The following is a 71,947-nucleotide window of genomic DNA, read 5'->3' as shown; positions in this document are numbered from 1 at the left end:
TCAGTGCTGCCAAGCTCAGTCATTCAGAAATAATTCTATCACAGCAACATAAGATACTTCTGAATATTAAGAGCCAAAGACATTATCAGAAGTGTAAATAAGGCATTTTCAAAGCGGGACTTTCCATCCTTTCAACTCCTTGTGGCTGATGTCTTCCACCAAAGAGGAAAAACAAAATCTATTAGCATATTTCCCTATTGGCCATTATCAGACATGCTGACCCTCTGTTCAGCACAGCTTTCCCTACTGCTGTCACTAGTACAAAGAGATTTGTATGAAATCATATATACTACTTTGCAGTGTAGATGAACCTTAATTACTTAAGTATTTTTAATTCTCATGAAAAAACCAGAAGAGAAGAGGAAGATGACTCCTTTATTCTCTCTCAGCCTTTTCAAGAAACTCATTCATTCACACATATACCCTTTTCCCCAAAGACACTTCTTAACAATCAGAGTGGTACAGACAACCACAAAAGGAATAGTAATAAGATTATAAAGAAACAGGAATGATGAATTCACTGAAAGTTTTCTTATTTATAAACAGACACAAAAATAAAGAAATTGTGAATTCACACACACTCACATATTGCTTCTGTTATCTTGGTTTTCCCTTCCGTTTGCTGTTCCCAGACTAACTGACTGGCTTAGTCTGTGAATTGATGTGAACTGGTAACAAGTAATCAAAAGGAACTAGTCTAAGAGCAGCAGTACGTATTCTGCACGTGTTGCCAGCCTGCACAGCAGGGCATGCCTATGCCCATATTAGATAGGAAATAAAAAGTAAAAACAAAAAAAAAATAAAGGAAGAAGTATCTTTTTTTCCTATGTCCCTATTAAAAATAGAACATCCTGTTCTCTATTATGTCCTCTTCTTCTCTGTCTGTCTGCTTAGTAAGAAACAACAAGTTCTAATCAAATCAAGCAACAGTTGATGTTGTCTCAGAAGCACATATTATATTATATTTTTGAAAGTATCCTATGGAATAAAAGTAGTAAAATAAGCAAATACAGAAAGGTAAAAAGGTGGCTCCATTCGACTTAGTACATGAAAGGTAAAACTCCCAGTGACTTCAGTGAGGCCAGGACTTCACACCTGGTATTAAGGAAATAATGTACAGAAACGGTTTGTGAAGGCAATCTATAATATAGACCTTTTTAAACCATAGGGTAGTTAGAATCATCTATTATTTTAAGTAACCAAGTATTGGGATTATGTTACCAAGCCATACTGGGAGGTCTTACAGCTGTCGGGGGGAGAAGGGGAAGAGAAAGAGTGAGAGAGGGAGAAAACAGTTCATTAAACTGTTCTTGGAGCAGAGATTGGACTCCTGATTCCCCACTTGTAGCTGAGAACCCTAACTGCTAGGCTACAGAACCAAGCTCTTATTTATACTGGCTTGGCCAATGACACTAATTTTTTTCTGTGAAATGGTCTTCTTCAATGCACATACTTTGGAACAAGGTCTAGCTTGGTGGTTAAGATGTTTGCCTGGGATGTGACCTATGTGGGGTTGAATCACCAGAGGTAGAGGAGGGTAGTAAACCTTTGAGCTCTATTTCAAAAGGAAGCAGCAGGTGCTTTTGGACACAGCTCAAGAGTGCTATGAGAATACTTAAGAAAAGGAGCTCCTTAGTGTAGATAGGCAGGGTAGTGCTTTGTTTATGGATCCTGCTGAGGCTTAGCTACAACCTATACCACAATGGCAGCATGTCCCAACCAGGATGGCTCCAACCATGCCCCAGACATAAGTTCCCCTTTACATGCACCAAACCTGGAAATACACAGTCAAGCTGGGACAGGGCCATCCCAATTGGCTGCTCTCAGGTCTGCAGGAGACATTTTCAGCAGTGTCTGCTTGGCTTGGAGTATGCAAGTGTGAATAGGTTGACGCAGTATGATTAAGCTTATTCCAAGTGGTACCTGCATTGCAAGATGATAGTGCTTCTGTACACATACCTTGTCTGTGTGTGTGTGTGTGTGTGTGTATATATATAAATATATATATATGAGAGAGAGAGAGCACCAATATATGTATCATCTCTCTTTCTTTCTCTCTATAAGCTATATACAGGTTTCCCGTGCTTTATGCAGGTTCTGTTTGTGTGAATTTGCTCTAATGCAATGACTGGTTTTATATCAAAAATTCATTATATGGGAGGTAAATTCACTCTTATGTAATCAGTGTAGTGGAAGCCTGCAGCCAGCTGCTTTGTATGGTGCATTGTAGGAGTGACACGCTAGTCTCCTGTATGGATCTTTGCTCTTCGCTCATTGTCTGAGACACATGTTTCTGTAGTTACCATCCCCATTATGAGAGTGCCCTGTGCTTTGTGTGTACAGTCTGCCGTTGGTGAGTACCAAAACTGACCTGTAAAAAAGTGGTAGAAATGGGTCTGGGGGTCAGTACAGGTGAGGTCTTGGAACACATCCCTATTTCTTACATTGTAAAGTGGGTTCCCTTTATGTGAATTCAAGTTATGTGCCTTTTCCAGGAATGCATGTACAACATAAAGCAAGGAAAACCTTTATAAGCTTTATATATATATATGCATATGTGTGTGTGTGTGCGCATGTGTGTGCATGCACACATGTATGTACAGAAGCTCTATCATCTTGCAGTGCAGGTACCACTTGGAAGAGGCTTAATCACACTGTGTTGTATTTGTTATGTTCAGGCAGAATTCTTCCCAGTTTTCTGATCTTTCTTCCTGCATTATAAAATGAGAATATCCAAAACCACACACTGTATTTCTTTTTTTACACATACTACCTTATTAATCAATTCTCTTTATACCAACTGAACTCAGCCCTTTTTTGTACTATTGGCTGTGATAGAGGCATAGCAGTCACAGCATCACATCTACTGTTTTTGGACCAGCAAGCTTGAGCAATGGCCCCTAGCCCCAACCCTGTCCCACTCCCTCCTTCCCTTACACTGGAGGCCTCAATATGCCCTCCCCCTACCCAATAGATTTATCTGAAGGGAGCTGCAGGAGTTGCAGGTACTGCTCTCCATACTGCCTGGTTACCACATGCATGTGCAAGTGCAGATGCACGTGGCACCCCCTGCCTAATTGCCCTCCTCCCACTCCCCCCAGCTCCAAGCAGGTCCTTGCAGCCTAAAAAGGGAACCTGCCGCCTACAAGGAAAACCCTTTTTTCCCTCCCTTTTTTTTCCTTTTTCTCCACATTTTCCCTCAGTGAACAGAAAATCTGGATCCCTGTATAATTGGGTGACACAGTTGAGTATCTTTATGACCCCATTTTTTATTGTTGCAACCTCAAGTTTGGGAACCATAGCCCTAGGAGTTTCTTTCTCTGTTTCCAGTAGGGTCCTGGACTTGACAGTAGTGAGCAAAGTGCACCAAGTGCCAGGGTCCCTATCAGGCTGCTGCCCCCGGATTGGAGGCTATTCCCAGCTAGCAATTCCCCCATGCGCCAACACAGGGGCATATCTAAAATTATGGGTTTTACACTTGCAGATACACACCTCAGGTCAGAGGAAGGCACCTGGGACCTTTTTCTCCTATGATTGGGGTGCTCAGGCCAGGAGAGTTTCTGCCTGGGACAGTGGGAGATTGCTGGTTTCCACGGGTAGCCCATCCTTTGCCACCATAAGTAAACAGACAACAGCCATAAAAAGGCAGCACAAATTGTTAGTATGTTTTTCAGAGCCACATAATTTAAGCACTTATAGGGCAACAAAGGGTTTTGACTTCCATTTACTCAGCTGTCATGTGAAAACAAGCAGCAGTAACACAATAGACAGAAGCTGCTGCCAGAGAGGCAATAGTAAGGACTACGATTTTAGAACTGAACTTCCTGTACAGACCAAGAAAAAAAGTATTGGTTTTCCGTACATTAATTAAAAACTCTTTGCACAAAAGAGTCTAGGAAGGCTGCTGTGAAGCTCTTGAATGCTGCTATGCCCAGCCAGAATATGAAAAGTAACAGGGTAGCTTGCCCGGGCATGGATGGTGCACAGTGTACTATGAGTTACATGGGTGGATAAAGGAGAGGGTTGAGGCTGTGCTGTGGATGCACTAAGAGCTCTCTGAACTCTTGGATGGTCTGCATGGTCTCCTGCTGGAGCTCCGCCAGGGAAGTCAGCTTCCTAGGCTCATCAGTTAGTTGGCTTGTATTCTTGCTTGAGTCACTGCTTTCCTACAGTTCTGAAGCCCCAGGCAGGTTGGGGGCAGCAGGCAGGGCATACTGCCACTATTCGTCCTCCTCCTTCCCCATGTCAAATTCAGGGGCAGGTGGAAAGGGGGAACGAACAGTGATGGCAGCTGCCTTTGGGCTCTGGAGCTGCACAAATGCAGTCGGTCCAGTAAGGGACCATGCCAACAGGCTGAAGAGCTCAGAGAGCTGCCTGCAGAGGTGGAGCTTGAGCTCAGAAACCTCACTGAGCATGTGCAGCACAGCAGAAGGTGGTATGACAGCACCTCCCCTGGATCAACCCTTGATAAGTTATGTTTCATTGGATAAGACCATTAATATCTGGTCAAGTATAAATCCCTGCCCTCATTTACCTCCTGGTTATACATTCATGTACCCGAGGCATTAAATACAGAAGGCTAATCCATAAAGTATTAACGCTGTATTGTGATCTTCCTTGCTTAAACAGCTTTTTTGCTAACTTAGTTATAATAGAAGACATAACGCAGAACAAAGCAATTATTCTAGCAGTTCTAGCAACAATCTAAGTACAAGGTTGGCTATAAATATTTGTGAAGGTGTATGTCAATGGTGTGTGAACTTTTTTAATGTTACTGTACTTTTGGGGTGTGTGTTTTTTCACTGTCATGATGCTGTATGAAGTTCCAGAGCATAATCGTGAAGTTCCAATACAAATACATGCACCAGAATACTCTGTCCAAAATAACATAATGTAAATAAAATGTGGGATAATTCATGTTTTTAATAATAGAATCACAGACAAGTAGAAGGGGACCTCCATAGATCATCTAGTCTAATCTCTTGCTTGGGACAGGATCATCTTTATCCAAGCCATCTGATACAAATCTATTGTCTGACTCTTAGAGAACAACAAAGTCAACCCTTACACAACACAAGATATACCCCAACCTACCACAGGTAAAGCAGGGGGACCACAGTGGCCAATGTCCACCTTCTGAAAATGTTGTTAATATATGCTCAAGAGATCCCAGGAACAGAGACACGGGTCTTTTCAGAGCAAGGTGAAAACCCCCAGAGTCCATAGCAACCTGACCATGGGGTAAAATTTCTTCCTGAACACAGGTGAGTTTAGACTAACCTGCGAAGATTGAGTCGATTCAGTCCGGCTTTTTGACTGTCTGTATTTACCCTTGGTAGCTAACTGGACTAAAGTAGGTGGTACTGCAGCTATGCATGTACACTGGTAAACTTGAAAGAGTTAATTTGAAATTACTTCAATATGGACACAGGCAATATAGGATCATGGCCTCATTTGGTATTGGTACTGTTAATTTCCTACTCCCACCCACCATGTGCAATATATTCTGACATTACATCATTTTTTATATTGCATCATGGTTTATGACTTAGAATCTTGTATTTGTAATTTCTCCCCTGTTCTCATTTCATTGTTAAAATGCATATTAAAATATACACAAGCTGAGCTCATTTTAACATTTCTTTCATCTTAGATTTATTGTATTGTACACTGTATCCTACAGCTCAGATGTTATATTATAAGGCCAACTTCAATAGGTATCTTGATTATTTAATTTGACATGCACTGTAATAAATTATCTAAATATATGCCTTGGTTATATGTTCACACCTTTCAAATGAAAGACTGGACAAAAGAAGATATTTATCTTAGGGAGAGAGAAGTACATTTTGAGGGTGCCTTTTGCTGACACTATTTAACAAGCTGGTAATTAAACTTGGAAATTTATGCAAGAGAATTTCTTAATGTCAGAGAGCCTGATTAAATCCCCTGTCATAACGCATCATGCTTTCATAACTTTGTGGGGTGGTTCAGCTTACCATACTTTGGTTCATTTTTTCATCCTTCTGCTGGCATTTCTTAATAGTGAAGTTAAGCCATAACTGTCTTTTCTAATGCCTCCTTCCCTACACCTCTGTTTTTTAGAGCTTTGACACACACACTCAAATAAGAATAGAATTATTTTTCCAACCAAAAGTTGCAATCACAGGCCTGCTGCCAAGTAAAGGTTCCAACAGTACTGACTTAAATCCTTAATACATCAACATTACTGTGCAGCTTGACAACTTTTTCCTCATCTGTTCGAGGCATAGTGAGATGCATAGACAGAGTGCATGTAGTCTCCATTCCTGGTACCAACCGAGAATCGCTCGTTACTAAATGTTATTACTGACCTGTTAAAATGGCAATTACATAACAATATTCTTTTGACTACCAATCCAGACACATAAAACAATCTAACTCACCAGGGACACTTTTGTGCCTATTTCTTTTTATACTGATGGAATGCTCTGCAAAAAGAACAAATGATTTACAAAGAAACCCATCAAAAAAGTAATCAAGAAATATGGCTTTATGATATTTACAGTTCATAAAATGAATGTCTTGTTTCATGAGTCATATTTGGAAGAACGACATGTTCCACACACATTAACTTATGTTTAGGAATAATCAAGTTTTAAACTTTTAAGCCATTATTTTTACAAGCAAGGTTTAAAATAATAATACCAATGCCAAAATACAACAAGTCTCAGGGATAAAAACCTTCCTAATTTTAAAGCAATAGGGCAATGGAGCCAGGTGCCTATGGAAGTTGTGGAATCTCCTTCACAGGTTTTTAATTAAAAGCTTGATAGATATTTGCCTTCATTAAGGAACAGTGATTAATGCAATGGGTGGGCCTAAATGACCTTGGAGGTCCATCCAATGCTATGAATCTATGCTTCACTTTTCTGGTTATTCTTTCATCTCTTTCACTCTATTCTGCCATTCTACTTAGATGACAATGCCCAGATCCATAAAGATGATCAAATGTATGACTTTTGATTAATTAATTTTCTTGGATCTGCGCCCAAATTCTTTGGACTGTAACTCTCTACTATCATGTATTTATACATTTTCTAGGCTAGTCCTCTGGGCTGGAACTTTCTACGATCATGTGTTTATACCATGTCTAGGCCAGTGATATTCCAGTAATGGCTGGGGCTGTTAGATATTAATTAATGCCCATAGGAAGAGTTGATGGTAATTGTAACAGGGACTCAGGCAGGAGCCCTGTTACTTGGGCAAAGTTGGGCAAGTTTGACGTGCGGATGAACCTTGCCACGTGAAGGAACTCACCCAACAGAGGATCGGGTGATTAGCCTGCCAAAAACCGGCATAAAAGATGGCAGCAGGGAGAAACTTTTTGCCTTTGGGCATGAGAGGACAACGAGGGGCAGCCAAAGCCCCAGACAGAGAGAGAAAAGGCAAAAGCCTTGCCTGATGACTGCAGAGGGACCCCAGGAACTCGGGATGCAAGTGTAAGAAACACCAGGCAAGCCTTGTACCTTATAACTCCAGTGGCTCTGGTGAGTGAAGGAAGAACTGGGGTTGGGTGGAGAAGCACGGTGGGGGAAACCCTGAGCAGTGATAGGAACCCCAAGACTTTGGGCTGGCAGGAGGAGCCCACACCAGACTTTGACCCCCAGAGTGGTTGTAGCACCAAAAGCAGCAGCGTAAGAAACCAGGGAACAGCCAAGACTGCTCCTGATAAGTGGCGGAGGCAAGAGATGTGGGGAACGTGCCTTGTTAATGAGACAATTGGCGGTTCGAACGCCCTGTGCTAGATTGTATCCGTAAAGTATTTGATGTCGAGTTACCTGTCCTGTAGCTCAGAAGTGCTTCACTAATGGAGTAATTAGTGAGGCTATTGTTCTGAAGCTACGTTATTTTTGGGAAATAAACTCACAGTGAGCAAGTTCGATCTGGGTGGCACTTATTGATCACTAGCCTTAAGAAAACCACTAATCTCCCTCATTTTCTTTCAATCTAAGTTGTGGCAGGCAAGTACAGAGGAGGGACGATGCTAAGATCACCCATCATGCTCACAGTAACCAATGAAAGTTAATGAAGAGGCAGGAATAAGAAGGGCACAGATTTCCTATGGCCTGACAAAATTGTCATGAACCATAAAAGATGGCAAGGTCTTCACTGGATAAGATCCTGATGCTGATTTCAAGGCACCAACAATTCACTGGTGAGTTTCCTGCTGCCAAAAATAAAATCCCAAAGGCAAGACTTAAGCACCAACTAAGCGAAGGGAAGATAGTTACTGGGGCAAGCACATTGTTGATCATGTTAGAATTATTTCTTACTAAAAAGAACTCCTGAAGTTTTCATAACTGTTACTATAGTGTTATGTACTGTGCTGTATGGTACAGTAATATTTGTATAACATTGCATTAGCACACAAATACATTAAATATGTTTCTAAACATTGATCTTGATATTGTGTTCAAAGTCAAGTGTAAATCAGATGCTCCTGATTTCAGAAAATCTGCCCAAATCCCCTGGATAATACTCCATCAAAAGGATCCAACTGGTGTGTGTATATATATATGGTCTATCCATTTAATTGACACTATCCCTGTTTTCTGTTGAAAGCAAACAACACCTCACAAAGAACAAATGAAGTTTTCCACATTACATTCTATACAACTCAATCCAGAAAAAAAATGACACTCACACTGTGTTATATATTTTAGGGGTGTGCAAAGCAGGTAGTATTTGATTCAGATTCAGCCCAATTCAGGGGACATTAGTTTAATTCACTGATTCAGATCACAGTCCCGATTTCGATTTGGCTGAATCTGAAGATTTTGATTCCAATTTGGAGAATCGGCAGTCCAGCCATAGATACAGCTTTGTTTTTTCTACATACCTCAAGGTACCAGGCATGGCTTATGAATGCCGAGATGGTGAGGCAGATGGAAAAGGGTTGGAAAAGACCTCAGGAAATCATCTAGTCCAACCCCCTGCTCAAAGCAGTACCACCCCCAACTACATCATCCCAATCCCCAACTATATTTTCCCAGTCCTCTCTATTTAGAGATGTCTGCTGATGTTATGATGAGCCAACAACAAGAGCAACACTTAAGCTGTAAATAGTTGTCAAGAATTACTATGAACAAATAAGAATTTAAGATTATTTTAAATTTAGAATCCTAGATCTTGTATCCAACTCTCTAATGCAGTACAGTTTAAAGTGTAAATAATAGGGGAAGGGAAGTACCTACGTTCATCTATTTAATTCTCAGTGAGATTAAGAACATATAATAGGTATCAGAATGAATAGTTCCTATCTCCAAATGGAACCAGAATCACAGGACTGCCACAAACTCCCATGATGGCAACATGAACTGAGCTTGTTTGTTTCGCACGGGGCTCTCCAACTTCTATAAGGAAACAGTAACTAGAAATAGTCTCCTTTGCTAAACAAAAAGCATATTCAAATAAAGGTAAACTAAGTTCTTAATCCCCAAATACTCTAGTGTAGTTTTATGGACACTTTCTCATTAGCTCAATGACTTTATTGTATATGTGCTTAGATTCCTCAAGAACCCAGAGGAAACCTCAGTGGTTCTAGTTACAAATCCAAGTGAGTAATGTGTCAATTCCCTGTTTGTCTGCAGACCAGTCTTCTCCACCAGACTATGCTGCAATTGGCACATCCATCTCTTCTATCATCTAAGTTAGGAATAGGCATTCAGAAAGCTTGATCCTGAATTGATTCAGTCATTGCAGGTTAGTCTAACCTGATTAGGCTAAATCAGTTTGTAACTGCACAGACATCCCAGAAATACAAGCACATATCTGCAGTGGCTCAGTCTAGAAGCCTTGGGGGGGAGTGCTAGAGAAGTCTTCCCTTCCCTTTCACAATGCTGAGCTGAGCAGGGCGGGCCCTGGCAGGACCCTCTGATTAGGGAGGGTTTCCCCCCTGCCCCCCAACCAGCCCAGCACAGAATTGATAACATGATCTTTATCACCCCTAATTCAGTGTTTATCACCCCATTAAGAAAACAACAGAGGGACATTACCAGTTACCTGTTGATTCTGCCTTTGTGCTGTCTGTCACAGCATGAACTGTAGCCAGCATGTGGTCTGCTAGATAATGCTGAGAGGTCTATGTAAGGGGATGCGCGGGCAAGGGGAAGCCAGGCAGATGCCTGCAGTCTCTACTGAAGTCCAGCCAGGGAGCAAAGGGCTGGGGCCAGCCATGCTATGGAGGAGAGAGCCCTGCCCAACCCAGAGAGCATGCTGGGATGCTGGGGGAGTCTGGTTTAAGTTAATCCAGCAAGGGGTCTGGGACAGACATTGCATAAATCAGTTTGAGCCAAATCAGTTAAGTGTGATACTACATTCAAACAGGTTTATCTTAAACTGGTTCGAGGACAGAGGCAGTAAGAGCAGTTTAGCATCTGCACCCAGGACTGAGCAGTCTTGTTTAGGATCCACTCTGCTCACCCCACATGGGAGGGGGATAGAAAAGGTGCCCCAAGCATAGTCTGTCTTGATCAGTTCCTGGCTGGATAACTGTATTCAGTGGAATCACCTTCATGAGGTCACAAAGAAACAAAAGTGATTTCTGGAACCTGGAATGCACTAACCTTAATGGACTACAGGCAGTCCTCAACTTACAATGTTTTGAGTTTCAACATTTTGCACTTACAACATTTATAAACTGACACCCTGTTTCAATGTTATGATGTCAGTTTCAACTTTACAATGCTTGATCTGATGCGACGCCACACCAGTAAACAAATTCGCTGCATTGCTCATCTCCCTGGAAAACATCTGTCCAAACTTCCTTGGACACTTTCTTTAAGAAAGCAGACAAGACTCCAGAAAAACCTGCAGCCAAGATTCCTGAGAAGACTCCAGCAAAAGCCCTTTAAAAAGTACAACCAAGAGCCTTTCAAAAAGTCCAGCAAAGTTGCCTCAAAGAAGTCCTTCCAAATCAATATGATTGCTATTTACAATATAAATACATTAATGTAGCTATATTACTCATCTGTAATTGATCAAGTACAAAATTCTGGGGCATTTTTGGTGAAAATAGGGTATCGGGCCTTGGTTCAGGCACCAATTCCCTACTTATAACATTGTTTCTTATGAGAAAATTGGTTCCGAGTTACTTTTCAACTTAAGACACGGTTTTCAGGAATCAATCCTGTCATAAATCTGAGGACTCCCTGTACACAAATAGTGATTGACCCAAGCAAAGGACAGCAATCATCTTCCGTAAACTGAGGAAGTTCAACATAGACATTGATGACCTATCTGAAACTCAACATGCTGGAAAAGGACATCAGAAAGAAGAAAGCGGAGGATACACCTTCTGGAGAGGGAGAGCAGAAGAAGAGCCAGAGACACATGGAGTTGGTTTTGCTATCAAAAACAAACTCGTGAACCCACTCTCAGAACTCGCAATTGGCATTAATGAACGTCTCATGACTCTTCATCTGAAACTTGCCAAAAACCAACAGGCGACAATTGCATATGCCCCGACTCCTGATGCCAATGAGAACATGAAGGAGAACTTCTACTCAGCTTGATACCATCCACTCAAATATTCCAAGGGAAGATAAGATCATCCTTCTTGGAGATTTTAATGCCAGAGTGGAAAGAGACTCAAACCTTTGGAATGGTATTATCAGAGAAGAAGGCACTGGAAATTCAAATACTAATGGGGTCCTTCTCCTGACAAAGTGCACAGAACACAGGCTTGTCCTCACAAATACCCTGTTCCATCAAAGGAACAAATTCAAGACATCAGGGCATTTGATCAACTATGTGATTGAACAACATATTGTAATGATAGAAGTCACTTCCTGGAGCTCAAGTTCAAATTTTGGACTGTTGGAAACTTTGGACTCAAAGTTGGACTGTCAGTGCAGAGGCAGAAAAGGATCTTGGAGTCATCAATGATGTCAAGATGAATATGGGCAGGCAGTGTGGGGATGCAGTCAGGAAGGCCAACCGCACCTTGTCATGCATCCATAGATGCATCTTAAGCGGGTCCAAGGAGGTGATCCTCCCCCTCTATGTGACACTGGTCAGGCCACAGCTGGAGTACTGCATCCAGTTCTGTGTGCTGCAGTTCAAGAGGGACGTGGACAACATGGAGAGGGTCCAGAGGAGGGCCACTCGCATGATCAGGGGCAGCAGGGCAGGCCCTATGAGGACATGCTACAGGACCTGAACCTGTTCAGCCCCCTTAAGAGAAGGCTGAGGGGGGATCTAGTGGCTTGTTACAAACTAGTCAGAGGGGACCAGCAGGCATTGGGGGAGTCCCTGTTCCCCTGAGCACTACCAGGAGTCACTAGAAATAACGGTCACAAGCTGGCAGAGGGTAAATTCAGATTAGACATCAGGAGGCGCTACTTTACTGTCAGGATGGCTAGAATCTGGAACTAACTTCCAAGAGAAGTGGTGCTGGCTCCTACCCTGGGGATCTTTAAAAAAAGGCTTGACAATTACCTTGCTGGGGTCGTTTGACTCCAGTACTCTTTCCTGCCATGGCAGGGGGGTCAGACTTGATGATCTGCTCAGGTCCCTTCCAACCCTACTAACTATGAAACTATGAACACATGGGATGCTGGATGTTTTTGGGGAGCTTGGGGTTTGGGGAGGGGGTTGGATTCTATATAGTTTTGTGCAGCAGCTGGTTGGGGAAAGTGGCGGGGGAGACATGTAAACAGTGAAGAGATCTTTCTCTTGAGATCTAGTTTTCAATCCATTCTGAAAGAAAATTGTTCTCATGGGCTAGGTACAGACATTCAAAAAGCCTGAGGCAGAATTGATCTAAGTTATGTGGTTTACAGAAAAGGCATAGATTAGATTGGAAGTGAATGGAAAACATATTTGCCCTTCAGAGCAGGGGGAGGGAGGGAAACCTTAGCCCAGGTTCCACCATTTTTTAAACCAGTCTGTGTGCACGAAACTTTTGTTCTGTTTTGAGTATATACCAGTTTCCAAACACTTCTACCTGTAAAATTGAAATGTCTGTACCTGGCCTTGAAGTATTGCTGGATGAGGTTCCTGGATGAAGGAATTACCATGCAAGCTGCATAATCATCTCATGACAGGACATTTATCCTTATTCCGAGTCACCAATTCCTCTACCAATAGGCCCAGAACTTCAACTACCACGGAGCAGAGGAACAATCCTGATGTCAGACTGGGTCACCAATATCAAAATTGGGCAGCAATTGGAAGAAAATGGGCAGCAACAGTATAGCCTTCCTATTCAGTACTGTAACCATTGAAACCAGAGGCATGTCTTGGTTTCATTAATAAGATAAAAACAGCCGATGTCTTGGATCGTTGAGGAGAAGGGCAGACTGTAGCATGACTGGGATGCCTTGGGTGATCTGTTTCCCTTGACATCCTGCCCCAACCTGGTTAGCTCTCTGACCACTCTCCCAGTTCATCTACCACAGCTTGACATTACAAATTATTAGGGCTGTGCAAAATGGCACTGTTCCATTCCGACTTCAGTTTTAAGGTCTGGATGGGACATTGTTTTGTATCAAATATAATTGAGTCAAAACAGTCTCACTGTTTTGTTTTGTTGAAACAGTGAGGCTGTTTTGACACTGTTTCAACTGTTTCACTGGACCATGGAGCTGGGGAAAGGAACTCAGCCCAGCCGGTCTGAGTTCCCAACCCCAGCTCGGGTAGGAAGTCAGCCAAGCTGGGCTGACTTCCCAGATCACGCTGGGGGCAAGGAGGCCACCCAGCTGGGCTGCCTTGCTATCCCCTGTGCTAGATCCCACCAGGCGTAGGGATTCAGCCCAGCTGGGCTTCCTCTTCATTCCACAGGCTAGATGGTGTGGTGGGTGGGAAAGTAGCCCAGCTGGGCTGCCTCTCCATCCTCCACAATAGATTGCCCCCTGCCAGATCTTGTGCCGGTGATGGGAAGTCAGCTCAGCTGGACAGATTTCCCATCCCCAGTGCTATGGTTGAAATGTTTTGATTCTTTAAACATTTTGACTAGCCTCATTTTGTTTTGAGGCTATTTCAACGGTCTTTGTTTTATTTTGATTTTGCTGTTTTGACCTCGAAATGAGTCAAAGCAGAGTGAAAATGAAACAAGCTTTGAAATTTTGCACAGCTTTACAAATTATAACTGCTGCAAACTGTCCTCAGTTAAGCAGGTCTAGATTTCTGTTGCTGCAGTGGTTTGTGTGTAGCTGTCTGATTTTCAGTCTGTTTGAATCTATGTTATGATAGAGTCCACGAGATCCAAAATGGATGTTTTCATAAGATCCAAGATGATCTGTGAATTTTATTATGCCCTCAGGTGTGCAAAAGCTTTGATTGAACAAGCAGATAAAGAACAATGTAACATTTTACAACTAATAAAAATGCAACATCAACTGCTCCAGAAAGCACAAGCAAGATGCAGTTATCATGCCTTTAAGCTTTTTATGAGATAAGCATTGAAGATGCTGCCTTAAAACTATTGCAAGAAACCTGCGAATTGAGGCAGCAAAGAGTTGATCATTTATGACAAATTATGTGGTCAAACATACCAAGTGAGCTCTTGGCCTAGATTCTATGCCATCTATTTGGCACGTATGGGAACTTAATCACCTAAGTGTGACTGTATTCTACCCTGCTGAAGTCCCTGAGAAACTGTTGATGCAAAAGGTGGGTGGGTCTTCCTCCTTCTCTTTCTTTTGCCTCCTTGTTCTTGGCTCATTTTTCAGGGTAGATGATGGTGTGTTAGAAAAGAACATTAGTGGATTCTCAGGTACTTGAGCAGGGTGGACTAGAAATTTTTCCCAACCACTGTGACGTGGCACACAAGTGTGCTGTCAGAAATAAATAGGTATGCCACAGAATTTGGCCATGGCAATAAGCTACAATAGGTATGAGGATGAGGAATGCCTTAACAAGTGTGCCACAGAAAATTTTTATTAATGTAAGTGTGCCTTGCACTGGAAAATTTTGGGAAACACAGAACTAGAATCATACTTAGATACTGAAGTCCACTTATGCATGGACTTACATGAGATTTAGGTTGCTGAGAGTGTCAGCTAACAGCAAACAGATGCTACAGAGATGGACAGCTTCCACTGAAGGGAGGCAGCACAATTAACCCTGTAGACTAAAATAATTGATTCTCTGCTTGGTATTACATTCTTGCAGCCTCATACAAAGCAGTGTTTAAATTGGAGCAGGGCGTAATTTCTTCTGCAGATGGCTTGAGACCTGTGACCCTGACTCCTGATGAGGTTGACAGGAGCTTGGAAGGGGTGGGCAGTGGTAGGAAGGGAGTTCCTGATAGGTTTGCTGATAGAGAGAATGGGAACCCAAGCAAATACCCCAGCACAGCAGGGAGGAAACTCAGGGAAAAACCATGAAATGCTGGTTCTAGTGACGAGCAGTGCTAAATGAGTGCAGTGAGAACAAGCTTGTCCCATTGCTGAACACTGGGAACCACACAGAGACTGAGATGAAACCAGTCACTGGATGTTTCCATGAGATCCAAGATGATTTGTGAGTTTATCATCACAGTCAGTCTGCTTGGTTAGGGGGTACCAGAAAACATCGTCTGGGTGAAGATGCCAAAAGTATGTTTGTTTTCAATATGGACTTGAGATTGTGCAAGTTCAAAGTGCTACTATTTGGATGTATGCTTTTCCTGAGACTTGGTGGTCACACCGTCATTGGACTATATAATTTTGCATGTAACAATGGGTGAATGAGTTGGCTTCTCTGGCACAGCTCCACTTGTTCTGAGGAGCAAAGCAACAGAGAGGTTTGGGGATGATGGACACCATATCCCTTCATTTATCACATCAAGTCTAATAATGTGGAACAATATCTGACCTTTGTCTTGAACTTGGAAGTAATTTGAGACCATGCAGAGAGCAGGGACATAGGTTCAGGTTGCTTTCTCATTCCTTTTTATAGAAATATATAAGAATATATAGTCTCCAGTTGGAAATGTCTTACCCTTCTGGCATGACTGTAATTTGTTCCCACATCAAATTCCTTTCCAATCCCAAATGGTAGGCCACATCAGAAAAAGCTAGCTCCCCCAGACTAGATCAACTGTACATGATAGTGACTGGCTGATTGTTATACCCACTATTTGCTCATGTCTTTTAAAGAGTGGAGCAGAGCTGATTAGAAACAGATTTATTGCAAGTGCATGTCTAAATGGTAGAATAAAATATGGCCCTTAATTAAACTAATCTGTTCAGAAACAGAATGAAAAATGTTAGACTGGGAAAATTTTTTAGCTATCTTCCCCAAACATGTTAATGGAAGGCATGATCAATAATATCAAACTATCAACCTTGCTGACCATTTTTAAAAAAGAAACAGAGAAAAGTACAATGTTTATGAAGCATTTAGGATTCACAGTTGTCTTTGTTAGTGTCTGTTCAAAATCCGTACTACCTGGTTGTTAACAGGAATGTGATGAATACATTATATAGTTCTTCTATCTCTCTTCCATCACTCTGTAGCAAGACAGGAATATAGGGCTGAAGACTCTGGGTCCAGCCACTTGTGTTTGCAAGCTAATGTTTACCAAAGAAATCTGCAAAAATCACCTCTTTACACAACTACAAAGCACAAAACCCGAAGGACAAAGAACACTCAGAAGGAAAAAATGAAGGAGATGGGGGCACTTCTAGTACCCTACCTTAGCAACAACAGAGAAATGTCCCTGTGCTCTGACAGTGTCAATAAAAAACAAATAAAGAGAAGATCTACATGGCAAACTGCTACCTCAAGCTCAGGGCACCATAAAAGTTGCAGAAAGTATTTTGGAAAGTGTCAGTAACTCTGCCTGTGCCCTCTATAGAGATGTACACTTAAGCTGACAGAGAAATGAGCAGTGGGACTCCTACTGAAATACTCCTAGAAACTCATGCAGGAAAAATGACCATGAACTTTCCTATTGCTACAAGGCAGTGCTCATTGCATTCACAGTAATCCATGCCACATAGAGCCTGGGCTATACAAATGTGCTTTTCCTAGGATTGACAGATTACTGACAAGTTTTCTTGTGTATGACATGAATGAAAGAGAACATATCATCAAGGACGAGATCCTATTCCATGCCAGCATCCAAGTTTTTTTGGGGTGCTTTGGTGTCTAAGTACAATTCTAGTGCCCCATGCCTGGGTTCCTGAAAAAAACCAACCCATTAAGGGGTTCATTACACATCACTCTTAGCATGCGTTAACTGCACTTGAAATGCTAAAGTCCAAGTGCTCAAGCAGGGTAACACATCCTAAACACCCCTGTAAGGTAGTAAAGTCATACTTTTTTGGGGGAGGAGTATCTTTTGATCATATTAAGTAACATGCATTACTATAACATGGGACCCACAGTCCACTGATTGTGGATCTCAGCCCCAGGTCCACATAGGAGCTTCCAGGTACCTTCAGTCAGTCCTCGGGCTGAGACTGAAAAGAATTAGCTGATTTTTGGTCTCAGCACTGGGATCTAATGGGAGCCAATTCAAGACTCTGGTACTATGATCTATATAATTAGATTATGGTAAGCATTAACATCCAACTGCTCAGAAAACATTCTAAGTCACATTAAAGCTTAATGGGTTTACCTACATAAGATGTTTACTGTGGAATTGCCCTATTAGCTCTGCAGTAAATGTCTCAGCATCTACACACACGCAGTGCTATTAGAATGGAGTAAAGTAATTAACTCTACCATAGGTTAGTACTTGTAAATATAGGTACTACCCTGTGGTAGAATTTTTTGTTCTTCAGCAACACACATGTAGATGCTGATGGGGCATGTTGAGCTGGGGCACGTTGAGATGGCTCAAAGTAGCCCCAGGCTGGCAGGCTGACTCCCAGGCCACCTGCAAGCCAGGGCTGCTCCAAGTTAGGTTAATGTGCTGTAATCCTGGGTGAACATGCCCTCCTTCTCCCCCGAACAATAAACTCCAGTGCAAATGGTGCCAGAGCTTATTGCTGCATATTAATAGCATGGATAGACATACCCACTATGATGTAAATATAAATGTGCAAAGTGTAATGTGTAACAAGGCCCTAAATACTAGGTGAATGCATTCTTCTCCTCCTTTCCATTTTTTTTAACCTTGTTTTAGGCCTGTGTAGTACAAGGCAAGGCTGTATCTCACTTGATGTTTGTTGGGTAGTGGAGAGTTTGCTTCTGATGTTGAGTTGGGGAAGGTTAGGGAGTTGTTTGAAAGGCAAAAGCTGATAGGGGCAGATTCTCCAGACATAGGTTCACTTGCTGTGGAGGACAAAGATGTATTTTCCCACTGCCCTCCCTAGAAGAGAACTGCATAAGCCCCAAATAAGGCACTGTTCTGCATGGACTTCTGATGGAACTCTTATTGTTGTCCTGTTGGTTCTTTTTTCAGCAGAGGAGCAAACCGACAAGCTAAAATCTAATCCTTCCAACCTAACTGGTAAAGTGGAATACCTTTCCTATGTTCTGCTTGGTACAGGAGAATAGGAGCCTCATGGGATAATGCTTGTTACAGCTACTTGGTTTTAGAACCAGATCCACACCAAGGATGCTTATAGCTACCTAAGGTCAGCTCCAAATTCCACTGTTGGCAAAGAGTCCACGATGGATCCTATACCAATGGAAGATGGTTGTGGCAGAGCAGAAGTCTTCCATATACCTTCCTCTCCTGATATACCCCATCTATCTATGGGGCAGGTATTGGAGATGGACAGATTGACTTCAATATAGATGAACTAAAATAAGACTTTCCATTTGAAGGAGGGATTTTGGATGCATTATAGTCCATTATAATGCCTAGAAGGTGAAACTACAAGCAAAACCTAAGTATTATCTGATCCCATTGAAGTCAAATGGCAAAACTCCCACTGCTTTGTTTGACTGAGATCAGACCAGAAACATCTCTACTATGACTTTGGTTTGTTCAACGTTTACTTCAGAGAAATTCTGGAAAATGAGGTAAGAGTGGAAAACATGAGTCAAAGCTGCTGTTCTTGGAGAGTGGAATGAAGGATGTGACAAGACCCAGACTAGGAAATATACAATAGAAAAATCTAGCCATCCTGATATTAGGCTACAGTAAATCCAAGACACCAACAGATCATTTTGTTATTATATATTTATTAGTCCTAAACTGCTCATTGTAATAAATTATTGGATTCATAAGCAAAGTATTATTGATAGTATACACCCAGAAAACACACATGAACCCCACATGATCTTAACCCTAAACATTTTTCAGGGAGAAGGCCTGTAGAGGACTAGGGATAGTTCTTTAGTGTTATAAACCCACTGAAAAAACTATCAAGGTTAAAAAAGAAAAAAGTAAAACCATTATAGGAAAGTTGGAGCCAAGTACTTCATTTGTGAGCACCAAGGACTGGAGCTTCCCTGTAACAGTGTTTTTGATTAGAGAAATACTCTTAGGGCTGGATTTGAGGCTTCAGTATTGAAGTAATGCTTACTTAGTGCCCCCTGCTGAGTATATTTTTATATTGCTGGGGCTTGTGAAAATGAGATATCTGATTGTTTAGTACAGGTCCTACAATAATGAAGACTGGTTGTGAAATATAATAAATGCATGGAAGCCCAAAACACTGTTTTTCAAGATGAATTAGGTTCACAAACATTAGCTATATTCCCATTATGTAGGTATTATATCAGTTTTGCAAATAGGAAATCTGAAGATGATAGGATGAGTAAGCTCCTTGAAGCCACAAGGGAGCCATTTTAAAGCACCAGCATTAATTACATAGCCTCTTTAACATGGCAGTCTCTAAAAGTTGGTTACAAAATCATGCTCTTAAGAAACAATGTAGTGAAAGTAATGACTGAGATAGAATGAGAGAAACACTATCCTGTAATTACTAGGACTGTGTGAAGCTTTGGTCCCCAATTTGATTCAGTGGAGATTCTTCCCATTTTGGTGGCCAAATCTCCAAATCTGAATTGAATCAGGAGACCCTTGAATGTCTCTGAATTGAATTGGAACTCTCCAAATTGATTTGGAGAGATTCGGAAAGGTTCAATGATTCGAACATAGACATAGCTATAAATGTTTTTTCTACGTATCTCAAGAACCAGGTGGCTCATGAATGCTGGGATGCTGGGGTGGAAGTAGCATCCCACAGGAGTGTGGGGGGGCTCCCCAGCACACTCAGCAGCAGGCCCAGAAATGGATTAGAAGCACTTCCAGTTCACTTCCAGGTCCACAGGGAAGCACGTGGGGTAGCGCCCCCATGCCACCGCAGCTCAGCGACCGGTGCCTTCTGGGTCTGGGGGGCATCCGGGAGTCAGACTATTGCCAAGCCGGGGAGGTGTATGTGGGGGGGACCCATGTGCTCCCCGGCAGATCCAGAAGTGGACAGGAAGTACTTCAGGTCCATTTCTGGGTTTGCTACTGAGCAAGGGGATGGAGTGTCCCCATGCTCCTATGGGACGCTCCATCCACCCCAGCATTGCAGCATTCATTGGCCACACCTGGTACCTTGAGGTAGGTAGAAAAAAAAAATTGAAGCTGTATCTATGGCCAAATCGCTGATTAGCTGACTCAGCATCAAATCTTTAGATTTGGATTCATAGTTTCATAGTTTGTAGGATCGGAAGGAACCTGAGCAGATCATCAAGTCCAACCCCCTGCCATGGCAGAAAGGAGTACTAGGGTCAAACGACCCCATCAAGGTGTTCATCTAGCTTCCTCTTAAAGACCCCCAGGGTAGGAGCTAGCACAACTTTGCTTGGAAGTTGGTTCCAGATCCTAGCCGCCCTGACCGTGAAGTAGTGCCTCCTGATATCTAGTCTGAATCTACCCTCTGTCAGCTTGTGACCGTTAGTCCTGATAGTGCTTGCAGGAACAGGGAGTCCCCCAATGCCTGAAGGCCCCCCTGACTAGTTTGTAACAAGCCACTAGATCCCCCCTCAGCCTTCTCTTGTGGAGGCTGAACAGATTCAGGTCCCGTAGCCTCTCGTAGTAGGGCCTGCCCCCTGATCACGCAAGTCGCCCTCCTCTGGACCCTCCCCACGTTGTCCACATCCCTCTTGAAGTGCGGCACCCAGAACTGGACGCAGTACTCCAGCTGTGGCCTGACCAGTGTCACATAGAGGGGGAGGATCACCTCCTTGGACCTGCTTGAGATGCATCTGTGGATGCATGACAAGGTGCAGTTGGCCTTCCTGACTGCATCCCCACACTGCCTGCCCATGTTCATCTTGACATCAATGATGACTCCAAGATCCTTTTCTGCCTCTGCACTGATGAGAAGGGAGTTCCCCAGCCTGTAGGTATGCCGCTGGTTCTTCCTCCCCAGGTGCATCGCCCTGCACTTGTCAGTGTTGAAACCCATCCTGTTCTCATCTGCCCACCCCTGTAACCCATCTAGATCCAATTGCAGCCTATTCCTCCCTTCTAGCGTGCCCACATCCTCCCACATCTTAGTGTCATAAGCAAATTTGAACAGGGTGCTTTTTACCCCCTCGTCCAAGTCACTGATGAAGATGTTGAACAACGCAGGCCCAAGGACCGAGCCCTGGGGAACCTCACTGCCCACATCCCTCGTGGTTGAAAATGACCCATCCACTCTCTGGGTGTGGCCCTCCTTTGATTCAATTGATTGAATCAAATTGGGGATAATGATCGAAATCAACTAATCGAATCGCTGTCCCTGATTCAGGCTGAATCCAAAGCTGAATCAAATACTGCCAGTTTTGCACACCCCTAATATACAGTATTAAGGTCCCAATACATTTCAGGACAACATTAATACCTGTTGCCAATGTAGAAAGTTTTGCAGAGATGTTCCAGCAGAGGAATGAGCTATATACAAGTCCATGTGACTAAAATGAAAACACTGATTATCATAAACACAGAACTCCATTTGACAGTACAGTAAGGTTAAAACAAAATATGAAGGATCTAGTTCTTCATTGAATTAAGATTAGGATGCAATATTCATAAAATAAAAATATATGAATCAGGAATCTATAAATATAGTAACAAAATAGTAAATAATTCTAAATGTTATGTGATAGCATCTTGGCCATTGGTGGGCATTCAGATAGAAAAGAGTTGCTACTTTTTAGACACACAGTTTCAGCAATTAAGATTTAAAATTAATAGAACAGCTAGTGTTTTCACACCAGCTGCATGCACTTTACCTTAAGTGATAATGCCATGTTCATTTTATCCAGTGTAGGTTTAATGTAATGAATAGAGCTGGAGCAAGGATGAAAACACTTTTTCAATGTTTGAATAAAAGCCTTACTCTTTTTTTTTTTTTAAGCCTGGCTGTTCTAATGTTTGGCTTGTAGCAAAGATGCTTGTATACAGCACATACTTTCCAATTTCCAACATGTTTCACTACTCCCATGACTGCTAACTCATAAAGTAAGGAGAGATTTTCTTTTTTCTCCCTTCTCCTTGGCTCTATGAATCTTTTAGTATTCCATGCAAACTGGAAGAGCTGTGACATGAAGGAGGAGTAATTATGCATAAGTGATTTCCAAAGCTTTATTTTCCATCAGAGTGTACTTTTTCTCTCCATAGTGGAAAGCATGCGTAACTCATATGTTATGGGTCTCACATTCCTGTAATTTTGTTTCTCACACAGGCTAGCTCCCAACTCATGTGTTAGCCAGAATGATGGTTGTCTTGCCCAGCTTAACGTGGTCAAAGCAGGTGTGAAGCAGAGGATTTTCTTAATTTCTAATTGAGTTGCTTCTGTGTAGGTCTCCATGAATGTCCTGTGTTGGAATATAATAAATGATACAAAGAGTGATAAACATCAGTCACTCTGACTACAGGTTGTCCAAGAGGTTGACCCTGTCCAGATGATAATTCAGTCTGATAAAATGATCAGGGTCAGCTTTTGTACAGATGGCTGCTCTTTTGCTCTCCTCAAGGTATATGCCAGCATTGGTGATTGTGGGCCTCAGGAAATTGGACCTTATCTTTCAAATTCACATTTGCTCAGGCTTAACGTCCATCCTCATATGATGTATTTAACTCATTGTGCATGATAGCTTTGGGGATCTTCTCATTGGGGTGTCAGTCAGATGGCAGACAGCTTCTTCCAAGTCCTCCAACAGCTGTTTTGGTCTCACATCTCAGGTACAAGCAATTTCCATATAGTAGGCATTTGAATCAGTATCTCACAAATGGAGTAATAAATGTAATGATTACTCCCAAGAGAAAGATATCTGACAAGAGCCTTGAGTTACCATTGAGTTGTTAGTTGAAGATTTTGACACTGGGTAGCAAACTGAGTGTGTGCCCAATTGCTGGCATGTTTTAATGTTAACATTCCACACTCTTGTTTTGTTCTGAGAAATCAATATACTCTTATAGAGTTTGGGAGGCCTGCTGTGGACTTGGGTGGATGGTTGTTGTATCTGTGATAGCTGGGGTTGGGTTAGCAGAATCTCACGTTTCTTATTCTTTCTCGATGCACTTGGCATTTTCCAGTAGCAAACCAGTGTTCATCTACAGCATACCTGGCACAAGGCCTCCTCATATACTGAAAACTATACAATCAAATATGTTTTCACCATGAAATATACTTGTGAGGTCAAAGTATTGTATATAGGGTCATGATGAAATTTTCATCATATTCCCCTTCTTTTTGAAGCCATGAAGTGGACTTGTATCATTATCATACATACAGTGTAGTTTTGGACGAGATAAAAATTTGCTAAACTTACTCACAAAGGTATTAGATAATTTTGCTTCTTTAGTTAGTAAAATAGAGGACGGCATGGTGTTTCCAGTCTGTGGATCCATTGGATACAGGAAATAATTGATGTCCTCCTCCCCTGGCTCATTTTCTAGGTTGGACAACAGTCATATCCTGTCTTCTGGTCATCATGAATCTTCAAATGAAGGATGGGACCTTGTAGATGGCAGCACCAGTCTGCATTCACATGGTTCCTTTTGTGAAATATGTAGAACTTGCACAAGATTTGTTTTCAGGGCTTCTGTTCAATTTCTGCCAAGTTGTACTCATTGTTCCAAAGGGAACAACCTTATTCCAAACCAAACAGCACAACAGCAACTACAAGCTGAGACAGAAAAAGGTAAGAGGTCCTTTTAGCTTGACTGCAGTTCAGCCTTCCCTACCTACCAGCCTAGGCTTTGATCAGTCCATCTCTGATGACTGCATGTTGATGCTACCTACAGGGCTAAGGCCCAAATATGTAAGTAACTACAGAGATAGTTCCTCCAGCCCTACTGCCCATAGCCTGGTAGCACAAGTAGTCTCCTAAGATGTTGGAGATTCACTGGAAACTTCTCGGACAGGGACATTTCTCTTTTATATTGTGGGCAAGAACTAGTCACTGCTCTGCTACGGAAACACAAGGAAGGGTGTGGTGGCAACAGCACCACTAGAAACTATTCTTTAAAAGACAGAAGTGACTTTCTTTTGTTTTGGAAGAATTAACTTAGGTGCTCACTTCTAACGGAGTACTCTAGGCTGTGTATACCAGGCATAAGAGGTGCTCAATTGTAGAAGAGCTGATTTAAGACCTGTCCTCATTGATTTTGTATTGCCTAACTTATTCCCCACTCAGTATTCCCCATGGGATCACTTACCAAATTTCCTACATGGTAAGAACATAAAGACAGAAGAAGTGTCATACCAAGTCAGGCCTCTATTCCATCTAAGCTGTCTTTGACAGTGACAAGTAGCAAAATGCTTTGGAAACGGAGTAAATGAACAGGGCACAGGTAGAAATCCATTCCTTATTATACCCTCTCTTGCATAAAGCACCATACTTTTATGGATGTAAGAGGATACATCTGAGATTGTTGTATTTAATAGCTCCCAAAATGAACTGCCTTTCCTGAATTTATCTAATGCAAGTGTGGGAAAAATGGCAGATCCAGCTGGTGGCTAAACTCCACTTTCCAGCAGCCCCTGCCTGCCCACTTCTGGCCAGTCTCCATGGAGACCTCAGGAGCACAGGGCCATGATAGCAGAGAGATGTGACCGCATGGGGCTGCAGAACCAGGGATCTTCCCTGGGCCAGCCCAGCTCAGTGCTGTCACAGAAAAGGCTGAAGTGCTCAATGCCAGTTACTTTATCTACACCTTTCTGATGTGCTGCTTTTTTCTGGATCTGATTTCAAAGGGCCCCTTTCTCCCCACATGGAACCTAGCTGGAGAGGCTGTGGATTCCTCTTTGGGGAGCAACCATCTAAATGTTAGGGTCTATGATGCTTTGTAGCATCCCATTCCCTTTAGAGACATGGTTATAAATGACCTACCCAAGATTCACAGGTAGCATACAGGAGAGATACAGGAGTGATATTTTCTTTTGAGCTCTTCCCAGCTCCTGAGGAGGAGCTGTGAGAAAACCAGTTACCTCATTTTAGGGGCTAGTATTGATACCTGTGAACAGTCCAAGCTAAGTAAGACACTGTTGCAAGGTCCTTAATACAAGGACAACTGAACTATTGGGTGGGTGGTCAGGCATCACTGGGTAGGGATTAGGTTTTGCTAAAATAGCTGTGTGTGTTTATGTGTATACATCAGAGATAGAGAGACAGAGAACTGGTGAAGCATGAAGGAACATCATTGGTGATGGTTTTCCCTTCTCCATCACTAGTGATAACACTTTTCCAGTAGTTAGGAAAGTTAATAGTAAGTCCCTTTGTCTCTCTCACCTATTTGCCTCTAAAACTTGCTCAAAATAGTTGATGCTTTGTTGTAGTTCACAGCACCAGCTTGTATCAAGTAGAGTGGCCAAGAGGTCGGTCCTGGGGCTGGTTTTGTTCAACACCTTCATCAACAATCTAGAAGATGGCATACAGTGCACCCTCAGCAAGTTTGCAAATGCCACCAAGCTTGGGAGAGTAGTAGATACACTGGAGGGTAGGATTAAGATTCAGAGTGACCTAGACAAATTGGAGGATTGGGTCAAAAGGAATTTCATGAGGTTCAACAAGGACAAGTACAAAGTTCTGCACTCAGAATGGAACAATCCTATGCATCAGTAAAGGCTGGGGGCTGACTGCTGGGCAGAAAATGACCTGGAGCTTACAGTGGACAATAAGCTTAGTATGAGACAACAGTGTGCACTTGTTGCAACGAAGGCTAACAGCACGCTGGGCTGCATTGGTAGAAGCATCACTAATAGGTCAAGGGAAGTGACTATTTCCCTCTATTCAGCACTGGTGAGGCCACATCTGGAGTACTGTGTTCAGTTTTGGGGCCCCCACTACAGAAAAGATGTGAACAAATTGCAGGGAGTCCAGTGGAGGGCGACAAAAATGGTGAGAGGGCTGGGGGACACGATTTATGAGGAAAGACTGAGAGGGACTTTATTTATTCTAAAGAAGAGGAGACTGAGGAGACTTAAGAGCAACTTTCAACTACCTGAACTGGGGTTCAAAAGAGGATAGAGCAGGACTGTTCTAAGTGGTGGCAGATGACAGAACAAGAAGCAACAGTCTCAAGTTGCAGCAAAGGAAGTTTAGGTTAGATATCAGAAAGAAGTTTCTCACTAGGAGGGTAATAAAGCACTGGAATAGGTTACCCAAACTGGTGGTGGTATCTCCATACTTGGAGGTTTTCAAAACCCAGCCAGGCAAAGCTTTGGCTGGGATGATCCAGTTGGGGCTGGTCCTGCTTTGAGAAGGGGGTTGGATTAGATGACCTCCTGAGGTCCCTTCCAACACAAATTTTCTATGACACTATGCTGCGAGATCCTGGGGGTCTCGCCAGTCTTGTCTGTCCATTTTGATCCTGGCCATGGCCCCATCCCAGCCATCTCTGCCTGCATGGGTCCTGCTCCTGGTGGTGGGTGCAGGGCAGATGGGCTGGGGTGCCTGGCCAGCAGGGCTGAGTTCAGCCACAGGACACAAAAGAAGTCACTGCTGCAGGGGTTGATGGGCAATGGAGTCTGCCATGGGCCAGACTTTGCCTACCCCTGATTTTTTTAAGCCAGTTATATAACCTGCCTTTCTAACTCCTATGTCAATAGGGTTTACACACCACAAGATAAGTGTATGGTGTTTAAAAAGAGCTTTTGTCCATTTTAATTCTGCTTCCTGATAATTCCAGTGAGTGCTGTCTAATTCTTGTATTCTGGGACTTGGTGAATAACATTGCTTCAGTGCTGGTGATGCTTGCTTCAGCCAGAATGCTCACACTCATTCTTCTGCCCTTCCAGTTGATATAGAGGTTTTCCAAAGATATCATTATGAGGCTTCCAGGTATCTCTGATATTTTGTCCAGATTTCATGCCTATACAAAAGGACAAGGATGACAAAACAGTGGTAGGCAAGAAGTTTGGTTTAGGCACTGATGTCATGATCAAAGACACAAATCTCAGAGTCATCCAGCACTAGCAGCTTTTATTTGGTTTTGTATATCACCATCTATGTTTACATTTTGAGAAAGGTAGGGAAAATCCTCCACGTTCTCCAAAAACTGCCCTCTAATTGTACTATGTGGAAGAGCAACTGGATGGTTTTGGTAAGCTGGTAAGTATCTTGATTTTTGTGAAGTTAAAAGCAAGTCCAAGCATTTCATGTTGTTTCACAGAAGCAGTTGAGAGCGACCTAGAACTCTTCATTCAGTGGGCACACACACCGCAGTTGTCAGCATACTGAAGATCAATAATGGAGGTGTTAACTCAGATTTGGAATGTAACCTGTTGATGTTAAAGAGATTCCCATCCATGCAATACTAGATTCATATTCCAGCTGGAAGTCTATCAACAATGAGATGCAAAATAGTTGCATTATAGATGGGAAAAAGTTGTTGCTGCAATCATGCATCCTTGACTCCAGTTCTGCAATCACGCATCATGCTCGACTCCAGTTCTAATGGTGAAGGGGAGCATTTCTGAGCCATTGCTTAAGACAACTGCTGTCAGATAATAATGAAAAAACCTGATGGTGCTAAAAATTTGATAGGCATCCAAATCCCCATCAAGATCTCCCATAAGTAGGGTGACTATATGTCCCAGATTGGCCAGAACACTCCTGGATTTCAGAGGCTGTCTCAGTGTCCCAGCCATTGAAGAAAATTGAAGAAGTAGTCCTGGATTCATTTAAACCCTTCTGCACATGCCTGGCTCCTGAGTCAGGAGATGGGCACACGTGGGTGGGTTCACACCCATCTAGGACTTTTGCTTCTATTTTTCTCCAGGGGGCCAAGCTAGTGGGATTCTCCTGGAATTGTATGCTTCTGTTTGATTCTTGGTGAGTGCATCTACATGAGACACTGAGTGCAGTAGACTACTTCTACTGCGCATTACCATAGCACAAAAAAAAAACAAAACATGTTAATGTGCTAATTCACAGTAGGATTAGTTTATTAGCATCACAAGAAGTGTACACCAGTTCTAATGTACATTAGCACCAATTACAGTGCATTAAGTTAGTACCAGGGGCCATTTGTACATGCCACAAAATTGATCTTTAAAGCAGCTTAATGCCTTTTTGCCTTGCTTTAATGGCACAGCTGTTCACATGTGTTGGCGGTGTAATGCACATTAAATAACTTTGGGGCATATTAAATGACTTTGGGATGCAGCAAAATAAAATATCTCCAAGGTGGCTTAGTTTGCCACGGAGGGAAGCACTGAGCCCCATTCAGCTCAGTCATTGTGCAGGCAGGCTCCACTGTAGAAGAAAAAAAAAAAGTACGCACCTGATTTTTTTTTCCATCCCCAGAGCCTGCCTGCCTGGTGCTTCCCTCCACAGCTGCGGTGACCTCTGGGACCACTTGGGCTGGGTGCTTGCAGGCAGGTGTTACTGCTGCCACAGAGGGAAGAACGAGCCCCCTTCCCCCTTTCCCTCCCCACAGCTCAGGGACCGCTTGGCCCACCAGCAGCTCACCCTCCTCTCCCCACTACCAGAGAGGCAGATAAGGTTTGGGACCAGTCCTTGTTTACATGTCATGGGGGTTTACTTCACCCTAAATTGAAGCATTGTTTTTAAAGACCCACCACTTCAATTTAGGGAGAATTAAAACTGAGTAAACCCCTGTGGTATGTACAAACACCCTGTGATTACAGGTACTAAACTGAATGTGTCATAATTATTGCACATTAATGAACATGTACTCATGCTCACTATGTTCAGGAAACTAGATTTCATACTCTATAAATAAGCAGAATTACATAAAAAACTATCTGATTCCAATAATCATTTTCCTTGTAATGGAGTTAACCCCATATAGGCCAATGGATTTGGCTAACTGTTCAGGTCAGAAGGGGACAATGCACAAGACATCTGTGGAATATGAATCCAGATTGACCAAAATTAGACCCAGAATTTTGGATGATCCTATTCTTAGTTAAAGTCTAATTTTATGTTGGTCAAAGCCAGCAGGATGCTCTCATTCCTTCAGAATAGTGCTGAACTGAACCAAGTCTTAGACATATTTCTACAGGTGAAACTAGCTATATATACACAAAGTCTAGACAGTATTTTAAAGCAGTAAAACTAATTTCTGAAATAAATAATATATTTCATAGTTACTATATTCAGATTTGGAATATTAGACCCAACCATGAAAGAGAGGACTGAGGCACAAAGCTTATTCAGGATTGTACATAATTTTGTAACAGGTTTCTTCAGAACTTCACATTGTTGAATGCTTCCTTGTTGTTACCAAATAACATCTGAAAAATAAACAACAACAAAAAACACCCTCTCTTTTTTTATTCCTGCAACAGTATATACACATTAAGCTTATTTTATATAAAAATGGGTTGTACTCATTACTATTGTGAAATAACCCCCCCCACAAAGGTTCATAGAACATTTTGCTATTTTTTAATCTGTTAGTCCTAATATTTCCACAAGATCAAAACCTGTTCTTCCTTTCTTATTTTACTGAGTAATAATCATGGGGGGTAGGATACATTTCCTAATATCCAACCTAAATTTTCCTTGCTCCAACTCGAGACCATTGCTCCTTGTTCTGTCATCTGCCACCACTGAGAACAGTCTAGCACCATCCTCTTTGGAACCCCCTTCACGTAGTTGAATCCCCCCGCTCAGTCTTCTCTTCAGACTAAATAAACCTAGTTCCCTCAGCCTCTCCTCCTAAGTCATGGCTCCCAGCCCCCTAACCATTTTTGTTGCCCCCTGCTGGACTTTTTCCAACTTGTCCACATCCTTTCTATAGTGGGGGACCCAAAGCTGGACAGTACTCCAGATGTGGCTGTTGCCTTGACACACAACAGATCAACACTTGGGATCTCAGTATCGCACTGTAAGGCAGGAGGACATGACAAAATTATACACACACAAGCTACACATATGACACTATGGGTCCACTTCAGTGGTGGCTGTGTGTTAACACTAGGGGGTACCTAGGATCACCTGGTGCCTAAGGTTACTTAGGGTCACTCAGTGCTGGAGTTACTTGGGGTCACTTAATGCCCTGGGATTATGGGGGTGAAAGAAAATCCAGGAGACAGAGGAGGTGAAGGAGTGGTGCCGGGGGATCAAGCCAGGGCAGCAAAGAGAGAGCCAAGCTGGTCAGAAAAGCTGGAAGGAGCAGCAGAGAGGCAAGGTGAGGGGTGGTGGAGGATAAAGCCAGGAGCTGGGAAGTAAGAGTTGAAGGAGGAGGAAGAAGCTGGGAGGTAAGGAGCTGGGAGATGGAGAAGCCGGAGGCTGCAGGGGGTAGAGAGAGAAGCCAGTCATCAAGCTGATGGTTTGGTCGTTCAGTAGGAGCTATTTTTAGATCCTGCTACCATTGTGTCTCAAGCACCCTCATTCATCCAGGAACCAGTTTACATAGGAGTCACAGTTGCAGCATAGTTACAACAGGGTATGCCTGGGCAGGGGACACACAATGGAGACTTGACATTACTTTGTATGATTTAGGCCTGTTCCTGTAAGTTAACCAATATCAATATAAAATAGTAAAAATCAATACAAACATAACAGAACACTATTTACAATATAAAGAGGGGCTTGTTACAATAATGGGCTATAAGAACTTAGCTTATCTATGACTACCTATAACTACTTATAAGGGGTAGAGGGGGCATAGAAAGAGTCAGAAGTGGTTGGGGAAGGGAATATATTTAAGTAAAAATAAAAGAAAGAAAAACCAGGGGGCTTTGCTACATGGCCTCACCAGTCTTCAATAAAAGGGGAATAATCGCTTCTCTCAATCTGCTGGAAACACTCCTAATGCAGCCCACTATACACAGTTATCTTTTTTCGCAACAAGGGCACACTGTTGGCTTCTAATTTTTTCTGACAGATCCTTCTCAACTTAAACCAGAACAGTAATAAAAACCAAAACGCTCTGTAATGGGACCCATGCCCCATTACTAAAGAGGAGAGAGAGCCGGGAAGCAGGCAGATGGCTCTACACCACTGGAGGGACTAGTGGACACAGAGTTCCCTTTAAGAAAAATGGCTGCTCATTCCCAAAGCAGAAAGCACAATAAAGGCAGTGATTGGCAGGCTTAGGGTGGAAGTGGTGGCTCAGATAAACCAGAGAGGGTGTCCAGGCTTCATAAGGGCCAGATGGGCCCTGACCTGGAAATGTTCAGTGTTGTTCCAGACTGTGGGAAGGAAGGCCCAGCTGTACCAAGCATGAAAGCCAAGTCATTTTGGTTACATATTTACTTGTTACCATGGTGGTCACAACTCCCAGGGCAGGGGAAAGGATTTTAGCTCAGCAGCAGTTTGGGCTGAGGCCTGTGAGCAGCTGTAAGGGGAGGCTTGAAGGCTGCAGGCAGCACTAGACAGGTGGCTACTGCTAGTGGAAGATGTAACAAAACAGACTGTGGGTGTAGGCCCAGATCTTGAGAAGAAGGAGGGCTATAAAGGGCCTGAAGCCCCAGAGATTGATGGTACGACCTCAGAGCTTGGGAAGGCAAGACCAGGACCAAGGGGCCCAGAGCCTGGGGGGTCAAGCCTGGAGCCAAGGATGCCGGAGCTCAGGGTCCAGGGCAGTGGATCTGGGCTGAGGGGCCCAGCTAGAGCAAGAGGACCAATGCCAGAAGTCCAAAGCCCATGCAGAAGTTTAAGGCCTGAAGCTCCCCCCAGAAGGCCACACCCTCAAGTCGGTGAAACAGTGCTGTGCAGCAGGGTCCTGAATTGAACAATCCCAATCACATCTGAAGAGAATTTGGGCAGAAAAGGTATCCCGATACCACTTCTCTTTCAGGGCTATTTAACTTTAACATCCAAATATGGTAGGCGAGACAGCAGGGTGGACCCCTGAGAGGTCAGAGTGGACGAGTTGGGGGAAAGGATCCAGGTGGCCACTGTGGGGTGGGTGACATGGCTACCCTTGGGACTTGTCAGGATACACACACTGATAGCCTGGCCTATGTACATCATTCAAATTATCACAGAAAGGCTCCAAACTGCAAAGAAGTATTTGAATAATCAAGTATCTGGGGGATAACTGAAACTGTCTCAGCTTCTGCCAGCTCCTGACAGTGTACTCTCCTGCCCCAACTGTCCCCAGACTAGGATGGATGAAGCGTTCATTAGCCTTGTACTGGTCAGAGACTCCCCTACATTAAAGAACTCCTTAGCTATCCATTTAGATAGAGTCAGATAAGATGCAGTCAGAACTAGGATGCAGTCTGGCTGTTTGGGCATAGGAATAACATACCTTGAGTAATGTTTCAGGAAGACTGAAAAGCTTTACCAAGGGGCCAGTCGCATAGGTAATTGTGGCTACTGGACACAATGCAAAAAAGACTTTGATTTTTTGAGCCAACTCTGGATCAGTTGAAAATGCTATAAAACCTATGATGACGCAAAAGACCTCTTAACATAGCAAAGCTTAAACTGAAATAGCCCTGGTTTGCTCAAATACTACATATATAAAAATAAAGTGCTCATTCTAAATCTCAATTCAGATTACACTTGGAAAAATTAAATTCCATGGATTTTGTTCAATTTGGTTGATGGAAAAAAGTAAGTCGTTCAATTCATATTCTCAAAACATTTTGTTGGAAAGATAATGTTGGAGTGATATTGCAGCTACAAAGTCCAAGAAATATTGGACTAGACATGAAAAAGATAGTCCTTGCCTCTTGTATTCATTGGAAGTTTCTTTTAAATCAGATTTTTGGTGCCTTCTGAATTTCTTCTTTAGAGATTCCCAAATTCCTGTGTATTTTATAGGTCTTATGCTGCTTAGTTTTCAAAGACCAATAAAACTTCACTGCCATTTAAAACAGTATTGCAGTATTTCGGAGAATTGGATTTAGGAACAGAATATCATGCAAATCTTGATTCTAAGTTGGGATCATAAAATACAACAAATTTCACGTACAAAAACTAATAAAGCACAAACAAACTCAAAAAGGCATACAAATGTCAAGAATAAAATGATTTGAGTCCCTTGTTGACTTGCTATATCGCCTCCTCCCAGGGTAATAAGTTTGTTTACATTTATTTTAGTGACTATCAATTTATTTTAAAGCAGCAGCATTTTCCCATACAAGCATCAAAAGTGTGTCCTTCAACTCCCACCCCCCCCCCATACAGGAAATTGACTTAAAACCATGAGTTGTTAAGAATAATAGCTACAGGCTTTCTTTGCTTGCTCTTCTTTCTAGCCTTTGAGTCTTCATATACTACATTTTTTACACCAAAGCCAAGAGAGGCAGAATCTTTTTATTATTTTTAAATGAAAGCAAGGATTCTCTCGGCAGCTGTGGTTTCCAGAAAAAACAAACATGCACCCAAAAAATCAGAGGCATCAGTGTCAGAACTAAAGACACTAGGCAAATTTCCCTGATCTACCCTAATGTTGAAAGTTTCAGTTCAGATAAGGGGTGGGCAATTATTTTTGCTGGAGGGCCTCCTAATGCATTTTGGTGAACTGTTGAGGGCCGCATGGGTAGCCCCCACCCTTGATAGTTGCCCCACCCCATCATTGCCATATTGGGACTGGAAGTCCTGCCCCCTAACCTTTGCCACTGGAAGTCCTTCCCCTTGCCCCAGAAGTTCTCTTTTTGGGAGGAAGGGGGCTACAGTCTTGGACCGAACCCCCCCCCACAAATCATATACAAAAATATAAAACGTACTATAAATTATTTAGATTTTATTTAAAAATATATTTGTACTGATTTATGTTTTTGGAAAATGTATCTGGAGGTGATTGCATAGTAGCTCCAAATACAGTCCTATTCCTGTATATTGTATGTGCACAGTAAGGCGGGGGGTGTATGGTGAGGTGTGGGGTGGGTATGGTGCGTGGGTGTGCAGAGGTGTGGAGTATGTGGTTGGGCTGGGGGCTGTGGGAGAGCATGGGGTGGGAAAGCCCCCTGTACTCCTGTTGCCACCACAGCTTCCTGCGGCCCCCTCTGCCACTCCCCATGCCCCCCACCACTTCCCCTGGGTCCCCCACCACTCCTACACCCACTGCCACTTTCTGCCACACCCCACCACTCCCTCTGTCATCACCACTGCTTCTTACAGTTCCCTCACCTACTGCTGCTTCCTGTTGCCTCCCCTGCTGCTCTGGCTCCAGCCTGCTCCAGCCAGCACCATGCAGGGCCTGCACATGTGCCGATCATAGTGGTTTCCTCTCCTCCTTCCACTCAATCTTATTTGACTTTCCACTCGGATGCAGGGAGGGCAGGGAACAGCCAAAGGGTTGCCAGGACCAAAGGTGCAGAAGTTTTTGACTGGGGGGAGAGCTGGGGGGGGTGGTAATGGGGTGCAGCCAGGCAGGCCTTACTGATCAGCCTCTGGGTCTTGCCGCCAGCTTTACCTACTGCCGCTGGTGCCTGTCATGTTTGACAGGCATGTGAAAATAATTAATTTTCTAAATTTTTAGCAACCTCACGGGGTAGATAGAATGACCTGGCAGGCTGGATCTGGTTTATGGGCTGTATTTTGCTGGCCCCGATTTAGAACATATTTTAACTTATACACCAGGGAGGAAGGAAGTTGCCAAGCAAAATTCATAGTCTTACATTACCCTTTAATTATGTAAATATTTCTACATATTGTTAGAGGATAATATGTTCACCAGCTTAACATCCTCCTTGGCATACCTATAGTAGTCCCTTCTGAATGGCTAACATTAATAGAACTGTTTCTGTCCAGTTTTTCCCAGGATAAAGTGTTCTGCTGCTGGAAGATCATATTTACCCATCTCAGTAAAAGTATAGGGAGAAAACACAAAAAGCTTAAACAAATGAATTCTAATACAGTTGGCCACGATAACACACAATCTTTAGTAAGTAAAACAGGGACTGGTCAGTCACTATGTCAACTCAGAGGTTCTTGGCCCTTGCTTGTTGTGTCAAAAGTGCAGCATTTGTATTTGCTGTATGTAGCAGTATTGCAAGACACAAGATTGCTTGATAGAGCTAAGCCATTAGCCTGGCAGCCTTATAAATAGGAGTCTTCTCTATACTATGGGATTAACAGTGCAACTGGTGTGGAACCAGCCTTCATCTGCAGTTCTGTCTCTGGGCCTATTCAGTTGACAGTGGCAGAACCTTCAGTTTCAGCACAGCATCCTTCACTTGCCCATGAGAAGCAAACTCTGGGGAGTTTTCTTCCTCACTTGCTGCACAGGCATGGATTGTCCATCTCACTTTACTCACCATCTCCAACTGCTCCAGCTCTTCAGCTGCTCAACCTCACCATCCCTGTCCATTGTGTTTTTCACCCCTGTTCTTACCATCAACACCTCACTTTGCTGTATCCCCTTCCATTTACCTACATCCCTCTTTTTCTTCCACAATACCTTCCCAAATTTCAGCCCCAGTGACTACCCTTTCCTCTGGGGTTTCATCACCCAATTGCTCTAGGGGATTCCCATCCTCCAGTCACTACCAGTCCGGGTAACAGTGAGCAAGGAATCTGAAGGTGAGAGACTCCCTGTAACAAGTCGCCCTCAGAGGCTCAGATTTTAACCTCCACCTTACCAGCACACAGTGCCCAGAAAGTTCTTGTCTTAAAGGGACTGATCTGTCTTCTGGTACCAGGGCTAGGGTTCCCTGTTATACTCCCCCTTCCATTATTGCTGTTGGTGTTAATCCTGAAAAAAAAAAAGTCATTTTCAAACTTTCATAGTCATTCAGTGTACCTGAACCTCCAGAACTCTTCCTGGCTGGGCTTAAGAGCCTTGCGCATTGAAGACCAGGTATTCCCTCTGCTGTTTCCTAACCAAACATCATAGCCAGCATCTTCTAGGATGAAGCTCAGGCTGTTATCAGACAAGGCAGAAATCCAATGGGTTGCATCTCCTAGGGCTCCATGCTGCAAAAACACGACAGGCCTTTTTCCTGGAAAGGAAGATAGTTTTATCATTTATTACCATGGGAGGAGGTGAATTTCTACAGTGTCGTAGTTAGGTTTGAGTTACAGTATGGAATGATGTAAAAACTGGACTTTTCACTGTGGTTTTATGAAAACTGAATTAAGATAGAAAGAGTTGTAAGATTTTACAATAGGGAAGAGGCTGGTAGTAGCATTTTACTGGATTCTTTCTGTCTTTGCACCCATGTATAACATATTTAAGCCACTCTAACATCTCTTCTGTTTCTGCATTATTTGCCCTCCCATACTGACTCCTCAAATATCAGATACAGATTGGTAGCATTTGGCTATAGATTATTTAAGAAATATTTAGTGACAAGATCAAATATGTTTTGATTCAGTATAAAAGCTTATGGCTATTTTTCAGGCTCTTTGTTATAATACAGATAGAGCAATTAAGAATTATTTCATTATTATATCAATTTTGTGCAGATTCTTTTTAAAGCAGTAATTCTCAACAGTGGGGTGCAGCATCCTGGGGTGTCATGAGACCCTGTGAAGGATGTGGCAATATAAGTGAGGTGTGAGGAGACAGGCCATGAGGAGAGAAGCATGGGATCAGACTCATCCCTTCCTGGTGTTTCCCATACTCCCAACTGTCCAAGCCCTCTGCAGTGTGCTAAGAGCATGCTCAACCCTGCTCAGCTGCTCCTTCCTTCAGCCCCATTGCCCAGCCTCCGTGCAAGGAGGGAAGCACATTAATAAAACAATCTATTTTTAAATGTGATGATGCTCAATTCACAAAAGTTACAGAAGAGTGCCTTGAGTAAAAATAGGTTGGCAACCACTTGTTTAAAAGTATATAACAGAGTACAAGCATGAATAAGGGGGGGGGGGTGTGGATATAGGGCATGGAAGGTGACTGTGAAAGAGTTTTTGGCTTGGGACAGATATTCAAAAAGCCTGAGCCTGAATTCATTCAAACCTTGCAGGTTAGTCTAACCTGGCTAGGCTGAATCAGTTTTGTTATCAGACAGACATCCCAGAAATGCAGGCACTTCCTTTGCACAGAGCTGAGCTGGGGGGTGTATGGCCATGCCCTTGCAGGACACTCTGATTACGAAGGGGTCCCCCCCACTCCTGAACATCCAGGCAGAGAATGTTTATCACCTCTAATTCAGTGTTTATCACCCCATTAAGAACAGAGGGACATTACCAGCTACCTGTTGATTTTGCCTTTGTCCTGTGTACCACAGCTCAGAGGCAGTCAGCATATGGTCTGCTAGCTAATGCTAAGAGGTATCTGTGAGGGACGGGGGAATGCCTGCTTAGCAGAGAGCAGTGTTAGGGAGCAGAAGCCAGGCAGATGCCTCCGGAGACTACCAAGCTGCAGTCAGGGAGCAGAGGGGAAGGGGGGCAGCCCTGCTGCAGAGCAGAAAACCCTGCCCAGCCCAGAGAGCATGCTGGGATGCTGGGGGAGTCTGATTTAATTTAAACCAGCAAGGGGTCTGAGACAGACATTGCATAACCTGGTTTGAGCCAAATCAGTTAAGTCTGATACTACATTCAACCACAGTGGCAATGCATAGGGGGGCCACGTGCCCCCCCCTTCCCTCCCAGGCAGTGAGATCAGTCATGGGGGGAGGGGTGTTACCTATTAGCTCCATGTTCTTGGGGAACCCTGACACAGGATGCAGACTGTCTGACTCACAAAGAATCCCACCCACCTCCTCTACCTAAACAGAAACGGATTAAGATGCAGTGAGAGACACACGTAAAACCCTCCAGATAAGGGTGACAAGAGTGAAACAAGTGTCCTAGGTCTCATTTGCATCTGAAATGGAACCAGATGACCATTCATTTTCATATACTTTTATAGTCAAACTGGTGGTAACTGGGTATATTTTTCCTTCTCTACTTCTCCTTCCCCACTTCCTCTGCAGTAACGCTTCTTTACCTAAGCTAAAGATCCCTGTGAAGCGTCAAAATACTGTGGGGTCTGCTCATCAAGAGACTAAAAGATTGGGACGTGCTGAGTTTGAAATACATAAAGGGATCAGCTTGTACAGGCTGATTGACCCAGTTTGGCTCAGTTGTGCCCTAATGAACTGAATGCTGGCCCATGAGGGTATCAGCTGGACACCCAGCCAGATTCAGAGGTATTCTGTTTAACTGTGTGGTTGTGTCTGACTGTGGTTATTGTTGCTCTGATTAACTGATTCTTGGCATATGAGGGTGTCAGCCTGTCTATGCTGATCAACTTGGCCAGGTCAGGTATGTCACGTTACTCTGTGTGTGTTTGTGTGTATGACTGATTTGGTGACTGGAGGAACCCAGCCCCACTGAAACTGAATCGTGCAAGATAGCTCCATTGGGGGTGAGGGCTTGCAGAAGGGAGATATACAGCTCTGTATAGAAACACAAGTAACACAAGCAGCACATTAATAGAATTACCAAGACCCTAGAAATGTATCCCTAATAAATGAGCACACCTCAAAGTAATGGGCAAATCTGGTAACAGGGCCCTCTGGTTGGCAGGACTGGTTATAGCAGGGGCATGTGCCCCTCCCCCTGACTAAGGTTGTACCAGTCACCCCTGTTCAACCAGGTATATCTCAAACCAGTTTTGGCCATTCTCAAACTGGTTTATGTGCACTGAACATCTGTTCTGTTACAGATTTAAACCAGTTTCTGATCACTTAAACTGGTTTATGTCTAACATCTGTCCCTAGCTTTGATGCACATTCCCAGTAGCAGCGTGGGTAATATGGATAAGGGAAGAATGCAAAAATATTTCCATCATTTCATACTTCAACGCTCTTAAGATTTTAAGAGAAAAGTGTGTGCACTTCTACAACCATAACTGAATGTGAAACTAAACCTCTTTGTTCACTCTTTTGATTAGAGATTGAATAACATACTGCCATGGTGCAAGTCAGTTACTGGTGCTCTTCTAGTAGTCTCCAAAGTTCTTTTTCTTATCACGCAAAAATATTGACTCCTGGGAGGACATGGGCTCCTGCTCTTTTTTAGAATGTACATGGTTTGAGCAGCAGCTGCCTTGGAGGAGAAGGAGCCATGAAAACAATCTCTGCTCTGAAATCTGATTTACAGTTCCTTCCAGAAGAAGAATTGCTTCCTTGAAGTGTTATTGTAGGTTGAAATTCCCAGAAGAAGGAATTACTATGCAAGTGGAATAATTACCTAATTTCAGGACTAATGTAAAAAGGTAAATAAAGGAAGTTACACCTAGAATGTATAGAATCAGAGAAGGATATAAAAGTAGACCTGCAAGGGACCTCCAGAAGTCATCTGGTCCAGCTCCAGAACTTCCACTCCACACAACAAAGGGGCAGTGATGATTTCATACTATAGGAAGTAGAGGCAATGGGATGATCTTCCTTTCCAGTACATGTGCCCTTGAGTACAGGTGCACATATTTTATAAAACTAAAAACCAGCCCAGACTTGCATCTTTGGATAGAATGGCAGACAATCTAGTTCTTCACCCACCACCCACTCACCTATTTAAAATGCCCTTTCTACCCATTCTGTCAGGATATAAATGTTGTAATGCCACAACTTTGAGAGCTTTTTACTTACAGGTTTCATATGCATGATGAGACAGAAGAGTAAAAGTGTCAAGGGACATATAAATGTAGTAGAAGTGTAAGAGGGACATTGTAGCCATGATGGTCCAGAACTTGTGCAAGTAGCAAGGATTTCTTAGGGTGATATATTTACTGGACCAAGTGTGGAGATGGAATAAGAATTAGACAACCTTTCAAACTCAAGATATTCTTTGTCAGGCCAGGTCAGGTCAGGTAAGCTACAAACTGGGTCCAATAAAAGATATTACCCTAAGAAATCCTAGGCTCTTGCATGTAAATTAAAAGTAATTCATATTATACAGCATTTTTAAGAAGACAGTACTTCAAACTATAGCAAGTCATGTAGCTTACATTAAAGCAAGGGTTAGAAATACAAAAAAAAAAAAAAAATGGTTCCAAGGAAGTATATAACCAAGCCAATCCTTACTTGTCTTTAGGATTTGATATCGAACCAAAATTGAGACATGAATGGAAATATGTGATATATGCAGCTATGTAAGCCCCGAAGTAAGCCCCTGTCAAAGCTTTCCTCCCTCAGATAAAAAAACCTACCACCGCTCCAGGATACCACCAGGAATCCTGTTAATACCAAGAATATAGCCATTTTCAGTCACAACTTCATGCTCCCCACCAGGGTATCTATGATATCTGATAATTTCAGTCTGAAGGAAGCCAAATGAAGGCATGGTTTAGATAAATCAATTTTTCACATAGTCTGGGTTGTTAGGCAAGGATCCCTGTGGAGAGAATGCTATCCCAGTCCCAGATTTTGTGGTTTTGTGTTACTTGACTGGCACTAAAATAGTATTTTTTCACTGTGTATTTTATACAAGGCATAACTACTAGCTGCACAACTGTAGTTGGTATTTGTGAGCTAAACTCTAGTGAAGTTAGTTTGGAGGGTCTGTTTAGAAACACAGAGTGAAAACGCTGCACGAAGGACATTTTTTTAAAGATATCTTCCTTAAGCCATCCAGTGCTGGTCACTCTAAAAAAATATAGAACTATTAATAATTGGAACATCCTTTAAAAAATAGAAGGATAAAATTACACCACTTACAACATTCATAAAACATTCTGGATCCACCCTGTTCCTTCTTAAGATTTCTTCTGAATTCATAGGAGTTGATTTTCAAAATTCTTCAGAAAATGAAATTCCTTGGAGCCAAACCAATGTTATTGATATCCACATCCTGGGCCTGTGTGAAGCAAGAAATCTCTCTGTAATTATGAACACTGTGAACATCTTGTGTAAGCCTGCTTTATTCAAATGCTGTTACTTCATTTTATAGCAAGAACAGGATCCAGATCTCTTTCTGCTTCCTTGGAATCAGACAGAAATGAGCAACCACGTGAGGAACAGCTAACTCGAGCTGAGGCCTGGTGAGAGGGATATGAAGTACAGCATGCACTTCAGGAAAGTTATACCTATGTTTGTACATTTTGTCTATAGCACGTGGCCTCAGATTGTCAGGGTGAAGAGCAGCATGACTGCTACTCAAACACTTCTAGATACCAAAGTAGTAAAAATGACTGCAACACATTCTTTCACTTTTCTTTCATTCTAAGGCATGAACAGTGCATGCCCCCAGAGGCAGGGGGAGTATGGCTGCGCCGGTGGGAGCCTGGTGGCAGGGAGCAAGGAGCTCCCACAGACAATGCCAGTAGTGTCGGCAGCAGGGGTGGAGGGGGGGGAGTGCTGACCACAGATCGGCGACCACCCTCAGGCACCACCAGCAGCATCAGGGCAGCCAGGGGTGATCAGGGACCACCAACAGACAGTGTCAGTAGTGCATTTTTACAGGGGGTGCACCGCCACACGTTGGGGGTGCACATGCACCCACGTGTACCCCTTACGCATTGCCCCTGCTTTAAGGCAGTGCCCCTTTTTTTTAGAATGGGCTCATCCTATTCACAGGAATCCATGCTTTTGTCGACTAAGGCTACACTATACAATGTGTTTTCTCTTGGGTTAACAGATGGCAGAGAAGCTTCTTTGAGTGTAAATGATACACTCAGAAAAGAAGGTACATAAACAGCAAGACTCAAAAAAAAGAGACTGACTTAGAAATTTAAGTGTTCCTCTTCAAAAAACCCACTGAACCAGAATGGCTGTATTATCGAGAACAACATCCTTTGCTGAACTCCAAGAATGCTGGGATCATTATAGGTACTTTGAATGAAAAACCCATACAGGCACTGGGGGAAGGTAATCTTGGAAACGGGCCTCTTGTGTGGCTAACCTTAAAAGTAAAATTCTGGGTGACAAAGTATTGCATTAGTCAGTATGCAATGCAATACTTCATCCTTTACCTAGAATTTTCCATACTGAAATGAAACTCCCAAATGGACTGCTCACATTTTTCTTTCCCTTAAATAGAATCTCAGAAATGAGCTTTCACAATAAGGTTAAGGCCTGGCTATAAATGAGAAGTATTTTTTGTTTTTATTCTTTTTTACAGCTAGCAGATTGGCAGATTGGACTGGTGGAGAACACTACAGTAATGAAAAAAATAGCAGCATTTGTTGCCTGAATACAGAGCGTCAAGCTCAGACAAGGCGTGTAGTCATACACCACAGTATTTGGTATACTGTTGCAACTCAGGGCTCATTACTTGTTATTAATTTTCAATGTTGCATCAGGGCTCATTATGTCTTCACATTTAGGTCACTTCAGTCTTTCCTAGAACACTCCTAAAGGATTTACTTGTGACATTTTACTATTCTTTTCATAGTGGTTTGAAATTCATTGTCAAAGTTTAAAATGTTATTCAACACAACTTTTTGTAGAAGATTTTCATATTGGGCAAAAGGGCATTTTCCACTGATAAAAGAGTAGAAGGGAAATATTTGACCTGCTCCCACATACAAGTTTTTAGTGCTGCCAACCTCAATCATTTAAAAATAATTCCATTACAGCTACATAGATGCTTCTGAATAATAAGAGCCATGGACATTATAAGAAGCCTGAAGAAGCTGTCTTCAAAAGGCTACCACCCATCCTCTAACCTCCTCTTGGCTGATATCTTCCACCAGAGAGGAAGAACATAAAATACATTAGCATATTTCCCTAGTAGTTAATATCAGACATGCTGACCCTCTGCTCAGAACAGTTTTCCCTTTTCTTGTCAGCAGTACAAGTGTATATCCAATTTTGCAGTGTAGATAAAGGTTAACTACTTAATAATTTTTAAACCTCAGGTAAAAAAAAGAAGAGGAGAAGTGAGAGATGCAGCTCTTCAGAGTCTCTCTCTCCCTTTTCAAGCAGGTCACACACATTCACACACACACAGAACCATTTTAACAATTAAAAAGATACAGAGCTGGAACCTCAACGTCAACCTAATACAAGGAATGGGAACCTTGCATTCTCTGCTCTGAAGGTTTTCTGTCTGCAAATAGACACCAAAAGAAAATTATTAAGTCACATATGCTCACACATCACTTCAGCTGTTTTGGCATTCCCGTCTGTTTGTTGTTCTCAAGCTGAGTCCACCAGTTGTCTGACTCATTGTGTGAATCGACGTAAGCTGGTAAAAACCAATCAAAAGGAACCAATTACTTAAGAGAGGCAGTACACATTATCATGTATGGCCCACATAAACAGCAGGGCATGCCTCTGCCCATTTTAGATAGTAAATTAAAAATGAAAACTAAAAGAAAAGGAAAAGTATCTTTCTTTCCCGTGCCCCTATTAAAAATAAAACAATGCGCTCTCTTTTATCTTTGCTTATCTGGCTGTCTGCTTTAAATTGACTGGGGTTCTATGGAGTGCTTTTAATAATTTTATTTAGTTTTATTATATCGTCATCTAAATAATCCTACAGATTTTTACAAATGTTTAGTAAATAGTGATAGGATCTAATCAAATCAAGCAACAGCTAATGTCTCAAAAACACACATGAAATTATAATTGTGAAAGTATCCTACGGAGACAAGTACTAAAATAAGCAAATCAAGAAAGGAACAAAAATTGCCCCATTTGAGTAAGAAAGTGAAAGGTAAATCTCCTAGCAACTTAAACGGGGTCAGGATTATGTATGGTATCAAGCACATAATGTACAAAAACAGTTTCTGAAGGGACTGTGGAAGTCTATAATTTAGAACTTTTAAAACTATAGGATAATAAGAATCATCCATGCAGTCATATAGGGGTGCCTGGGGACATTTTCCACTTAGATAATCCCAGGCAGTCTTTCAAGTTTTTGAAATCATTCTCAAACCAGATAATCCCAGGCAATCTTTCAAGGTTTTGAAATCGTTTTCAAACCAAATAATCCCAGGCAATCTTTCAAGTTTTTTTCCTGCCCTGCTTCCCTCCATGGCTGTGTGCATGTGGTGGTGGGGCAGCAGTTCTCTCCATGGCTGCGGTGAACCCCAGGACCACCTGGGCTGGGTGCCTGTGGGTGGGTGCCGCCTGGTGGGGCACCACCACCACTGTGGAGGGAAAGCACTGTCCGTCCCCGTCCCCCCATGCGGCTCTTGGACCACTTGGCTTGCCAGCAGCTTGCCCTCTCCCCACCCCCCTGCTGCCAGAGAGAGAGGTAAGGATGAGGCCTGACCCTTCTGTACACACCACAGGGGTTTACTTTGCTGTAAACTGAAAACCCACCACTTCAATTTAGGGAGAACTAAACTGAAGTAAACCCCCGTGGTTTATACAAGCAGCTTTATAGACTAAAATACACAAACACACACATCTATCCATACACACATACACACACACACACACACACACACACCATAATATTACATTATATATCCTATTATACATACACACACACACTTGCAAGTTTTTGTGAGCAGGAGCTCATTTTATCAGTAGCTATGAAAAGAGGTGTACAGATCAGTGTATAACATGGAGATAGTGATTTGAATATAAAGGTAGAAAGGAAGGGGGAAAGGAAAGAAAGCAGAAAGGAAGGGGGACAGGAGAGTGGGACAGTCCTGGGAGAGGTAGTAGTATTGGTAGTAGCAGTAGTAGTAGTAACAGTAGCCATCTGTCTTCCTTGTGAGATAATAGAGTTGTGCTGAGTGAGGCATCATCTCACTGAATATCTGCTAGAGTCCAATTGTGGAGTGAAAGTCCCTTTTGCACTTATCATGTGAAGTTGTGTCAAACAATCCTGAACCTAGTGCAGGGTTCTTCCCAAAGCTTCTTCTTTCCTCTTCATGTTGGGCTCTTCTTTCCTCAAAAGCCTTAATGCCATGCTTATTACAGTAGACTACTAGAGAACTCCCCGGTCAAGAATGACAGGAGATGGGTGGGAGGGGATGGAGTGTCACCACCCACCACCCTGTGCCACCACCACCTCCCAGGAGCTTTTTGGGGGGGAGGCGGGAAGCTTGCCCCACTGTCCCCCTCCACCAGCACTCTATGCCACCACTGCCTCCAGCACCATTGGCCTCACCCCCCACTGGCCCTGCTCCTCAGAGATGTGAGAGCACCACTATAATGGTGGGGACAGAGTGTGCCAGCTTCACTCCCCACACCTCCCACTCCATCCCCTCCATCCCTGCCATCATGGCAGCACTCTGTACTCTGATTTGTTGTTTCACTAACCAATCAGAGTGCTCCAAGAGCATTACAGACTGACAGACAAATTAAGCCCTTTATTACATAAGAATTGACATGCAATTTGATCCTCAGCAATCTTCTCCCAGTTACTGGCTGTATGTTCATTGCCTTCATATCTCTCCTGCAAGTATCCTTGAAATGGAGATAAGGATGCCCATGTGATCTTGTTCCTCTAAGGAGTTCTCCACACAAGAGATCTTTGGGTATGCAGCCAAATCATCCATTATCTGCATAGGACCGAGGCATCAAAGTCCACAATGATTAGGAAGAGAATGGGTTCATTCCAAGCCCTTGGCATAGACATCTTTGTCCCACCAGGAAATTCATAGAATGTGGCTGAGGCAGTGTCAGTAGAAGCTGCTGAGGCACCTTTCTTGAGTAGAATATGTGGTGCAGGAGTCACTCCCATACAATAGGGTATTGATGACACAAGCATGATGATGCTTTGCCAGTACAGGTATTTGAATATTTGGAGACAGTCCTCGGAAAGGTAAATGAGTAAAGAAACATTAGGAACAATCAGGTTATAAAAGCTAATCAAGACAAGAGGGTAAAAATTGATTGCCCTGTTTCAACCAAGCTTAACACAATCCAATCTGTGGATGATTTCTCATTCTGCAGTTGCCCATTCAAATGAATTTTAAGGGTTTGCTGCCTAAGAATAGTTACCCAGAGGTTAGTGATGGAGTGTCTAGGCATGTCTGTGTTCAGCCACAGATCTCCACGCCTTCTGGAGCTGATGTTAGAACAGTGTTTTTACATTTTTTCACGTAGGGATTGCCCTGTCTATCCAATGTAGACAGCAGAAGGGCACCTTAAGCATCAGATGGTGTATACAATGTTGGTAGAGATGAGATAAATGAACCTCAGGTGTTATAATCCATGTAATTCAGTCCATAAATGTTTTGTATTGATTTGGGGAACATCAAGGATATGGGTTTGTTGCAAGGTCTGGCACCTTACAGAGAATGGGAGTTAGGTAGCTTGCTGCCTGAGGGATGTTGGTTGAGGCTGGGAGGCTGCCTGAAAGAACAAACAGATTCATCTTGCCCATGCAATATCTTGAGATGGTCTTCCTTTTCCAGGAGGGATTAGACCATTATTAATTAGTGCTGTGCGAAGCTTTGGGTGCTGATTCAATTCAGAGGAGATTCAGCCTGATTTGGCAGCTGAAGCTCTGAATTTGAATTGAATTGGGACACCAATAAAAAGGTCCAAATCAATTCAAAGCTCTCCAAATCGATTTGGAAAAGATGTGGAGAGCTTCAGAGGGATTAAGAGATTTGGGCAGTCCCCACTCACTGCCACAGGGAGCTGGACCCAGACTTCATGCTGGTAAGTAGGGGACAGGGTGGGGCTAAAGGAGGGAGAAGGAGACCATGGGGGGACCCCTGCCAGGCCTCATTCCCTGCCTGCTCCCCCAGCTCCCCGAGCACCCCCTGACTCCCGCCTGCTCTCCCAGCCCTGTCAATGGCTGCCCTGCCCAGCCCCAGTGTCCTGGCTCTTTTTTAAAAAAAAAGAAAGCCCCACACTCACTGGCTCCTGCCAGGTGGCGGGGGCAGTCAATACCCGCTGCATCTCACTGCCCCGAACTGTTTCAGGGGGCTCTGCCAGTGACTGCAGGGCATTTTTTATTTCTTTTTTCTTTTTTAAAGCCAGGACACTGGGGCCAGGTGGGGCAGCCATTGACAGGGCCATATATCAGGACAGTGATTCAAATTGCCAAATTGAATCATTGTCCCCAAACTGAAGCAAATACTAGCCACTTCACACAGGCCTATTATTAATTATTCATATAAGTTGTTCAAACAGGCAGCTGTAGGTCATAAGCAGGGGGACACTCTGGTCCTTTCCTTGGGAATTATATTGTAGAAGGTTGGAGTGAGGTCCGAGCCTGGCTTTGTAGATTTGATAGACTACAGTTTTTGAGTTGTATTGTAATAGTAGGAACCCCTGTTCCAGAACCTTAAGGTGTGCATCCTGGTCAGTAGCCTCAGCAGATACTGTCACAACGTAGAGCTTGGCCATAGACAATGGAGTTAGTTGTGTGCTTAGGATGAAAGCTGGTGGCTTGAAGGTAGCTGCTAGGGCTGTGCGAAATTTAACCAGGTGTTTCTTTTCAACACTGTTTTCACCCTTTTTGAGCTCAAAACAGTGAAAGCAAAATGAAATGAAAGGCTTTGAAACAGTCTCAGAACAAAATGAGGCAGTTGAAACATTTCAAAAGTTTCAGAATGTTTCAAGTTTCAAAGCTGGGCTTGCTTGCAGGGAAACAGAAACTAAGGAGTGGGAGGGGGAAGAGTGGGGAAGGACTGCTCTGATATTGGCATGTGTAGCTGGCCAGTGACTGTGATCCTTCCCTGAGGTCCCTTCCAATCCCAGTGCTCTGGGGAATAAGCTTCATAGAGGGGTAGAATTTATTAAAGTCCTGATGAAATTTCTCTAGAGATTCCTTTCCATACATCCTTACAATGAAATATTATCAATGTACCTTAAATATAGTAGGTGGATGGGAAGACAGCTGCAGAAGAAATGGTCTTCTAGGTCTGTCATAAACATACATTCATAGATTCATACATGTAGGGTCAGAAGGGACCTTGTAGATCTTCTCTTCCGACCCCCTGCCCTGGGCAAGAGAGAAAACTGGGCTCAAATGACGCCAGCCAGATAAACGTTGAGCCTTTTCTTAAAGACCCCCAGGGTAGAAGCCATCACCACTTCCCTTGGAAGTTGGTTCCAGATCCTAGCCACCCTGACTGTGAAGTAGCGCCTTCTAATGTCTAGTCTAAACCTACTTTCTAGCAACTTACAGCCATTATTCCTTGTTACTCCAGGAGGTGCATGGGGGAACAAGGTTTCTCCCAAACCCCGCTGGTCTTCCCTAGTAAGTTTATAGATGACCACCAGGTCCCCTCTCAGCCTTCTCTTGTGAAGGTTGAACAGGTTAAGGTCCCATAGCCTCTCCTCACAAGGTGTGCCCTGTTGTCCCCGGATCATACGAGTGGCCCTCCTTTGGACCCTCTCAATGCTGTCCACATCCCTCCTGAAGTGCAGCACCCAGAACTGGATGCAGTACTCCAGCTGCAGCCTGACCAGTGTTGCACAGAGGGGGAGGATCACCTCCTTGGACCTGCTTGAGATGCATCTGTGGATGCATGACAAGGTATGGTTAGCCCTACTGACTGTGACCTCGCATTGTCATCCCATGTTCATCTTGGAGTCAGTAATGACTCCAAGATCGTTTTCTGCCACCATGCTTTCAAGAAGGGAGTTCCCCAGCCTATAGGTATACTGCTGGTTCCTACTTCCCAAGTGCAGCACCCTGCACTTGTCAGTATTGAACCCCATCCTATTTTCATTTGCCCACCCCTGTAACCTGTCCAGGTCCTGCTGTAAACTATCCTTCCCTTCTAGTGGGCCCACCTCACCCCAAATCTTGGTGTTGTCTGCAAATTTAAACAGGCTGCTCTTCACCCTGTCATCCAAGTCACTAATAAAGAAATTGAACAGTGCGGGCCCAAGGACCAAGCCCTGGGGGACTCCACTGTCCACTCTCTCCAGGTCAAAAATAATTCATCCACCAACACTCTCTGAGTACAACCCCTCAGCCAATTTGCAATCCACCTGACTGTGTAGGCATCAATACCACAGTCACCTAGCTTTAATGAGAATGGGGTGGGAGACGGTGTCAAAGGCTTTCTTGAAGTCCAGAAAGACTACTTTCACCGCAACACCTGCATCTAATGATTTTGTGACCTGATTGTAGAAGGCAATCAGGTTGGTCTGACAGAACCTGCCCCTAATGAAACCATGCTGGTTGCCTGCTGCTGGCCCATCACAGATGTGCTCCTTGATAATCTTCTCAAAGAGCTTCCCCAGGACTTAAGTAAGACTAAGGGGCCTATAGTCATCTGGGTCTTCCTTCTTCCCTTTTTTAAAGATGGGGACCACATTGGCCCTCTTCCAGTCATCCGGCACCTGGCCAGTGCTTGTAAAGCCGTGCCAGGGGCCCCACGATAACCCCTGTCAAGTCCATCAACACCCTGGGGTGGAGAGCATCTGGACCTGCTGATTTGAAGATGTCCAGCCCCTCCAGAAGTTCTCTAACCTGGTCCTCCCTGACCCTAGGCTTGGCAGAGTTTCTCCTGAGTCCATCCTGAATCTTGGTAGGGGAGTCCCGGTCCCTGCACAAGAAAATAGAGGTGAAGAAATTGTTAAAGAGGTCTGCTTTCTCCTCTGGTGCAACCACCAGATTGCCAAGCATATCCTGCAGGAACCCCACTTTACCCAGGACCTTATTCATTCTCCCTATGTATTTAAAAAAGGTCTTTTTGTTATCATTGATCCTTGATGCTAGCCCTAGTTCCGTATCTGCCTTAGCTTTCCTAACAGCCCCCCTACAAACCTGAGTGGTGGAGGTATACTCCTCTTTGGTAATAGCCCCTCCCTTCCATTGGGTATACACCTCGTTTTTGGAAATCAGACATTCATGAATGCCCTTGATGAGCCAGGGGGGCTTTTGGGCACTTTTGCTCACTTTGCTTCTTGTTGGGATAGTCACCCCTTGGGCTCTGAGTATCTTCTTAAGGAACAACCACTCATATTGGGCAGCCAGTTCCTCTGCTCTCCAGGACCCTAGTGCCTCTCCCACTAATCTTCTCAGCTCAGTGAAGTTGGCCCTCTTAAAGTCTAAGGCTACTGCCTTGCTGCAGGCCCTTGACACCCTGTGATGGATGGTGAATTCCAGCAAGTGATGTTCACTATCACCCAGGTGGTCGAGGACCTGGAGTCCATCTTGAATATGTTGGCTTATTGTGGGGACACATAGGCCTATTTTCTCTACCTACATCCTTACATGTTTTCAGCTTTACATATCCAGATCACATCTTATCAGCACAACATCATGTGCAAACAAGCAGCACTAACACAAGAAATGCAAGCTACCAGAGAGTCAGTATTAAGGACTACACATTTTAGGACTGAACTTCCTATACAGACCTAACAAAAAGCTTGGGTTTACCATGCAATAATTAAAGATTCATTTGCACAAAAGAGTGTAGGAAGGCTTCTGTGAAGCTCTTGAATGCTGCTATGCCCAGCCAGAATATGAAAAGTAACAGGGTAGCTTGCCCAGGCGTGGATGGTCCACAACATACTATGAGTTACATGGGTGGATGCAGGAGAGGGTTGAGGCTGTGTTGTGGATGCACTAAGAGCTCTCTGAACTCTTGGATGGTCAGCATGGCCTCCTGCTGGAGCTAAACCAAGGAAGGCAGCTCCCTAGGCTCATCAAGTAGTTGGCTTGTGTTCTTCCCTGAGTCACTACTTTCCTGTACACTACTGCCACTATTTGTCCTCCCCCTTCCCCATATCAAAGTCAAGGGCAAGGGGAAAGGGGGAAAGTACAGTGATGGCACTTGCCCCAGGCTCTGGAGCTGCACTAATAGAGTAGCTCCAGCAACAGCCCATGCCAATAGGCTGAAGAGCTCAGAGAGCTGCCTGCAGAAGTGAAGATTGATCTCAGAGACCTCACTGAGCATGTTTCAGCACAGCAAAAGGTGGCATGCTAGCACCTCCCCTGGATCAGCCATTGATGAGTTACATTTCATTGGATAAGACCATTAATACCTGGTCAACTATAAATCCCCACCGTCATTTACTTCTTGGTTACTTATTCATATGCCCAAGGCATTAAACACTGAGGGTTAATCCATAAAGTATAAATGTTGCATAGCAATCTTCCTTGTTTACACAGCTTTTTGCTAACTTAGTTATAATAGAACACAGAACACAGAACAAAGCAATCATTCTAGCAGTTCTAGTAACAATGTAGTTATTAGGTTGGCTATAAATATTTGTTAATGTGTAGGTCAATGGTGTGTGAATTTTTTAAATATTATTGTAGTGTTGTGGGGTGGTTTCTTACTGTCAGGAAATGCTATATGAAGTACAAAAGCACAACCATGAAGTTCAGATACAAATACATGCACAGGAATGCTCTGTCCAAAATAACACGTAACCCTCCTGCCAGGTACCAGTTGGCAGCAAAAAGGGCCAGGTTCACATTTAGGTGTACTCCATTAATTATACCAATGGCTCAATCCCCCTCCCTGAAATCGGGGAACACTAAATTTCTGGGAAAACTAAATAAAATCTGGGAACTCTAATATCCTTCATAAACAAAACCCCCTCCTTTGCTAGCAGTATAAACACAAAAACCCAAATTTATTGCAGAAAATAAAAACAACACCCCCCCCCCGAAAGCACTGAATATAATTTAAAAACACTATTTACTACAAAACAAAATCTATAGGTAGCACCTTCTTGGGGAGGCTTCATCCTGGCCCAGGCAGTCTGGGACTTGGGGATCCCAAAAGGGTAGTTCTGGGGGCCTGCACCTCTATACCTGCCCTTCAACAATAGGTGGGAGAGGGGAACCTACACCAGAGAGTCCTATGAGCTGCTCCTTGGGTTCACTGCACTGCAGGAAGCTTCTTGAGAGCATGGGTCCTTCTGTGTTGCAAGAGGCTCTTGCTCCTGGAGAAGAAGAGCGCCAACCTCCACTTCCACATGGTGGCTTTGAGGAGTTAACTGTGGCTTTCATCAGCATACCACATCTAAAATTTTCTAGTCCCAATCCCAGCCAGTTTTGCTGGGCTGAAAACTGCAAAGGAGTTCGGAGGAAAGGTAGTTTGGGCCTGAACTGGGCAGCAAAAGCTGGCTAGGCTTATACTGCCCCAAGGCCTGGATCAACAATAAATGCCAGGTTGCACCCTGGCCCAAATCTGCCAGCCAAAAAAATAGCTGGGGTTCAGCCATACAGCTAGGGTGAAACACAATAGTTGTGAAACTGCAAAAAAAAAAAAAAAAAAAAAAGGCCAAGGTCTATGGCTACAGCCTGGACATCCAGCCTCAGCTATACCACCATAGTATTAGCCTACTCAAGACTTGTTTGACCAAAACTGCTAGAAAAACAGTCAGGACTCCATTCCTGATCAGTCTGCTCCAGGGATTAATACCCCCATGGTCTTATCCCACTCAAAAAAAAGGTGGGGGAAAGGAAATAGGGGTCTTGTCAGACTTTCTCTGCCTATACCTGAGGCTTTCCCTTCACATAGCTTTGCTTGCCTCTCCTGTGATGAGAAGGTGGGGGGAGACCCCACCCCCTCCATGGGGAGCAGTTTTTCTGGCTCTCAATTCAGCTGTGCAGCTCTTAGCAGCCCCAGAAGAAAGAAAGAAGAACCTTAGTTGAGTTGTTCTTGTATACCTGGTGTGACATCATCCACACTTTGTGCAGTTAGGGAGTGCCATGATCCAGACTCTCTCTTACTCAATCTGCATGGAGAATCTGCTGCTATCTCTGGTCAGTTAGGCCAGAGGATTTTACATATTTTGCCCAGACACAACCCCTTGCTTTCCATGTGCAGCGCACATGGCCAAAACAACAGGGGCCATCTTGCCCACATAAACACACACACACACACACACACACACAGAGTACACAAGAGCCAAAAGTACACTTTACCATACACAGTCTAAGTATGAGTGGGTATTACAAACATAATATAAATAAAACCTGAGATAATTCATGTTTTCAATAATAGAATCATAGAGAATTAGAGCTGGAAGGGACCTCCATAGATTTTCTAATCTTATCTCTTTATTGGGACAGAATCATCCTTATCCAAACCATCTGATACAAATCTGTTGTTTAACTCTTAAAGAACAACACAGTCAGCCCTTACACAACACAAAATATAACATCCTAACCTGCCACAGCTAAAGCAGGAGAACCACCGTGGCCAATGTCCACCTTCTGAAAATGTTGTTAATATATACTCAAGAGAACCCAGGAAGAGGAACACAGCTGCTGCTAGAGGAAGGTAGCCCATACCAATCTGACCATGGGGTAAAATTCCTTCCTGACTGCAAATACGGTGATCTCTCTGACCCTGAGCCAAGAACCTTCAGCTTTAAGGCACAGCAAGAGCATTGGCAGTTAGGGCCCTTTTCTTCCATGACTGGGCACCTCAGGCCAGGGGAGTTTCTGCCTGGGGGCAGCAGGAGAGTGCAGGTTACCACCATTGCAGACATCAGCTGCAAAAACACAACACAAATTTTACTTTTGGGGTGCCACAAAATTTAAGCACTTGTGATACAACAAGGAGCTATGACTTGCATTCACTTCGTTCTTGTGCCATCATAAAAATGGCATCTTGTGCCATCAACATCTGCTTGCAGACCTACAGTGTGGAAACCTAGAGAACACTGCCTGCTTAAATAACTCAGAATTTCTTGTTCAGAAGAGTCTGAGTGCCCTGAGATTCACTGTGGATCTAGTAGAAGCTCTAGGGCTTAGCCTGAGTCCATATTACACTGGGCAATGTGGTATAATTTTAAGATAATGTGTGCTGCCAATTGCATTCCAATTTAAATTTATGACGATACCTGAAAAATTACAAAAGCTCATTGTCATATACTGTCAAGACAGAAAAAGGGAACGGTCATAAAATACATCCATGCTAGTTTTAACCTTAGGGAAGAATGGAAATGAAAATGCCATGGGGGTTCAGCATGGGGTAGAAGAGCTACTTCACAAAGAAACTCATTAGAAAAGCAATCAAGAAATATGACTTAAATATATTTAATATATTTACAGTTCATAAAAGAAATGTTGTGTTTAATGAGTCTGATCTGGAAGGAACACATATTCCACACATTCCACTTCTTATTTTTAGGAATAATAAGTATTAGACTCTTAAAGTGATTATTCTTACAAGAAAGATTTAAAATAAGGTTTCAGTACCGTAACAGTAATGCCAGAATAGATCTAATCTCAGGAAAACCCTTCCTAATTATAAGAATAGTAGGGCAATGGAGTAAGGTGCTTATGGAACTCATGGAATCTCCTTCCCAGGTTTTCAGTTAGAAGCTTTATAGGTTTTTAGAAATAGTGAGCCCTGTATTAGTGCAATGGGTTGGCCTAGATAACCTTTGAGGTCCCTCCTACCCTAAGAGTCTATGTTTCCCTTCTTCTGGTTACTCTTTTCTCCTTCATTCTATTCTGCCATTTCTACTTTGACCACAATGCCCAGGTGGGCGTCTATAAAGGTGATCGCATGTATAACTTCCAATGAATTATTTTGCTTTAATCTGGGCCCAGGTTCCATGGGCTGGTACTCTCTACTACACTCTACATGTTTTTATACAGTTTCTAGGACAGTGATTTTCCAGTAATAATTGGGGCTGTTAGATATTGCTCCAATGCACATATCAGAAGCTTGATGAAAGTTAATGGATTAATTAAAGTTAATTAAAGTTAATGAAGAAGCAGGACTAAAAAAAAAAAAGGGGGCTTAGATATCCTACGGGCTGCCAAATTTGCTTGTCATGAACCACAGAAGATACCATATTCTTTGCTGGATAAGATCCTAACATTAATTTCCAGGCACCACCAATTTGCTGGTGAGTTTCTTACCTGAAAAAAATCCTCAAACAAATGCAAGGTTAACGTGCAACTTAGGTGAAGGGAAGATAGAGTCACTGGGGCAGGAGCTGATAAAGCAATCATTGGAGAATTCTCATTTAGACAGCTGGAGTTAAACTTGTTTACCTCTAATTAAGTTCTATGCTTATATAAATAAAAAGCCCAGAACAGGGCAAGTCTTTGGCTACCCTCCACATCTGTCTTCCACAGCTGCTTGAGAAAGGCTTCCACTTACAATGTGCTCAGTTTCAATTTTCATCCCAAATCAGACAAAACTTGGTAACCTGTTTGAAACATGAAAATCGTGCAACAGCTGCTAATCTTCGGAATGTTGTGATGTTCTGAAGTTAGTACGGGTTGGGGTGGTATTTGCTTGAACAATTTAATCCTTGCCTGAAAAGGAAGCAATCTTCAAGGCCAAGAGAGCACTCTACATGTGCTAAATTGCTTGAGCATGTTGCTGTGTCAGTTTAAAATGCACTTAATCAGGGTGCTTTTACAGATTGTCTTTAAACCTTTCTAAATCTGTGGAATGAATCATAGATTCAGTCAATTAGGGCAAGAAGGGACCTTGGGAGGTCATCTAATCCAACTCCCTGCTCAAAGTAGGACCATCCCCAGCTAGATTATCCCAGACAAGGCTTTGTCTACCCAGGTCTTAAAATCCTCTAGTGAGAGTTTTTTCTAATATCTAACCTAAACTTCTTTTGCTGCAACTTAAAACCATTGCTTCTTGGTCTGTCATCTGTCACCACTGAGAACAGTCCAGCTCCATCCTCTTCAGACTCACGCTTCAGGTAGCTGAAGGCTGCTATTAAATCCCACCTCAGTCTTCTCTTCTCTAGACTAAATAACCCAGTCCCCATCGGTAAAGACCCTCATAAGTCATGTGCCCCAGCACCCTATCCATTTCTGTTCCCCTCCTCTAGACTTTCTCCAATCTGTCCACATCCTTCCTGTAGTGGGGGACCCAAAACTAGATGCAGTAATCCTGATGTGGCCTCACCAGTGCTGAATATATGGGAATAATCACTTCCCTCAATCTCCTGCCAGAGCTCCTACTAATGCAATCCAGTATGTTGTAGCCTTTTTTTGCAACAAGGTAATGGTGCATGGAATTGTACCATCTTAAGTACAGGACTTGGCACTTGCTTTTATTGAACTTCATGAGATTTGGGCCAATCCTCCAATTTGTCTACATGTTTCTGAACCCTCTAGCATATCTACTGCTCCCCTCAGTTTGGTGTCAACTGCCAACTTGCTGAGGGTGCTTTCCACTCCATCTCCCAGATTGTTGATGAAGATATTGAAAAAACTGACCCCAGGACCAACCCCTGGGGCACTCCACTTGATACTGGCTGCCAACTAGACATTGAACCATTGATTACTACACTTTGAGTCCAATGATCCAGCCAGTTTTCTATCTGCCTTACAGTCCATTCATCCAACCAAGCCATACTTTCTTAGCTTACTAGCAAAAATGCTGTGGGACTGTAATAGGTCTCCCTCCCCAGCACCATCTTCCTGGTCATCCACGCCTTAGGTGGGGTGCCCTTGAAATTCTTCTGTCCTGCCCTAATCTCACCTGTCATGTCTTGATGGAAACTATTATGGGAGTGGGAGATTGTGTATCCTACTGGGTATGTTGGGGTCTCTCCTAGGATGACCTGACCCCTTTTTTTCTCTAGCGAGGCCTCTCCGTCCAAACCCACCAAACAGGGTTGGAATCCAAGGCTTTAGCTTTTCCTTCTAGTGCCTGGAGGCTTGTGATCCTTTTTCTGCTCCCTTCTACAGCATGGCACTCTGGCTCACAGGCGCTGGCCCCCCACCAAGGGGGGTCGCAAGTTCAAAACCCAGGTGCACCCCTGCCAGTCCAAGCAAAAAAAGAACCAAAAAAGAAGTATATATACTTGCACCCCTGGGTGCACCAGGCCTCCCTGGCCTTTTTAATATTGTCCCAAACTTCCTTCTTACTGGCACTTAGGCTCTCTGCAGCCCTGTTTCACTCTGTGCCTCCCTGGCACCGGGGTCTATGCCCCAAAAGCTGCACCCTCACTGGTGCCAGGGTCTGTGCCCCAAAAGCTGCACCTTCACTGGCGCTGGGGTCCCTACTCCAGAGTGGGACCCCAAAAATGAGGCCTTCTCCATCCCCTAATAGCCTCACCCAAACCTCTGGTTAAACAGCAAACAAAACAAGCCCCTGGGGTATAACATATATTCACGCCGCTTGGCTAAAACATCATGCAAGCCACCCCAAGGGTGCTCCATCTCTCACCAGTATCAGGAGCTGCCCGTGCAGTCAGGCCTCTCCCCTTTGCTCTCGCAGGCAGAGCTCCTTCCCCATTGGCTGCCAGCAGGGAACTGCCTGCCTGGCCTCAGCCCTGGGGTTTAAATGCGAGCCAGACCCTGCCCTTTCTGGTCAGCTGACCACTGGCAGGTGTGGGTCACTAGCTCCCTCTGGTTGCCCTAGCAACTTGCACCTGGGTTATCCCTGCTCTACAAGTATCAGGTGCCTTAGTGCCCTGCTACAGAGACACTGCATCAAAAGGTTTGCTAAGGCAAGGTATATCACATCCACGGTATGCTCCAAGGTATCCAAGGTATGCTCTCCCCACATGCAGAGCCAATCATTTTATCGTAGAAGTCCATCAAGTCGGTCAGGCATGGCGTGCCCTCAGTGAATACATGCTGAGTCTTCCTACTCACCAACTTCTCCTCCAAGTGCTTAGAAATGGCTTCCATGAGGACCTGCTCCATGATTTTTCCAGGGATTGAGGTGAGGCCGATTGGTCTGTAGTTCCCTGCATCCTCCTTATTCATTTTCTTAAAGATGGACACTAGCTTTGCCCTTTTCCAATTGTCCAAGACCTCTCCTGATTGCCATGAGTTTTCAAAGATGGAGTCAATGGCTCTGGAATCACATCAGCCAACTCCCTAAGTACCCTTGGGATGCATCACATCCAGCCCTATGAACTTGTACACATCCAGCTTTTCTACATAATCTCTAACTTGTTCTTTCACTGCTGCTGGCTGCTCACCTCCTCCCCAAACTATGCTGCCCCCTGCAGCAGTCAGGGAGCTGACCTTGCCTGTGAAGACTGAGGTGAAAAAGGCATCGAGTATTTCAACCTTTTCCACATCATCTGTCACTAGGTTGCTTCCCCCATTCAGTAAGGGACCCATATTTTCCCTGATCTGTTTCTTCTTGCTGACATACTTGTAGAAACCCTTCTTGTTATGGTTGATGTCCACTTCTAGCTGGAACTCCACTTGCCCTCTGGCTTTCCTGATTTCATCTCTGCATGCCCAAGCAATATTCTTATACTCTTCATTTTTTCAAGTTTCCACTTCCTGTAAGCTTTATTTTGTGTTTTAGCTCATTGAGGCTGTGTGTAAGTGTGCAGGGCTAGGGTTGAGTGGTGATGTACCACCCTCTTGTGGCTGAATGACTCCTGCTTCCTCCCAGCCCTTGGGACCTTTGCTTTTACTTTCCTGCCATGCCTTGATGTTGTTTGGAAAGAAAAGGTTTGGAGGCTGCCAAAGGCCCAAAGGGAATCCAGTCCCCTGCCAAGTCATTCTCTATGGGTCATGTTACACCAGGTGTATTTATGGCCTCTGACCTCCCTTATAGCCACACCTGTACCTTGCAGATGTTACTAGTTATCGTCTCAATGGAGCAATTTGCCCCAACTCAAGGTTTCACCCTTCTGGACTCAAAGCCTTTGTGGGAGTTTCAACCATTCTTGCTTTGGCTCTTTCTATCTAGCTGGGCCTGCTTGCACAAGGCCCATTGTGTAAGGACCTTGGCTTCTGGTCCCAGTCTGGGTCTCCTGGGCCCTTGGTCCCTGTCTTACATACTCACCCTTCTCAGGCTCTAGCCCTGCACTTCCAGCCTTAACTGCTTCTATATATTCCCGCCAGGCTCAGGCTCTTGTCTTCTAGGCTTCAGCCTGTCTTGTATACAGGTCCAGCAAGGCTCAAAATCTTCTGTGCCATATTGGGCCCTCTTGTAACTGGTGCCCTTTCCCCTTGACAGGGCTTAAAGCTCAGTGTGCCCTTCAAGGCACCCCAGTCATTCCACTTCAATGTCCTTCCACTGCTATAAACCAGAACATAAAGGCAGGCTATCACCTCAGCAAAAGCCTTCCCACTCTGAGCAAACAAACATAATGAAAGAAAAATGTAAGCTGTTGCTTGAACAAAACCATTCCCATCCTGGGTAAATAATCATAAAGAAAAAGCAAGCTATTGCTTTAACAAAAACATTTCTTCACTCTAGGTAAACATAAAATGAGGCAGCCCTCATCCCCTGGGTTCTTAGCATCCTGCCCTCAGACTGCTTTGGTGCCTGCAAGAGGGATTTCCCAGGCAGCCTCTCACTCTCTGGAAAGTTCTACTTCCTGACAGACAGCATCTGTGCATCCGCTTTATACCCTCAGGCAGGCATTTCCTTATGTCAGTCAGGTGACTCCCACATTCATACAAGTGCTTGCCTTTAGGACTAATGGGTAGTTCAGTCATCTCTGCTGCAGCTTAGATCTCCGTGCTTCGGCTGCTCACTTGCTAATGCAGCTGGCTAGTCAACTGGTTAGTTAGTAAGAGGAGCTTCTGGCTTCCAGTTACAGTAAGTCAAAACAGTTTTAAAGCAGTCATATGTTAAGGCCTACCAGTGGAGCATCTGATGAGCAAGGGTGTGGCCATGAGCCAGGCCATTATCCCTCCTCTGTGAGCAGAGCCCCAAGGGCTTACACATGACAAAAGTCACCCTCCCCACCCCACCAAATACTCTTCATTGGGGAGAGCCACCTGTGTAGGGCAGAGGCTTAGCCCTTTATGGGGAAAGCTATGTGCCTGGCCTCAGGACCTGGGACCTAGATCAGGGCTCCTAGGGTCCCTGGAACAGACAGCATGGTACCATGCAGCCAGGGGTCATACTGACTGGGGGCAGATGGGAGTTTGAGTTAGATGGGAGTTAGAGCTTGAGATGGTGGAAAGCTTGTCAGGTGTAGAGGGGTTGGGAGCTGTGCATCCTGGGATGCTGGATGACTGCAAATTGGTTGCTTCACCTCCATGAGTAGACTAACAATACCCTAGCTCAAGCTAGGTAGAATGGCTCAAAGATAACCCATGCCCAAAGTGAAGTAATGTTAAGAGGCTTAGATGGCATTTGCCACAGTTTGGCACCCTCTGTGTGGATGCTCCCATTTAAGGGTCTTTAGAATGGTTTTAAAGTAACTTGTAACCCCACCCAGAGTGAGAATCAGAGATGGGTCTAGTTATCCAAGTTGCATCTGGTCCTTCAATACTTTGCAGCTGGATAAGGGGTGGTCAGTCAGTGCGTTTAGAATGACCAGATATAAAGACAGTGATATGGGTTGAATGTGCATAACTGTCACCCATCATTTGGGATTGTTATAAAAAGCAATTAAGATCCTTTAGGGGGTGAATAGTTGAAACAAAGGAGGCTCAACTCAAAACAGTCACCTGCAGAGCTAGAGATAATAGATGATATTATCTTTTAGATCTGTTTATATCCAAGGATCAAAAATCATACTTAAAATTTATTTTGCTATGCTTGAAATCCTGATAGGTAGTTTTAAATACAATGGGAAAATCCACAAAATGACTTAGACTGAACCTTGCAATCCCCAAGGTATTTAGCCCCTATACTTGGATTCTCAGTCCTATAGAAGGCATCTGGAGTTCTGTGGAAGGTTACTGGCCCTTATGTCACCCCAAGGCCCATCCAATGAGCTACAGTAGAGATAATACTCAAATTGAGGGATTGCCACTGCTGACTGTCCCTTAAAGAAACTTGTATGAAAGTAAAGATATTGGCTAAAAAGAACTGGCCATGCTCAGGTGGTTAGGAGCAAGGGGCTTCAGGCAGTTTTATGTTTAATTTGTCTCCTAGTTACACCTCTCTCCGTTAGTGTACTTGCTTAATAAAGTTAATCTATTTCTGAGTGTTGACTACAGCTCCTCAACTGAACTTACAACATCCACTGTGTTAGGAATATTTCAAACATCTTAGTGGGATCTACATTTTGTTCATTTTTACCCAGAGTGACTTTAATATAACTGAAATAGTCCTTCAAACAAGGAATGTAAGCTAGTCAGTCTTTATGAAGCAACATACCTCTCTGTTAATAGGAATGTGGTGAAAACATTGTATATTTCTTCTATCATTCTGCAGCAATAAATCAATATAGGACTGGAACCCCTGGGCCCAGACCCTTGTGTTTGCAAGCTAACTTTTTCCCCAAGAAATTTGCAGTCACCAAGTTACAGTGTTACACAACTACAAAGCACAGAACCTGAAACTTGAAAAACACTGAGTATGAAAAAGTGAAAGAATTGAGCTACCAGTACACCTTCCCAAAGCAACAACAGGGAAAGGATCAGGAAATGTCTGTTCTTTTAGAAATGGCATTTAAAGGTTTGTTTTTTGGGAATTAACGTGCACACAATACATATATATATATATGCTTGAGATCACATTTTATTGCACTTCAACAGCTTTAGAACACTTCCACATACACAACATCTTGAAACATATCACAAATTCTTACTATAAGAGATTTACAACACTTCTGAATACACAGCACTCCTGGTTTTGTTACTCAAGTCAGCAGTCACTGCAAATCAGATGTTTTCTGGGTGGGAGATTCTGGAAGCAACAACATATAGTTGTCCATGGGTGAAGACAGGATCCTAAAGGAACACTCCTACTCTTTTTAATGTTTGCCTCTGTGCTTTATTCATAGTCATGCTGAATGCCACCTGCACAGGGAACTGTCAGCGTGTCCATGTGAATAGAAATGTGTCGTCAGACAGCTTCAGTACTATCTGAGGAATTAGAACTATTCTTTCTGATCCAACAATTTTTGCCTCAAGTAGTCTGCTGCTAATGACGGATTGCATCAATAGCCATGTTCCATTTCACAGACCATCCTTAGGGGCAAGGTTTCGCAGAAGCATGATGAGCATCCCAGACTTAAGGTGGAGCTGATGTGGGGGCAAATCTGACACCTTCATAAAATTCCAGTACTCAGTTGGTACAGCCATAACACTGTCATCCTCTGAAAGAGCATCTGCTCTTGTACCAGTCCATTCTTGGCCTGGAAATTTTGCCACAATAGCATTGTTGATCTCCTGTACAATGGAGTAATGTGGCATAAAAATAGCTCTTTCAGATGTCCATCCTGGATTTTGATAATTATCCAATAGAATTGGAAATGTCCATTTTATCACTTCTGAGATATCCAAAGGCATGCAGAGCTCAGGAGTCAGGGTAATGATTTTATCAATATTTGGAACTTGGCCATTTCCCAGATCCAAAAGCCATTGAGTGTATTTTGCACTTTGTGCATCAAAACCTTCCTTACATACTCACATACTCTCATAAAATTGGAAAATCTGGAAGTGTTTCCACAACTCAGATCACTTCAAACTTGCCTCTACTATTTGTGGCCATGAGGCATTTTTCACAGCAGGTAGGATTTGTCAAAAATCACTCCCAAACACTATCAACTTGCCACCAAAAGTGAATTGCTTTGCAGCAAATCTCATAATATTCACTCTACAGCCTCCAGCATGTACCGATAAGTCATTGGTGCTTTATCCTAGATGATGATAGCTGCTTCTTGAATCAGCTCAGCAAGTTCATACTGTGCTGATATGCTGCAGGTGCTGGTTTTCAACACATTCAGAGGTACCTTAATCTTGAGTGCCCCTAAAAAATTTAGAAAATTTAATATTTATTTACTCCTGGATGCCTGTCAAAGATGAAAGGAGCCAGGGGCAGTAGGACCCAGGGGAAGCTGGTAGCAGGACCCAGCAGCAAGGCTGCCTCTGCCCGGCCCCCACACCAGAAGCCCCTGCCTAGCAGAGGCTTCTGGCCAGGGACCGTGGGGCTGTTCCTGCTGCCACGCACTGGAGAGGGAAATGCGGTCCTTGACAGCTTGCCAAAACTTGGTAAGTGATCCTCTGCCTGAAATAATTGCCTGCACCGGTATAGTTCTTCTGCTAATGCATTTGACAGCTGTTGAGTAGGGATGTCCTCCAAGAATGAGCAAGTTTGCTGTCTGAGATCATGGCCTATTGATGGAAGGTGATAGTCCTTCAACCCTTTGCCATGGTTGTTTAAATGTGTCTCAATATCAAGAACAATCATAGCATGAAGAACATCTCTAGACAGTGAAGCTGGTTTTGTACAGAGCTCAAAATTATCAACCATTGCATCAATGTGACGTTCAAGGAATCCTGCTGGATTTGATGGGTTGAAAAAGAGGAGCATTGTGACATACAGCTCCCTTATCTGACTGCACATGTGCGTAAGTGCAGCATCAGATAAAACACTGTCCCATTCATTGTCATCCTGATTCCCAGTGGTTGGCAAGCCTCCTGATATGAAGGGCACGAATGGCCAAATGCAGCTTATATATAGTAGGGCTTGAGAGCCCAGAACAAACTTGACATGGCTATGTTCAGTACCATATGTACTGAATATGGTACATATGGTACATATGTACTGAATACATATACATATGTACCATGTATATATACATATGGTATATGTATACATATACCATATACATATACATATGGTACATATGGTACATATGTACTGAATATGGTACATATGTACCATATGTACTGGCTATGTTCAGTACCATAATGGCCTGAAAGGTAAAGCTGCATGTAAGCCTGGCAAGCAGGCAGCACCTTGCCCACACACACACACATCAGTGAACTCGGTTCTCTCACCTAACTCCCTCTCTGAACAATTTCATCTATTGCAGTGATCCTCTGCCTGAAATAATTGCCTGCACTGGTATTGCAGTGAGGCTTCATACTTACTAAAAGAGATGGCACCTAGTACGCATAATAGTATAGATATATATGCATTAGAATGGTTCAGGATGGGCAGTCGGAGTCAACTGACTTCTAAAAAGCTTGGAGTGCTGAGGGAACATGGGCCAACAGTGTGGGGAGGCAGTCAGGAAGGCCAACCGTACCTTGTCACAGATGCATCTCAAGCAGGTCCAAGGAGGTGATCCTCCCCCTCTATGCAACACTGGTCAGGCCGCAACTGGAGTACTGCATCCAGTTCTAGGCGCCGCGCTTCAAGAGGGATGTGGACAACATGGAGAGGAGCCACTCGCATGATCAGGGGGCAGCAGGACAGGCCCTATGAGGAGAGGCTACAGGACCTGAATCTGTTCAGCCTCCACAAGAGAAGGCTGAGGAGGGATCTAGTGGCTGCTTACAAACTAGTCAGAGGGGACCAGCAGGCACTGGGGGAGTCCCTGTTCCCCTGAGCACTACCAGGAGTGACTAGAAGTAACGGTCACAAGCTGGCAGAGGATAGATTCAGATTAGACATCAGAAGGCACTACTTCACGGTCAGGGTGGCTAGGATCTGGAACCAACTTCCACAAGAAGTGGTGCTGGCTCCTACCCTGGGAGGGGTCTTTAAGAGGAGGCTAGACGAACACCTTGCCAGGGTTGTTTAACCCCAGTACTCTTTCCTGCCATGGCCAGGGGTTGGACTTGATGATCTGCTCAGGTCCCTTCCTACTCTACCAACTATGAAACTATAAAACTATGGGTCTCACACACAAAGTTTCTCACAGCTCTGGAAGCAGACAGGCTAACACAACAATGCCAATGCATGGATACACAGCCTGAGAACTGATGTGCCATACTGTTAACACAAGGACAAGCAATTATTTTAGGTGGAGGGCCACTTTCTGAGTTTTGGCAAGCAGTTGAAGCCACATGGGTAGCCACAACTCTTGACAGTTGCCTTCCCAGAGGACCCAGATGTTTTCCAGAGGTCAAAAAACCCCCAACAACCCATGAAAAAAAATCAAAAACAGAGCAGCGCATGCATGGGCAGTGTGTGCTGCTGAAAAGCAGAGCTGGGCCACGCAGAGCTATGCTGCAGCTGCCAACCAGGCTCTGCCTGGCAAGATTGCTGCTGCTGAAGCCCCAGGTGGCCCAATGAACCCCAGGTAAGGTGGCTGGGGCCTGGCCCCAGCATTCCCTACTGTCCCAAAGCACGTGTGGCACAGACATTCCCCGGGGACAAGTGGCTGCGGTGCAAGATGCAATGCTGCTACTTGTCCCCAGGGAGCCAAACATCTGTGCTCATCTGCACATGGCGTAAGTGTCTAAGTACAATCCTAGTGGCCCATGCCTTGGTTCCTGAAAAAACCACTTAGGAGAATGCTACCCATTACACTTAGCATGTGTTAACCAATTGAAAAGCTACTGTTTGAGCATTCAAGCAGGATAATAGATTCTAAGGGACCTCATAAGGTAATAAAGTCATGCCTTTTGGGGGGAGAAGTCTCTCCTGATCCTATCAAGTAACATGCATTGCCTTGACATGGGACAGAGGTATGATCAATTGCAGTCCCAAGGCTGGGAACCACAATCCACTGACTGTGGTTCCCAATCCTAGAACCACACGGGATTCTCCAGTTGGCTCCAGTGGGTTACATGGGAGCCAATTTGGTGCTGTCCCAGGGCTGAGATCAGAAACAACAATTTTTTCTCCTGCAACCACACTGAAGTCTGAAACCAATTCCCTTATGGTCCCTGGGCTGGGACCCAAAATGAGCTGATTTTTGGCCTCAGCTGTTGCATTGTATCAGAGCCAGTTCAAGACTTTATAGAGTCATATTATGGTGTAATTATGCCTCAGATTGCACCTCCCTGCCCTGGGAGTTCTGAGTTTATGTTAAGGGAGCAATCAGATGAATCAAACAAGATCAGATTCCTCACCCGCAGTGCACTCACCTGGCTGAGCTAGCTTTGGCAGAGGTGGAGCAGGGTTAAAGCCTTGCCATTTTCCCCTTATAGGATTTTGCTCCACAGGGACTCCTGTGGGAAAATACCCTTTCTCAGCTGAATGAGGCAAGTTTTTGTGCAACTATCTGGGTCACCACAAGTCAAAGGTGTCTCTTATTCTGATCTGACTCAAAATATGCTGCTGGCCATTTTCCCAAGCTCCTGTGCTCTTCAGAAGTCACAGTGTTTACTTTATTTCCCAACCATGTTGAAATCCCCACATGAAAACTGAAAGCTGAGTGTTTGTATGCTGTCTCTTTCATAATTCAAGAGCCTGTAGCTCTATGAAAAGGCATCAAATATCACAATGCCTGTTTGGGAGAGATGACCATACCAAAATTACCTGCACTGACAGAATCTCTCACCAATAAAATGGAGGGTAATACTCCTTGCAAGCCACAAGGAGAACAGGCAGAAGTTCCTTCACACAAATCCTCCAGACCTCATTTTTTATCAGTGTGTTTGTTCCCTCAACCTAGATACATTTGTTACACTCTTCTTCACTTTCCCTTACTACAAATACAAAACCCAACTTCATGTTAAATCAAATGTGCAAAACTACTCTATAAGTGACATTCAGAGAAAGCAGGATCACTTTCCCTCGCAGGATCACTTTCCCTCGCTCACCAACAGTTGCTGGCAGAGAGCTCCCTCCCTTCCAAACCTTTGTCCTTCTGTGTTCTCAGCTCTGGGCTGCTCTTCACCCTGTTCATTAGCAGATGTCAGTAACTCTTGACTTTCTGATGCTTCAGTTCTCAGTTCCTACAGATACTACATCCTACAAAGGGTGTTCATTTGGGAGCATCCGGTTGAATGTAACAAGAAAAATCCTGGCTCCCCCATCATCCTCATCATAAACATGTTGCCTCAAGGAAACTTTGCCAGAAATTATTCAGTTTGGGACACCATCTAAAAAAAGTTTCTCTAACAGCAGTGATGCTCAGTACCATTTAGTAAAATAATGGAAACATAGTTAGTTCGTCTTAGCTTTTTTGACTCTTTCCACTTAGCTGGTAAAACCTTTCTATGTATTGTGAATTGTCATCTGGTAGCAAAACTGGAGGGGTTCTGCTGATGCCCTGCTCATTTCTCCCTTACAGGACCTGGGGGGACAATGAGGGAAGGGGAATCGTCTAAGATGTGTTAAGGAAACTCTGATTACTACTGTGTCGTTTACCTGATATGCTATAATTCTTCAACACAATTTTATATAGGAGCTTTTTAAAAAGAAAGGAGACCATCCTGAGACCTCATACAACAGCTATCTCTTTATTTAGAGACAACTTTTTAGGTTATTACTAATGGCAATACAACTTAATACCACATAGCATCATAGCAGACTTCTAGCACAGAGAGTCATGTTCTTAATTCTTATTTACATTTTTGTTCTGAGCTTCTTCACCAAGAAGGTAAGTTCTTTCCTTGTTGGAGTGGAGCATCATCTGGCAGCAGTAACTCATGAGGCCCTGCTGCTGTGCAACCTTAAATAAAATAGGCCTTTGGCCATGGATGAAAGTCTTCCCTGGTTCACCTCAGTTCAGTGTAAAATGTTTCCTGTAGTAACTTTCACAATACATGGAGAGGAAACTTATAAGCCAATCCATCTAAGTTATGTCTGGAAATGGAAACACAAAGGAACTCTGCAAGCATGAGAACAGTATCTCAGTGAGTATAGCTATAAGGAGTGACAGTGTATGTACACAGTAGAGCCAATCTCAGAGTAGCCAATAGTTCAGCTATGAAGTACTTCCATAGGAAGGAGATGTAAATATGAGTCCGATAAGGCACAAAGATGTGAGGCATAGGAAAGTACCAGCCAACTTTTGAGGTGAGTAGGGAATGGGGGTAGAAAATCACACAATAGTGCTGTAGAACTGTGGTAGCTATTTAGATTCAAAATTCTTTGGTAACATATTTTATTAGATCAACTCTGTAATGTCCTTATACTTGGCTAGAAAACGAAGAAGGCAGTAAAGTAGTGTCATGGAGAGAGAGAGCCGGCATTGGAACAATGAGAGAGCCGCCAGGGACGGGGAAAGAACAGCAGGAAACTGCACTTCCAAAGCAGCCACTCAATGCAGCTGGAATGCTGCCAAAAGTGGAGCAAAGGGAAGGAAGACCCGGATGCAGGGTGGAGTGAGCACATGATGGGGGGAGCCAATCAGGAAGAGGAATGGGCTGTCAGCAGCAGAGAGGCAGCATCACAGAGTGAGTCGGGGAGGATTGGAGACAGTGTCTGCCTGGAGGAGGCATGATAAGAAAAAATCAAGGAAAGAGAGAGAAGTTTTCTAGAGTGTGGTCCCAGGGACTGTTCAGCATTGAGGAGCAGAGAAGCAGACAGGGGGAATCTAGAGAATTACAATAACAAGTAAAATTTTCTTGAATCTTTAAAAAAATAAGAGGAAGAAAGTTGAAAGATACAGCAAGCCCAGCTAGCTTTAAGGTATTTAAAGGTGAAATCAACCTGTTTTCTTTGTGATGGCCCTATCAAAAAAGAAAACAAAAAACCTTATTTGTATTTTGAGCTGTTTACGTTTAATATTAAAATCTTACAAAAGATATAATACTTACCTTTACTGGAGAAGACATCAAGCGGTCACCAAATGAATATATAAATAAATAAACAAAATTTGGTTTCTGTTGACCCAGCCAGCTAAGTCGACGCTGAGACTTTAAAAAAAAATGTTTAGATGGATAACTAATAAAGAATCCTTGCTTAAAGAAGACCCTGTGAGTTTGTGAGTTGGTTTTTTTTTAAAAGTAAAGATCCTCATGTTGTGAGCAAGGATACAAAACCTTGACAAAAATAGATTGATATTTTATTAGTCGGTGGTGTTTACATTACATCCTCCTGAATTAAATATTTTTCTGACAAGTCCTGGCAGGAGGGACTCAGGGTCACCACTGAAAATACAAAATGAGGAATAATCAGTTTAGTAGTTACCTGTGTTATTCAACTGAGGTTTACAGACTCCACGGGATTAGTGTGAACTCTTCACAAGTAGCCAAACAAAAAGAAATTATTGCATATAGTTACAACTGAAACAGATTTACCAAATTTGGTAAGACTATGACTATTCCAAATGGAGTACAGAAATGTCGAGGAACAGGTAAAATGTAATAGAATTTTCCAAAAATGTTTCCTTCTCTAAACAGCATTCTTTAAATACACCTGTATCTACACCTGTATCACTTTAAGGGAGAATTGGTTAAATCTAAGTTGGATACTTTATAGATAGATGAGGGTGGGGGGGCTCGTCAAAATAAATAAATAAATAAATAAATAAAATTAGAGCACTGCCCTCCCTGGGACAGAATAGCTTAAGCTCCCAACAGAGCATGGTTCTGCAAGGACTTCTGATTTAATTTTCATTGTTGTCCCTTTGGTTCTTTTTGCAATACAGGGGAAAATAGACAAGCTAAGATAAAATTCTTCCAACCTAATTTATAAAGAGGAAGATCCCTTTCTCTGTGTTGTGCTTGGTACAGGGCAAAATGGGAGCCTCATGGGTTATAACTGGTTAAAGCTTCTCAAACTTTAGAACCAGATCAATGACAAAAGATGCTTATAGCTACTTGTGGTCACCTCCACATTCCATCATTGGCAAAGGATCCCATACAGATGAAAGATTATAGTGGCAGGACAGAATTCTTCCATATCCCTCCCTCTCCTGATCTATCTGTAGGGCAGGAAAGGAAGATAGATAAACTGAATTTAACATGGCTGATCTAAAATAAGACTTTCCATATGAATGAAGGATTTTTGGTGTATTGTAAATTAGTGGTCTCCAAAGTGGGGTGCGTGCACCCCAGGGGGTACGCAAGACGATCCATTGGGGTGTGGGAGAAAAATATTAGAACTTCTATTTCTATTTCTATAAATATACATATATTGTGGGGGTGTGCTCAAAAATTTTTTACTGATGGCGTGCACGAATATAAATATACATATATTGAGAGTGCATGCTCAAAAATTTTTTACTGATAGGGATGTGCAATCAAAAAAGTTTGGAGACCACTGTTATAAATAATGAGAAATGCCAAGAAGGTAAAACTACAAACGAAACCTGGGCCATGGGTTAGCGAGGATTTAGTTAGGGAGCTTCTGGAGGGGTTGGACGTATTCAAGTCAGCCGGCCCGGATGATCTCCACCCTAGAGTTCTAAAGGAACTGGCCGAGGTCATTGCAAGTCCCCTGGCACAACTTTATGAGCACTCGTGGTGATCTGGTGAGGTACTGGAGGACTGGAAGAGGGCCAACGTGGTCCCCATCTTCAAAAAAGGCAGGAAGGAGGACCCGGGAAACTATAGGCCGATTAGTCTCACCTCGATCCTAGGCAAGCTGTTCGAGAAAATTATGCTGGCACACATCCAGGAGGGGCCAGCAGGAGACTTCATGCTTAGGGGCAACCAAAATGGGTTCATCAGTGGCAGGTCCTCTCAGACCAACCTGGTGGCCTTTTACGATCAGATCACCAGATCATTAGATGCAGGGGTAGCAGTGGATATAATCTTCCTGGACTTCCAGAAGGCTTTTGACATGGTCTCTCACCCTGTTCTCATTAAGAAACTGGGGGGCTGTGGTGTAGACACCCACACAGTCAAATGGGTCACCAACTGGCTGGAGGGCCGCACCCAGAGGGTGGTAGTAGATGGGTCCTTCTCAACCTGGAAGGACGTAGGCAGTGGGGTCCCCCAGGGCTTGGTCCTCAGGCCCGCACTGTTCAACATCTTCATCAGCGATTTGGATGAGGGGGTAAAAAGCACCCTGTTCAAATTTGCTGATGACACTAAGATGTGGGGGGGACATGGGCACACTGGAAGGGTGTAACAGGCTACAATCAGACCTAGACAGGTTACAAGGGTGGGCGGACAAGAATAGGATGGGTTTCAACACAGACAAGTGCAAGGTGATGCACCTCAGGAGGAACAACCGGCACCGTACCTACAGGTTGAGGAACTCCCCTCTTGTCAGCACGGAGGTGGAAAGGGATCTGGGGGTCATCATTGACTCCAAGATAAACATGGGCCGGCAGTGTGGAGAGGCAGTTAGGATGGCCAACCGCACCTTGGCATGCATCCACAGATGCATCTCGAGCAGGTCCAAGGAGGTGATCCTCCCCCTCTATGCGGCACTGGTCAGGCCGCAGCTGGAGTATTGCATCCAGTTCTGGGCGCCACACTTCAAGAGGGATGTGGACAGCATGGAGAGGGTCCAGAGGAGGGCCACTCGCATGATCAGGGGACAGCAGGGCAGGCCCTATGAGGACAGGCTGCGGGACCTGAACCTGTTCAGCCTCCAAAAGAGAAGGCTGAAGGGGGATCTTGTGGCCTGTTATAAACTAGTCAGGGGGGATCAGCAGGCATTGGGGAAGTCACTGTTTCCCTGAGCATTGCCAGGAGTGACCAGAAATAATGGTCACAAGCTGGCAGAGGGTAGGCTTAGGTTAGATATCAGGAGGCACTACTTCACAGTCAGGGCGGCTAGGGTCTGGAACCAGCTTCCAAGAGGAGTGGTGATGGCCCCTACCCTGGGGGTCTTTAAGAGGAGGGTAGATGAACATCTTGCTGGGGTCATTTGACCCCAGTATTCTTTCCTGCCATGGCAGGGGGTCGGACTAGATGATCTGCTCAGGTCCCTTCCGACCCTAGAAACTATGAAACTATGAAACCCCAAAACAAGTCATTATTCTATCCCATTAAAGCTAAAGGCAAAACTCCACTGGCTTTCAGAGTGAGGGATGACCAGACCAGAAACATTCTGATTATGTCTTTGGTCTGCTCAATGTTTACTTTAGAGAAATTCTGGAAAATTAGATCATTGTCTTCTTCTCATGTCTCTAAGCCGTATTGGCCATTTTGTTAAACATGCTTGTATTTGTTTATTGCACTTTGTGAGATCTTTCATTGTACATGTGCCTTCAAGCAGTGGACATTGAAGCAGGTGTTGCATAGTCTCAGTCTCTGTGCTGCAGTCACAAGTATTTGAACCAATGGTATAGCCCCACTTCTTCATCAGTTTCTTGGCGCATCCAACTTCTGTGCATAGGAAGTTGAGACAGTGCCACCTTTGCCATGGTTCATCAGCCCCTGGTGGCAAGGACTCAGCTCCTGCTATCAAGTATTTTTTTCAGCCTCTTGTTCCACATTTGTAGGTGTGTCTCCTTGGGTGTGGCATTGAGAGGTAAGGTGTTGATCAGGAAGCTCCTGA

The 71,947-nt window shown here is 43.7% G+C and overlaps 1 pseudogene; it reads right to left on the bottom strand.

The window, feature by feature from the left end:
- Positions 1–29,436: 29,436 nt before the first annotated feature.
- LOC149859890 (lipase member M-like) lies at positions 29,437–62,151 on the bottom strand (annotated as a pseudogene).
- Positions 62,152–71,947: the final 9,796 nt, after the last annotated feature.

This window comes from Crocodylus siamensis, chromosome 7 (assembly GCF_052110815.1).
Source record: "Crocodylus siamensis isolate JL-2025a chromosome 7, ASM5211081v1, whole genome shotgun sequence".
NCBI classification, from domain to species: Eukaryota; Metazoa; Chordata; order Crocodylia; family Crocodylidae; genus Crocodylus; species Crocodylus siamensis.
Note: the sequence above shows the minus strand (reverse complement) of the source record. Positions and strands in the feature narration are given on the sequence as shown.